Source organism: Aplysia californica, unplaced genomic scaffold (genome assembly GCF_000002075.1).
Source record: "Aplysia californica isolate F4 #8 unplaced genomic scaffold, AplCal3.0 scaffold00009, whole genome shotgun sequence".
In the NCBI taxonomy this organism is placed as follows: Eukaryota; Metazoa; Mollusca; class Gastropoda; order Aplysiida; family Aplysiidae; genus Aplysia; species Aplysia californica.
In genome coordinates, this window is record NW_004797279.1 from 408,559 (window position 1) to 470,235 (window position 61,677).

Consider the following 61,677-nt stretch of genomic DNA (forward strand, 5'->3'; position numbering starts at 1 on the left):
GTGGGAGGCTGTGACGCAAAATTCCTTCGAAGTTTGCCGCCGCGCGGGATTAAACTTTGCGCGCAGAACTTTCAAAATAATTATTGCAGCTAAAAACTGATTTCATTTTCAAAATCGGCGTATCAAAATAAGCAAAGTGGCTCACGTGGAACCTGATTTGGTGCCATATTTTAAAATTGGAGCAAACTTTGTTTTTCCATTGTCTATTTTCAATCTTAAGTTATGTATCAAGGTCACCCAGTGCGTTATAAGTGCATCTGGCGTCAAAGCTGTTAGCCTGTTAGGACTACACACTGCACACTAGATATCTACTATCTACTACTACACAGTCACTGTACAGTGTACAGTATGGCAACTTGGTCGAAAGACACTTACTCTCTTTATTGAGATGTAGAGGCCAACAGATCCCTCAGATGTCTGTACACGATTAAGTCCAGAGACTACAATAACAAATCATTAAGAGAGGGCGTAGGAAGAGTTTGTGTCATTAGAATTTAGCAACTAATAACTCCGTGTTCCTCTTTTTTTACGTTTGTTAAATAACAACACACAGAAAACAGGCAAATTGTTGCGAAGAGTCATCTGGCGCCAGAAGAAGGAATCTCCCTAAATTGAAAAGGAATTAGACACTTTAAATTGGAATGTGTAAACAGAATATGGGGTTTGATCAATCTGACAGATCTACTATACGAAGAATGTAATATGATTTATCGCTCAGAGTAACCTGGGCTTTACATATTAACCCTTTTCACGGTAACCTATTAATTGACCGACAACTGGGTGTAACACACCCGCACGTGTATTATTACTATTATACAGTGGGTTCCAAAAAAAAACTTGACAATGTAATCAGCCATCCATTGGGTTAAAGCCTTACACTACCCACTCATACATCATACCATTTTAAAGCTACAATAATATTTCATCTATATTAAGAGATGCTCGAGATAACAATATGGTCACTCAAAATTGACCTTAAAAATCAGGCTTGGCAAAATTGTTCGAAATCACAGAAACGTTGTCTTCGCGCGTGTATTGGGGACCATCAATATTGATAGAATGGACATACATTGCATATCCAATGAATGGAGATTTTTTTCTCTGCAATAAACAATATTTAATGTCGATCCAATCACAATAAATACCACAAAAACTTGGACTTAACATTAAATGTGCTCGTTGTTATTTTGTGTAGGAGCCACTGGTTTTATGTAGTGCACGAACCCATAGATCATCGACTCTGCTAAATTTTGAACAATTATCAGTCATTTCATCCCAGATGTCACAGATGGTTGCAAACGAAGGGTCTTAATTGGGATCAACGTCAATTTTCTTCTGCAGCTGTTTCATGGGATGTCACATACCTGTAGGATTCATATCGTGCTATTTACTGGTGACCACTCCAACGTTGATATTGTATAGTTTTCCAAGAAGTGTCTCGTGATAATATTGGCCCAATGAGAAAGTGATTAGCCATGAATGGAGATGTCTACTTGAATGACACCATGAGGGAAATAAAGGCAAGACATGACATTCCAACACTTGCGCGATGTAGTCAACTAAAGCAAGCCATCTGATGATTCACATACGGACGATTTTGTTTATTCCGTCCCAGACCACCCCAAAAAATGGCAGTTTCATGGCCTCTGCTCCTCACTGACAGATGATTAGTCCAAAGTTCATCATGGTATTTGTAAGTAATCTGTTTTCTAACTTGTTTGAAAATGTACTTCAGAAGATGCTGTTCTTTGTAGAGAAAATGATACTTTCTTTTCATTTCATATTCAATACATATTATCCATTCCACCAACGTTGATGAACCTCAATACACGCACGAACACATTTTTACTTTTTTTATATTTCGCCAAGCCAAAGATTTTAAGGTCAATTATTTTTAAAGCCCATATCTCGAGCATCTCAGAACATAAATGAAATATTATTGTGTCGGGTAATGCAGGATTTATTTAGCTTTAAATTGGCATACTGCATGAGTGGGTAGTGCAAGGCTTTAACACGATTATTGGGTGATTACATTTTTAAGTTTCTTTTGGACGCCACTGTACAGTAAAACATGTACTCACCTTACATCTGGTGACTGTGTGTAAGAAATCCAACTCTTCTTTTTCAGTTGAGCTCTTATTTACTCAAAACGCTACATAAATCTCAGCCTTTCCCCATGGCACGTACTCCATGCAAAAACATTTTGACCCCCCCCCCCCTCCCTTATAAAAAGATCGTACTCCATTTACTCATCATGTTCTGTCACCAACGAAAGATGCTTTTCATCTATGCTCATTGAGAAAACGATAAATACTGCCATCTGTTGTTGGTTCTACAAAGGATGAAGTATTGTTAACAATTGTTTACTTTCTCGCGTTTAATTCCAGCCGCGTTCTAGATCTAGATCTAGACAGAAATTTAAGCATCCCCGACTGGACATTCAAAACTTTGCGCTGGAGTTAAGAATACGTAAACCACGGCAATATCCTCCTTTGTAGGTAGTAACGTACTATATTGGCCTCAAAGGCCTGCGGTAATGATTTTGACGGCCATTGAGTGAGTATACTGTTCTCATAGAGTTCAGAGTGGTCGCTCGATACGGAAGTCCTCTCCCGGAATTAAACACGAGAAAGTAAACAATTACCGCATTGTTTGGGCTAAATTCTAGGTCACTGTTACCCGTTTAAAAGTACAGTCGAACCTGCCCTGACGGCCACCTCTATAAGACGGCCACCTGTACAAACGGCCACTTTCCATTTCCCCCCTTGCGTTTTTACTATATAGTTTAACTATAAAACGGGCACCTGTCCAACGCGGCCGCGGCCACCATAATTTAACACACAACTCCTATCATACTAAGCAATAACACCTGTCTTAGACGGCCACCTTAGAGACTCCATTTTGTCATAAATTGTGCACTGGCCCCTGGCGTTGTGGGCGAGCCGTCATAATTCAATTACCTGTCGTTGTTGTTAGGTTAAGGTAGTCCCTCCAACCGATCATGTTGCGTAGGCCCCTCCCACTGTTGACCAATAGCAACCAATTTTCAGCTGCTGGTGAGGTTAGCGAGTGATCCCTCATAACCCATAAGCCCCGCCCAGAACTCATACACACATCGTTAGTGAGATGAGTGGTCACTGTTTACCCAGTCTGTAACAAAGTAGCAAGGGACGTCAACGTGAACTTGTGATAGAAGCGTCGCTCGTTCTCCGAGTGGTGGCGACCCGTGTGTTTGTTTTAACATGGCACTCCTTGTCTGATACATTTCGTTTTATTGTCACCCTTGTGCAAAATAAGCAACAAAATGAAAATTACAAACGAAATACAAACCACCACCACCACCAACAACAACAACAAAAGCAACAACAATGTGGCTACTTTCGATTGGGACCTCAGATGGGAATGGTTTGTTTTCTTCATCTTGATCAGTCCTGCCTAAGACGGCCACCTGTCTTACACGACCACTTTTCTCCTTGACAATGGGTGGCCGTCTTACACAAGTTTGACTGCATACACAATGTCAAGCTCAAGCTTGGCACCAGGAACCTCATCATGCTCAGGATTCTTCTTCTTCTTCTTCTTCTTCTTCTTCTTCTTCTTCTTCTTCTTCTTCTTCCTCCTCCTCTAGTCCTAAGGGGAAGTCGACTGCTGGTTCTTCAGCCTGAAGTACAGTTGATTTTTACCCAAGTGACCGCTTTTCATACTTCGTAGGGCCCCTTGCTTTCAGGCAGCCACGTCCAGATTTCAACGGTACTCTTTGTTTTTATACTGACTAGAGTATTGTCAGGTTTTGGTATGAATCAATTTTGAATTTTGCCTTGGTGGCGGCCGAAGCTTACTCTTATATCGATTTTAGAACCACCAAGACAGCTTAAACTTCAAGTGCGCAGCTTGCACATGGGACCTCCGAGATTTTTTGCCCTTTCGAGAAAGCCAAATGTTCGGTCACTCCTACCCTAAGATCAGGGATGTGTGGCTGAAAGACAGTAGTAAGAAGGGGAAAGGAGAAGCAGTACTTGTAGAAATAGTCAGGAGCAAAGGAGAGAGGAGCCCACTGGCCGGGGGTGGGCCGGGTTAGAGCGAGAAAGTGGAGATGAAAGCAGACGACAGAACATGTCTAGAGAAAGGGATACGAGTTAAAAAGAGAACATTTTAGAGAAAAAAAATGTAATGTTTCCGTCGCTGTCTGGTTTCGAACCTGGAACCTATTGAATGTGAAGCGAACGCGTACCTCTAGACCACGAGAGCCCCGTATGTTTGGTCCTGATTGTTCTGTTTTTAATGATGTTCCAGGGATTTTTTAAAAACCGAATCTCAATACACACATGTACATGATATTGTATTTCTATGTTCTATGAAATGATCCCAAGTAGAAATTTGTGTGCCGGTGTTTTGCTATTTGTTTGGTTGCTGCTTGTTTCTGTTTCTGTTTTCTTTCTTTTTTTTTGTCTCTCCATTTCTACACTATTGATACACACACGTACATGTTATGCTTTATAAAACAACTCCCATTATAAATCCGTGTGCGTGTTTGTTTGTTTATCTGTTTGATGATTTATTTTCATTGAATTAGATCTAGTACTTTATTGATACACACACGTACATGTAAGTTTAATAAAATAACACCAATTATAAATCTATGTGATTGCATGTATGTATGTGTGTGTTCATTTGTGTGTATGTGTTTGTGTGTGATTGTATGTATGTTGTATATGTATGTGTGTGTGTGTGTGTGTGTGTGTGTGTGTGTGTGTGTGTGTGTGCTTGTGTCAGGAGGGGCTATAACGTGTGTGTGTGTGTGTGTGTGTGTGTTTGTGTGTGAGTTTGTATGTGTGTTTGTGTGTGTGGGTGTGTGTGTGTGTATGTGATCATGTGAGTAAGAGTATGATCGTATAGGAGTATGATAAACCAATCATCTAGAAACTATATCAAATCGGAAAACAAAGATAAAACGGAAAATTGCAATCGCAGCATCTAAACTGAAAATAATGACATCCACCTGAAGAGGACAATGCAAAAAAAATAAAAACAAAAGTTCAAATTCTAAGAACATTCTGGAGAATGTTTTCAAACTTGCTACTGAGCTGAGAGCATTATAAAAGAAAATTTTCTTTAAAACTCTCCCTGCGAAAGCTCCTTATTGCTTTACGCTGTGATCAACTTCTCTCTTTCTTGTTCCTCCTTATGAACGGATGGGCGGGAGATTTGACTGAGCTCTAGCTAAGCTTACTGAAAATCGAGACAAAATGTAACATGTTTGGTCTAATTGTATTCGATACAGTAGGCGATTACACAAAGTTCAACAGTAACAAAGAAATATAGTAAAATACTAGCTGCTGTTCCCCGGTAAAAATGACGTCAGCAGTCGCTGTTCCGTCAATTTTGAATTTTGAATCTAAAGTATCAAGGTCACCCAGTGCGTTGTATGTGCTTCTGACGTCAAAGCTGCTGGGCTAGAACTATAACTCTGCACAGTCACTGTACTGCAATACTCTGACAAAACGCCTTTTTTTTGTTCACTGCAATTTTGAGGAATCAGCGATTTTCGGTTTTCTTATAATACCCCTGGAGCACAGGGAATGGCATTTCTCTTCTGGGTGCGAGATCAACCGTTGGTGTTCTGTGTAAAATAGTTTAAATATTGTATGAAAAACGAAAAAAAGCTGATTTCTCGAAACTGTTGTTAATAAGAAAGGGGCGTTTTGTCAGCGTACAGCAGTGTACAATGTACAGTATGGTCACTTGGTCGAAAGTAGAGGTGTGCGAGTCCAGCATATTAAGATTCGAGTCCACACTCGAGTATCTGCTCTGGACTCGAGTAATTACTCGAGTAATTACTCGAGTCCCACGGCTCTAAAGACTCGAGTAATTACTCGAGTAATAGTATCCCAAAAGGGAATTTTAGTGGGTTTCAAAAAAAGTTTTGTTGAATATCGGACAGAAAATAGAGTGCCTTCCTTGGAGGGAGCTTGAGTAGGCTTATGGCAATTCTAGACACATGCTGTTTATACCGTATTTATTTTATTTTATCTTAGGAAGTGGCTATTCTCACCCCAGGTGAGAATAAAAATGTGATCGACCTCTCACCCCGGGTGAGACTTGCCAGCGTTGGCTATTCTCACCCGGTGTGAAACAAAACCGGTTTTTCCTAATTTCTGAATACTTCCTATCGGGGAGGATGATTAAATAGACAAACCCCTTCTTTAAAAAAATGATATTATAACACAAAAGTAAAACTAATTTGACGGTCTACAAAGATGCTACTGCTATTTCACTTTTAGAATAGAGCCGAACTACCCTAATCGGCATTTTGTTTTGCCCAGAAATTCTCGCAATATCTAGGCTACTCCTCTCTCTCTCTCTCTCTCTCTCTCTCTCTCTCTCTCTCTCTCTCTCTCTCTCTCTCTCTCTCTCTCTCTCTCTCTCTCTCTTTCAATGCCCGCAGATAAAATTGCATGTTTTTAACACTAGAGAACTGGAACGTTTGTTTACACCACAGAATTCAATTTTTAAAAAGTGTAGATCTAGAATTCTGTGGTTTACACTGGGTATCACGGTAAACGCACACCGGAAGAGAATAGCCAAAAGGCTCGCTCTCTCACCCCAGGTGAGTGAGAAGCTTACAACTGTATAACAACTAAGCTAGAATAGAGGTGGTCTTTATCTTATCTTTTCTTTTCTTTAAAAAAAAATAAAAAAATTCTCTATTACAACAGTAAGAATAAAATGTACACGGATTGTAAACCTCAGACAGTGCACTTCATAAAGAAAAGAAGTTTGATTGGTCATCGTGGGTTTTTAACAGTGGTTTCCTTTTTGCTTTTTTCTGGGGGGGGGGGGGGTTCGTTTTTTTCCTTTGGGGGAAGGGATTTTTTTGTTTTTGTTGTTTCTTTTCCTTCAGTTTAAAAAATTGCTTATTAGAATGTTTCTTTTATCTATTCTTAACTTTAAAAAAAAACAAATTTTTCTCCTTTTTTTCTGTTTTTTCCCCCTACAGACTCGAGTCTGGACTCGAGTCCAGACTCGAGTCCTTACTCGAGTAATTTACTTGTGACTCGAGTCTGGACTCGCTGCATGTATTACTCGAGTACTCGAGTCTGGACTCGTTACTCGCACACCTCTAGTCGAAAGACACTGTTATTCTCTAGGGGCATACAGATCCCACGAATGGCTACACCTCGAAAGTCCCGATTCGGCTCAAAACTACGGATTTTAAGTTGTAGGCACTTTTAGCTTCTTGGGAATCTCTTACAACTATCTCACCGCATAAGAACCCCCTAAAGCCTTATTTCTTCCCATACCGGGCATGTTTGTCACTACCATTTCCTCATAAAGTAAATCTTATATTTTTCTTCATCGCCTGGTTTTCTCGAAACGTGGTTTTTCTATATACTTTTAAAAAATAACTCCACCATTTTTCATCCAATCTTCATGAAATTTTCGTAGAATGAAGAAAAGATGTAATACTAAAACTTGGTATGACAAATTCTTGGTGTAGGGAATAGATTCTTGTTGTTTGTGTTTGGAGTGTGAATTTTCACAGAATTTTTGCAAACGTGAATACTACCTCAGGAAAAAATGCATTCATTTTGTTAGTAGCCTACGTTTTTGGAAAAATTCATCACTCAGATTTGAAGATCTGGATCTATAGTTTGCCAAGATGTATGCAAAAAACAATTTATTTCCATGAAAATATATATGTGCGCTATTAAGATTAATTACGTAAGACATGTCAACCAAATCTAATGGCCTCCCTATCCATGGAAACATACTTTTTTCCCCCCCCTCAAATTTGAATGCGGATTTTAGGACTCCTTACTTTGCTTGTTATATATGTGAAATTTAAAACATTTGATCTATTAATAAGCGAGATAGCCTTCAGCTGCCGCCCCCCCCCCCCCCCCCCCTCTTAAAGAGAATTGGACGCGATATATTGGAACGTGTAAACAGAATATGGAGTTTGATAAATCAGAACTACGGTATACGAAGAATCTGATACGGTTTATCGCTGAGAGTAACTTGGGCTTTTGCATATTAACCCTTTTCGCGGCAACTTATTTATATCCCTTTTATCGACAACTGGGCGTAACACACCCGCACATGCATTATACAGTGGCGTCCAAAAGAAACTTTAAAATGTAATCACCCAATAATCGGGTTAAATCCTTGCACTACTCACTCATGCAGGCTGCAGCATACCAATTTAACCTTATCCGTACCGGTACATCGTGTTTTACTACCGTATCCATACAACGTGGGGAACTCGGTGCCACCACTTTCCAAAGAGGAAATTTACTCGTTAATCCGGTCCGTACGTTTTGCATAGTAGTCTGTCAAAATGAATTTTTCAGAAATACTGAAAGTTTTATAGAGATCTTCGAACTAGATCTAGAAGTACTTGTATTCTAATTAAAGTGAAGAATACAACCTGGGGGTGGGCCGGGTCTGAGCAAGAAAGTGGAGATGAAAGCAGGCGACAGAACATGTCTAGAGGAAAGGAAAGGGGTGAAAAGAGAACATTTTAGAAGAAAAAAAATAAAAACGTGTCCGTCACTGTCAGGTTTTGCGCGGTAAATCTATTTGTGATTCACTCGTTTTCTGTTTTGTTTGAAACTATCGAAATTAAATATTGTTTATTGCAGAGAAAAGAATTCTCCATTCATTGGATATGAATCGTTCCATTCTATTAACATTGCAACTCATTACATGCACGAAGACAATTTAACGATTCTGTGATTTCGCACAATTTTGCCAAGCCGGATTTTTTAAGGTCAATTTTGAGTGACCATATCTCAGGCGTTTCTTAAACATAAATGAAATATCATTTTGTCAGATGATGCAGAATTTATTTAGAGTTAACCCTCGTACGCCCTGGGTTCATTTTGCACGCACCCGGGGTTGTATTCTTCATATTTTAGAATACTTTTCTAGTACGAAGATCTCTTTGAAACTTTCAGTATTTCTCAAAAAATCATTTTGACAGACTGCTATATATGCGAAACGTAAGGACCGGATTTACGAGTAAATTCCCCCTTGGTAAAATATTGTTCCCCTGTAAAATGACGTCAGCGGTCGCTGGTCCCCAGCGCAACCGAAAAAGCAGGTGTCACTTATGACGCATGTCGTCGTCATCAATAATTATCATGGCAAGGTGTTAAAGTTTCATCCATAATTTGATTTTTACGGGGTGCTGAGTAATTCTATCGAGCGATACTGCTTCTTTGATTAATAGGGGAAGCCGGTTCTAAGAGAAACATTTAAGGCTTTAGAAATCTACGGTTGACAGTTTTGTCGTCATTTGTCATAATTTTAGTGACACCAGAACTTCATACAGAGAAACGACCGGGGTCAAAACAGGATTCGGTTAATAGGGCCTAGCTAGGACCTAACGTAAGTAGGCCTTATGCCGACGGTTAGACTGGCACGCAAGCCGTACTTAGGCCCAAATGACGGGCATTGACGGCTAGGGCCTAGACTGACAGGCTAGCAAGCAGGCTTGCCGTTTAAGCGTACGGAAGGCGTGCATCATATGTACAACGTGGTGTCGTTGTTGCTACGAAAGCAAAAAAATCATTAGGCCTATCAAAACTAAAACTTCTAATCTAGGCCTAGGACGAAGTTCAGAAAGTGCACCAACCGCTGTCAATTTTACCGGTTTTGCATGCTATGGGATAAAAACAAACAACTATATGTAATATAACGGGCCTACTTTTTAATAGATCTAGATCTAGATCTATTTCTTTTTTCTTAAAAGTCGACCTTTCCATTTTGCTTTCAACTTGAAATCAAGCTGGCAACATAATCTTCTATTGATCTAACTTTGTTTTGTTTCCTTTCCTTGTCGTGCGTGCATTCCATATTTTAGATCTATTTTTCATTTTATTATTCAGTATTCAGTGATCTCGCTGCCTCTCTCTTGCCTGAGTTGATTCTATTGAGTAAGATCTAGCGGTAGGCCAGGCCTATCAGATTTGGAACTTGTGATAGATCTAGATCTAGATCTAGTTCGTGACCGACAAGCCATCATTGTTCTGTACCTTCCAAACGATCTGCTACATAGAATCTAGATTCTAGCTGCCTCTGTGATTTCTTTGTCATCAGTTGAGAAGACCCCCAAGCCCAAGGCTCGGCCTGCACTCCTCACTCTTGATTCTAAGTCTTAGGCTAGACTCTCTAGGCCTATGATGGCAAGCACAGTTGCTTTTGGTCAGCTTCGTAAACTGATGATCTCGCAACTGGTTTCAAAAGCAGGTAAGTCTTATAAATATAAGTTATAATCTGAATTTGATTTCAGCAAATCAACAGTAGTAACAGTAATGTAACACTTTACGTTACAGTTACAGTTTCTGTACAGTGGCTGCAGCACATTCTTTTAGTTCGGGATTGATGAGGGCTTGGGGTAGGGGAAGGGGTAAGGGTAGATCTAGGGCAGGGGTAGGGTTAGACTAAGTTAGGGTTAGGGTTAGGTCTAGGCCTCTTCTTTATTGTTTGATGGGGTCGTTGCTCGTTACGGAAGTCCTTCCTTTAGTTCTCTTTCCTCGTGAATGTCTGGATTCTAGCTCTAGATCTAGATCTAGATATAGAAATCTAGTCTAGATCTAGAATCTAGATCTATAGAGACTATACTATAGAGATCTAAAATCTAATGTAGATCTAGAATCTAGATCTAGAATCTAGATCTGGTGATCTAGATCTAGAGAGATCTAAATAAATGGTTAGGCCGTCTTTATTCGGACTCGAGTCCGAATAACATTCTTTCATATATCCGAATATGAAAAAAATGTTATTCTGAATCCAGGACTCGGGTCCGAAAAAAAGGAAGGAAGTGTCTTCGTTCTAGATCTATGTCAGTGCTTCCAATTTTCCGCCATTTTTTAGTTTTCCCCACACCTTTTCTGCTGATCCGATGCCCGCCGCCTCATTGATACGCCCCACCCCTTCCCCCCCATTTTTCCCTCTTTCTTTGTTGTAGAAAAAGGTAAAATTGAAGATTAGCAGACCACCTGGCACCTGCATATTATGAGCTGTTTAAAAAAAAAGACCGATTCGTTCAAATACACAAGCCGGTGTCATCTCGATTGTTTACCAAGAAAAAGTTGTGTTGCTGTGTAGAGCTGAACATTACGGCAACTTTTGATTCCATAGACCAGCGCACAATTCATTACGTAGATCTACGTCAAGACTAGCTTATTATTGTAATAATAATTATTGCCGGGAGAAAAAAGACTGACGCGTATGCGACATTCAACGCCCAGACCGATAGTGCCCCCACCACCCCCCACCACCCCCCTCCCCCCCCCTCCCCGACATGCACACAGCCACACGTGTGCAGGCCGCCCATCCGACCCCGACACACGCTAACGAGCCATCTTTAATTGCTTCTGATGACCTATTGACAAATAAACATTTATTGGAAGCGCTATAACTTTTCAGGCCAGCCTCAAATTCATCATAAGATAAAAACTCGGCTCCTGCACAAAAGGCCATTTTGCCCGAAGTGATCTCGTCTACCCAGCCTGAGGTGAGTCACGAGTGAGGCAGGATAGGAAGCCAGAGTCACGAGTCACAGGAAGTCGGAAGTGATGTCATACTGGACAAGAATCAGAGTCCGAATAACATTTTTTCATATTTGGACTCGAGTCCGAATAGTCACTTCGAAATGGTTAACCGTTAGTCCAGACTCTTCTTGCTCAGTCGAGCTCTAACTCCACATAGAAAGTACAAATGACTTGAATCTAGATCTAAATCTAGATCTAGATTATCTAGAATCTAGATCTAGACTCTAGATCTTGATCTAGGTATATAGAAGTCTAGATCTAGTCTAGTCTTCAGAGTCCACAAAATTGACTAACAAACAGGTTTCATTGTGATTCAAATTATGATGCTGCAAAAACTCGATCTGATGCAATGGCATGGACATGGTCAGACCTAGTGGTTGTAATTTAAAATTTTGAAGGTAGAGATCTAGATCTAGATCTAGATTCTAGATCTAGATCTAATCTATCTATTCTATTATATCTATATCTAATTTAGATCTAGATCTAGAATCTAGTAAAATTATAGTGAATATCAGTCATTTCGTCACACGGTCATTTCATCACGCTGGTGTAGTCAAGACATCACAGTCATCTCGTCACACCCCAAACCCACGTGGTTGAATGGGGACGGTCACTTGCAAATATCAAATGCTCGTTGTCATGGCAACCGTAAATCACGAATTTTGGGGGAGGGTTGGGGCTGTGTGTGGAGGGGGGGGGCTGTGCAAGTCGTCTTGCCTACCTGATCAGCTACACCGTTCATAAAATGTACGTTCAGTGTGTGTGTATTGACAATATTGAAATTATTCTAGTTAGATCAACAAAGTCTTTAGGCTTTATTGATGAAAGGTGTGATTGGCAAGACCATGTTATTAGTTCTTTTAAAAATAAATTTATAAAAGTGTACGGTAGGCCAATGTACTGCGATTTTGCTAAAAAGCTAGTTCCTTACTTTTAAACATAAAGCCTTAATTAACTCTTTGCCGGACTTTGTTTTTGCCTTATTTAAACATTATGTTCAACTGGGGAACAGTTTGGACGAAGATTTAATTTACATTATTAATAATTTATATAACTTAAAAAAAAACAACTTTTGGCTGATCCTCCAACACTCTACTAGCATTAATTTTGGAGAGACAGGCCTGTAAAAGTCTTATAAGTGAAGTCATTTCCTTGCACATTATTGGGGTGTGACAAGATGACTGTGTGACGAAATGACTGGCTACAAGTATCCTACATTTTTACAATGACACCCGCCTGTAGTACTTTCAGGAGCAAAACTTGGTCTTTTTGGCTGCTGAAGTAGCAATGCCAATGAAAATTTAAATTTTCACTTTTTGCCCTTTTTTTTTTGGTACCTAAGAAAGAATTTTCAACTCCAAGAATTATGCTTCTTGAATTTTAAGAATCGGTTCATAAATAAAAAAGTTATGGGGTTGTAAAGGTCGGCAAAATATGGATGACCCACATATAGGAAAATACTCCAAAAAAGTGGACCACGCAGTAGCAGATTCTGTAAGAAAATCGACGATATCTCGGTAACTAATCAGAGTTCGAGAGAAACTTGGCTACCCGATGTGTTTTTGAGTGTAGAAATCATTTCTGCAGTCAAATGTACTACCAATTTCGTAGTTATTTTGTTATAATTAAAATTGTGGTGTACATATTACGATTTTGCGAAAAAGGGGTGTCGGGATGAGTCCATTTTATTTATAGCATCGTATCACAACATGGGATCTTTAAGAATATATGTCGGCAGCGTGACTAAATAATTGCAAATCTTTTTATGATGACTTTAGACCATGCCAACCGTAAAAAATAAGTTAATTCAATCTAGCATGCCGTACAATTAAAAATTATTTTTCCCCGTTGAGACGCGAACACCCCAAGACGAGATAACCTCGCCCCGGAATACCCCCATTGCGATGTTACAGGGGAATAGAGAGAAAAACAACCGAATGCGCGCGCCCGCCATTGCCCTATTTCAAGTGACCAATGAACGGGCGCGGAATAGTCATGCGGGGATTTGTAGGTCACATACATTTGCCGCGAGAGTGAGGGGAAAATGGCTGGTCTCCGTGCGAAGCCGCTTTGGATAGGGGGGGTAGTCGTGCATAAATGATCGGGTCTAAACAACTACTTGACACAGAACGTTCAAATTTGAGCACACTATAGAGGATAGATAGATCTATTACCACCTCGGCGTTGAAATTCAAACTCCTTATAGTTTTCGGTGTACACGATACGAAAGTGTTCCCGACACCAAAAGTATAGGTTAATTTATGTGCACGAACTTCAACGTCCACATAGCATTAGTTTGCCCTATTTTCTGATTGGTTGTCGAGTTTCATTCGGATTGGTTCGGAAATATACCAGACCGAGGTTGACAAAGTTAGTCACCTACGCTTCGGCCGGGTCCACAAAATCGCCCGCAAACGGGGACCAAATTTTCGCCTCGCGGGAAAGCCCGATTGGCATTGCTAGCTGAAGATGGCCACCTCTATTTTCACCCGGTGTGCCTTCACCGTGAAAGGCGAACCAGTGTAGCGTTCACAGTGAACAAACATTCCAGCGCTCTTGTGTTGAAAGTAATGAATGAAAGCATGCAATTTTGTCTGTGGGCAGTGAGAGAGAGAGAGGAGTAGCGTGAGAACTTTCGGGCAAAACAAAATGGCGACCCGCATAGTTCGGCTCGATCCGAAAAGCTAAATATAGCGTAGCATCTTTGCAGATGACCAGATTAATTTACTTTTGTGTTTTAACGTCATTTTTTATCGTTTTTGTCTATTTGATTGTCCACACTGATAGACTGTATTCAGAAAGAGAGTGCGAGAAAGAGAGAGAGTGAGAGAAGGAATAGATCTTGCGAAAACTTCCGGGCAAAACAAAATGGCGACCCGTGTAGTTCGGCTCGATTCGAAAAGTGAAATAGCCGTAGCATCTTTGTAGACAACCAAATTAGCTTACTTTTGACAAGGACTTCCGTAACGAGCGACCAATATTAATTCAAGATTGTACTTGTTGGTCACCACATTTCTTATGGGAGACCGAAAGCCCCTGTTACACTACCTGGACATGACAAAATTATGATTGTTTGCGCAGTTTTAGGCTCTGTTCAACGATTTGAAGATCTGATTCGGGGACTAGTAGAATTTACTCATGGCGCAGCCATTGTTAACCCCGCATATTTATCAACTTCCGCTCTTCGTTAGCGCTGGTTTGCCAGGTTTTCTTCGGTTTCTAGCCAAATTCTCATCTCAATTAGTCCTCCAATAAATAACATATATTACAGCTGGAACGAGCGGCCACTATGAAACAGGGTAGAAGAGACATTTAAGGGTTAAGGGTATGGGTAGGAGTAAGGGTAGGGTTAGGAGTAAGGGTAGGGTTAGGAGTATTGGATAGGGGTAGGGGGTAGCATTAGATATAAATCACCTACCTTCTCAGGCGTCCAGTCCTGGGTAAACCTTGGAGATCTCCTTCAGGAAACGTACAAACTTGCATCTGGTGTCGGCGTTCTTCTAGTGCCAATTATTATTACGCCAGGTGGGCAGCAAAGTGCTGCTTCTGGGTGTGGGATGAACGCAAACTCGTCTTCACTGCCCACCACGTAGATTCGATAGTGTTGGTGTGCAGGTCGACAAAATTCTACGTGTGGTTGACGGGTCAGTTGTCGGAAACCCTCTCGCTCCAGGCACTCGTAGCTCTTGAAACTATCGCTGTAGATTATGGTACCTGGAGCGACATGCTTCTTGATTTGATTAGACTGACGAGGGTATCCTGTGTGCAGTCTTGTACAGGGACAAGGAAGCACTCCTTTGTCTCGCGACAAATGCCGCCGAACACCCACTGGCTGTCGACCACCCTCCCGCGATTATATTTTCGCTTTCCAAACTTGGCTTCGTCGACCTCGACGCTGTTGTTGACCCCACCAATCTGCCGCACTTCGTCACCGCAGTAGAGACTTTCAACGATGACCTCTTTACAATAACTATACAGATTGGCCACCGTTTCCGTACTGGTTTCGCTGTCGTCAAAGTCTGGTCCTGACGTTTCGCGGATGGCAGTGTTGTAACTACTGCGGTTTACGAAGCAGTACGCTAGAAAAAGGCTTTTTCTAAAAGAAACCTTGGCGCCTTCAAACCAAGTATTCTTGGTTATCGATATATACTTTCGGCAGGCGCGCTTGTGCACCTAAATCGCGCCTGCGTCGCGTTGCCCCTCTTCGAAAAGTGTACCTTGTCCAAAATGTCACCACAGCTGGGACAAAGGCAAGACTTCCTGAACCATCCCCACTTCTGTCCAAACTGGATACACTTCTCGAAGCTAGCGGTGTAGCGACACAGTTGCGAAAAATTTATAAATTCATAAAAATCCTTGCATACTTTCTTCGCTCCTGACGGACCACTTTCTTCCTGATTCATGCTCATGTATTATCACAAAAACTGCATGTATACACGAAGAACTCACGCGCGCATACACTAAAAAAATAACTTCTTAGAAAGCACTCCAAAGTAACAACACTCCTCTTTAACTCGAAGAACAAGAATACAAAACTACTCAAAGAACTAGAAATAGGGTAATAGCCAGAGCTGTTAAAGTACTTTTAAAAAAGTACTTAAGTACAAATTTAAGTACAATCTAAAAAATGTACTTAAGTACAGTAAAAATACTTTCCTATAAAAATGTACTTGAGTACAAGTACTTTTTTAAAAAGTACTTATGAGTACATTTTGAGTACTTTCTGCTAATATGCTAAAACACTTCAGCGCTTATGCAAAACATCATATTTTATAACTTATCCAGTATATTTGACAAATTAGGCTATTTATTACTAAAAACATAAACAGTATACAAAGCATTTGAATATACAATGTACGCACTGAACGGTGGAAATGGTCGGTGAAATTGAACAAAAAACAACCCAAACGAACAGACGCAACTAGTAGGTAAGTGATATTATGAATAGAAAATGTTTGAGCAAGACAATGTGATCAAATGTAAGTCTGTCCAAGAGGTCGGAAAGTTCTACAGAAAGAGTATCCAAATTGAAAAATGTAGATAGAAAGTTGCTCTTAAGAAAACATAAAATTGATGAAAATGACCCGCATAGAAATGGAAAAGTGCATTGAATTCTTCATTAACAAATCCTCAAGGAATTAATGTAGCCTTAAGCAAAAACCACCCAAAAGAGTTTAAAAGAAATTTAGGCAGCCTAAAAATTGTTAGATACACATTGAGAACACAGTTTCAGTTTCAATTGATTATAGTGGTCTGACAGATTTTGGTCACACTGTGTAGTCCACGGCGCCAACGGCAAACCAAAATACAATAGTTTCCTAGAGTCTAGTAAGTGTAGTGTAACCAAAGATTCTCTACTGCAGTAGTCTCCGCCTAATATCCCAGTGCTCGGAAGCAAGGAAAATATGGGATCTTAGCTAGGCTTTCTCAGACTGAGAAAGCCTAGGATCTTAGCCAACGAAGCCAAGGAAGAATCTACAGTGACCCATGAACTGACGTGACCCCTGGGTGGATTTATGACATATGGCAAGCAAAGAGTGGTCGACCTTGATGACCAATCATAGTGGCATGAGGCATGCCATAAATAATATTATATATACACACTCATTAGCCTATCGTGAGTCTTGAGATCTTTATCTATGTTTATCCAGTTGCCCCTCTCCTTTACCTGTCCAACAATTTTAGCTTTCCATCTCTGATTGAGTCCCCCCCCCCCCCCCCAACCTCCTTTGTCGTTACGCACCATTACGATGTGACCACACTAATTAAAATTCAGGTTGTCTCGCAAATTCGGGAAAAACTGCTTTCCATGGTCAGGGAAGAGTTCACAGTTTGATGTGATCCCGCCTGGAGCGAACTTGTAGGCCATACCCACCCAGGGAGTGATGTACGTTTAGGTGGTGAGGTCAGATGCGAGTGCGATGTTTGGGGAAAAGAAACGCATCGGTCAGTTCACACCTTGGTGTGATCACGTCTGGGGCAAACACTGTACCGTTTCAAGGAGTTTTACAACGCTTGTGATCACATTCACGATAGTGGCTGATCTTTGAGGCGACGGGCCGTTCTTTGATCTCAACTTTTAACTCTTGGCGGTTGATCGGGTTTTTGTTCCGTAAATTATGATCAGAAATGCCTGCACTTACCCTTTCATTAAGCTACCAAAGTACTCAAAATGTACTTAAAAAGTACTCAAAAGTACTTTTATAGAAAGTATCGGAGTACAGTAAAAGTACTGGTTTTAAAAATGTACCGGAGTACAGTAAAAGTACCGAAAATTGTAACGTAAGTACAAGTACCGGAGTACTTGTACTCCGTTACTACCAGCTCTGGTAATAGCGATAGATGGTGACTCTGGAGAATTATAGAACACAAAACACTCCCAAAAAATCTAAACGCTTATAAAGATAATTCTGTCTCTCTTACGAAAAACAAAGAAAGAAAAAAGATGCTTAGAAAACGCATTGTGGCGACCAATCGCAACCTCAGTGCTTTCTTGTCCTATCTCCCTTTTTACGTGCTTTCTTGTCCTTTCTCCATTGTTTTCAACAATCAAAATGTGACATATTCTTATGCTCACTATTTGTTATGTACTGTTTTCACTCTTATTAAACATGGATGGGGTAACAATGCACCGAGGTTGCGATTGGTTGCAACGGAATGCGTCTTCTAGGTTCTTTTTTCTTTTCTTCCGCTTAAAACACGTGCGAAATGATTTCGTTTATTGGTTTAATTTTTTTCTTAATGCCTTACCGCCGCACGGAAAACACGAAATAAAGGTAGACCGGTACGGAGAAATCCGATCTTGTCCACAGGGGCAACTCAGAAAACGAAAGTCCGCCATTTTATGCAAATGAGGTTAACCCGACTCAGAAATTTCCTTTTTTTGTGTGTGTGTGTGTGGTTTTTTTGTTGCAGATTGCATCATCTTTCGTAATTTTGCGAAAGAACATCGACAAAATCCTTCGAGGGAAAAAATAATTGCGTTTTGGTAATTTTGAAAGGTGATACACTCCCACTTAACTCGAGTAGGTTCTTAAGAATTTTTTTATCCCCCTTGTGTGAACAGCCTAGTGGCATAGTGGTACGGTTTTGGATTACTAATCATGTTTTCTTCTCTCACTCACAGGTTCAAATCACGGTCACGTCGAAATACATATTTTTCTAATCTTGTCAAATTATGTATGTTTTCAGATGTTAACATGTAACTAATAATAATATACATTCCTGGTAGAGTTACAGTGGAAGGCAAGAGAACACTACGAGGAAACACGAAAACAGTTTTACTTTCTTTACTTGCTTTATTGCCCAGCCAAATACTAAATCCTATCTTTTACATATCCCACTCAAAAGTCCCTTCTTTATTGCGTAGGTTGGAGTGGTCGCTCGTTACGGAAGTCCTTCCTACTTTTGTGCTATAATAATCTGCTATAACGTCATTTTTTTCTTTGATTTTGTCTATCTGATCATCCACACCGATAGACAGCATTCTGAAATTAGGAAAAACAGGTCTTGTTTCGCACTGTGTGAAAGTAGCCAACGCTGGCAAGTCTTACCCGGGGTGAGAGGTCGATTGTTTTTTTATTCTCACCCGGGTTGAGGATAGCCACTTCTGCTGAAGATAGATCCTAGAATCTAGATCTAGATAAATGACTAAAAAAAAAACCTGTTTCAAATTGATAATTTTCAAGAAAACCTCAGCTCAGTTACAAAATCAATTAGACCTAAGCCTTAGATCTAGATCTAGATATCTAGATCCAGATTTAATTGCAGGAATGTTTGCAATGAAGGGGATATGCCACATGCGACTAAAGGTAGAATGACGCATCTTCCTGATTGGCTGCTAATTTTAGTTGTGATGTCGTCATTTCTTGGGATACCCACAAACTATTTTTATAAGGCTGTGGAGTTACCAAAGATTCTCTACTACACTACACACTACATGATCTTTGGAGACACCGCATGGAACGACATGTTGGGTCAGTGGCTTGACCTGTTATCCGTATCGATGTGGTTATCACGGTAAAATTTCACACTTGCGGCTAACTGCAGCACGCCAGCCATGCTCTGGTGATAGAAGATCACTTAGATCTTTAATGCTCAGTAAAAACACTGATGCTTGAAATTAAAACACGGTAAGTAAACGCAACGACAATAAAGCGCGCTAAAATTGCTGTAAATACACCCGGAGATCCCCCCTCCCAGGCCTGATAAACAATGCGCAGAAGAGATAATCAGCAGCATCATCAGAGCACTGCATCTCATCACATAACTGGTACGTCTCCTGGAAAAACATTGCACCGTGCCAATGTAGGTATGCACGATCTTGTGGTGCCATACGGTTGGTTATGTTTAGATCATGTAGTCCCATGATCGGATGGGTATCCCGGTCTGACGTCACACGAGATGGCTGCCTTATCTAAAAATAGTTTGCGTCGTTCTACGTTTAGTCGCATGTGGATTTGCCTTTCTGAACCCGCTTATATTTTGAGTTTTTTAAGTAGTCTCATTATGCTGAATTCGGGAAAGCTTGATTGATTGCGAAGTTTCACGCTGTCTGCAATGTCGGCTTTCGCTTCACCAGAAGATGGTATTTTTGTTTTAATTTATAGTGTGATTTACCCTGTTTCCCGTTACAAGCTCCAGTGCCGTGTCCGGTTTAATTATTTTTGGCAAGGGAAGCAGTCTCTACAATTTTTTTTCGCTATTTTGAGTACGACTGTTTGTTAGTTTTTGACTGTTCTGAGGTCCATTTGAAGTTAGGTAAGTTTTTATTTTATATAGATCAATATGTTGTTGTGAAACCATGTTTAGCCACCCTGCTTTATTTTCATCAAGATGGCCAAAAGTACAATGTTAACCACTTGCCTCTATTTCCTGTTGCCAAATTTCAGGGATTTTGAGTTCCCCTCTTTCTTGCATGATATGTTTTGAAGGTCCACTTTATACTTAATGAATGATGGGGTTTCAGTATCGAACCACTTTCCAGCCTTCCATTCAGAAGTTGGTCATTCGGCATTGGCAAATAAATCTGGATGAGAACAGATTGGCATTCTGTGATTATCTCTTGTAATTATTTTAAAGGACATCTATATATCATGTGAAATGATACACAAGCAACATGCTGGAATGGTACCCCATGGGCCATTATTCCTAAATCAGTCGCTTTCCTATCGCAAGGTCTGTTTCGCAGTCGAACTTCAGTTTCAAAAATTATTTTTGTCTTTTACATTGTGTTTATTTCTTGTACAAACTATGAATCACTGAATGCTTCAATTTGTTACCTCGTCTAGCTTGGGTTACTGTCACGTGAGCTAGGTGTATGTATAGTATGCAGTGCCAAATATTTTGCAAGTCTCAAATGCGAAGCTCGCCTCACAATGGAAGGAAGCCAAGCTAATTTTTCTGTCAGGCCCAGATCAGATGCAAATGGGATTAGCCATAGTGTAGGCTTACTGCAGAAGTCCTGCTCAAATTTTTTTATTTTTTATTTTTTAAAGCGCGGTTTGAAAGGAGAGGGTCAGCCCTAGAATTCCCCTTTGAAATTTGCATCAATAGCCCTACATGTATCTGATCTTGCTTCCTATTTTTCAGGACTTACAAGTTTTCCAGTCTAATTCTGCACCTGAGCTCTATCTGGCAGATGACATTCAGATGTGCTGAAATTTGTTGTTTGAGGTTACGACCTTGTTTGTTTTTTAGATATACTGGTAGATAATTTTTTTCTAAGTTTTCTCTTTTTTGGAAATATTTGTGATTTTCATTTTCTAAAACTAGAAAACAGTCGTTGTTTCCACTTTGTGCACAACACAAATACTGACTATATTTTCTCTTTCCATTTTGGTTCTTTTTATCCGAGTACATTCAAATAAAACGTGTAAATGTCATTCAAAGGTTCATCATTTTGTTTGTATTTTTGTTGGTTTTTTACACGAGAGTGTTATCTACTGGAGCCTTCGGGGCTCCTTTTATAAAGGCATTGTGTATTACTTTAGAAATGCAATAGCCAATTAGGTGTCCTGTCCCTCAACTTAAAGATATCTGAATAAAGATGATGCTTTTTAAAAATGTTGTTCCTTTTTCTATGTGAATCAATTGAATCTTGTTGCCATCCATTAAGAAGACTGCACTTCTTCTTGGCCATTCATATGACTTGGGTGCACATTAGCGAGATTTAAGAGTGAGAAGTGAAGTGTAAAGCTCTGTAATTTTTTTCCCCCAAATCTTTTATGTTCAGTGTACCATATTATGCAACTTAATTTTTAAGAAAAGTTTGGCTAGTATACAACCTGTGACTGTGAAATATTTTCAATATTGATAAACTTGTATTATGTTATGGGTGGGGCGGTCAGAGCGCTCCACATGGAGGCGCTTCTTTCTTGTACCTTTGTTCTTTATTCATTTTGTGACTGAAGTGCGTCTTTTATTGCTTCCAACCATATGTTTTTTAAAAAATATGTATAAACAATAATGTTGTGTAGCTATTCATGGAATGCATTTGTACATTTTAAATGGCATTTTAGATGCTTCTGGTGCAATTTCTGTATTTTGTATGCAGTGTGTAAGGATTGATTATTCATGATTGCTTGCACAGTTTTTGAAGAAACAAATTTGCTGTCCTTGACTTTTGGCAAATGTTTTTTTAATCTTGTTTAACATTTAGAGATTCTTCCAGATTCTTTAAGGAAGTGGGTTCTTTCCATTTCTTTACTTCTGACGCTGTAGGCTTTTAAATTAAATTCAGTGTGTTTAGCTTGGTGTCGTTGGGGTATATGGCATTGGATACTCCATTTTGCAAGTCTATTTTAGCATAGCTAACTTTGTGAAATGGATGCTCTTCTCATTGCCAGCCTTTCTGTATTGCAGGTCTTTGATATTAGTAATAAATTGTCTTTTGGGGAATAACTTTCGATACAAAAGACCATTTGGTTAAAAGTTTGACAATGGATGTGAATTGATTTTTTTAATAAGTTACAAAGAAATGGTTGGCATTCCACCACAAATAGCAAAGTTTTCTCTCTGTATTTGTCGATTTTTTTAAAATTTTAGCTAAATTACAGCATCCATTTTCATGAGTTAGGCTTGAAATAAGGATAAGTTAAAAAAAACCCCACAAAACCCCAATACATTTTGTTGTGAATGAAAATCAAATGGTCACAGCATCATAAGCAAGAAAATGACACAGCTTTTGGTTCAATGGACTGTTAGTGTTAGAAAGTGGATGATGATGCTGTACGCACCTTAACTTTTCCTTCAGAGGGAATCAAAAGTTCTGAAAAACCAGGTAACTTTTTTAAAATGGATGGCCTATAGTGCATAATAATAACCCTTTGAATATACATTTCTCAGCAATTTGAACGAGCAGCAATCATATGTAATCTTTCCTTTTGTTTTCATTTCCAGATTTTTAGTGGCACCTGCCTGATTTACAGAGCAGAAGTCTGGTCTTATGTGAAGGCACCATAACTTTAGGAATCTCAGGTATTTGTCATCAAAATGTGGGCTCCAGACAGTGGCGCTGTCGAGCTTCCTCTCCTGGAAAGGATCTCGGACCCCGAGGAACTGCTAGCCCAGGTAGTAGAATGTTTACAGGCTAAAGATGCTCATGGGTTGAAGACTTATATTCTCGAGCACAAATTTAAAGATCAGAGTGTTTTCTGGGAGCTGATTCTCAAGATTGGAAATTGTGTTCATGCCGTGAATAGTGAAAACAATCCGGCCTTCTTTGACGTCTGCAACCGCTGTTTGGTCTATTTAGTCAAAGTTGGGAATCCCAAAGAAACTCTTTTGGCAATTTTGGAGCAGATGGACTCTTTTATCGATGATATTGCGTTTAAAAGTTTTCTTCCCCTTATTCAGATGTCGCTATTGAAAATTCCGAGCAAACTTTTCCATTCGCTGGACATTGCTTTGGAGACAGTTTCAGCGCACCTGACACGCCTGCCTCCCCCTGAGAATGTGCAGCTGGAAGGGGATGAGGTCAAGGTTTTCCACATGGACAAAACTGTGGTTCGACTCGTGGATATTCTTCAAGCATATTTAGACTTTTTAGAACCGTTTGTGAAAGGGATTGACCTGACGCGTGACAGAAGCTCAGAGCCTCTCATGCAGCAAGCTGCAGTTTTAAAGAGGCACCTCGCCCATGTCTTTGATCATCCGTTGTACTATCTTGTGTTGACCCATGATCAAGAATCAAGTCGTGTCAAGTCGGACAGCAGACTTTGTGTCGAGCAGGCTATGTCTCTCTTTGCGCATTTAGAGACTGATTTCTATCGCTTTCTTCGGAATGTAGGGCTTGATTCTTTTGAAAATAGCTGCAGAGATGGTTTGAAAGATCTGTTATCGAAAGATACAGATTCTTTTGTTGAGGAAGAACATGATAATGAAGAAAATGAGCGAAGGGCCAAGAGTTTAGAGAACAACACCTCAAAAAGCACAAAGGATATTGTAGAGAACTGGGATTTTAAGCTTTCAGTTACCCATACCGCTCAAGCGTGCATTGCTTATCTTATTCATTCTGAACATCTCGGCATTGACAAGTTTCCAGCTGTTTTCAGCCACCAGCATCTGTTAGAGTTTCACTTGAGCTACCTAACCTTGCTGTTGGAGAATACCACGTATCCTGTCAATATGAAAGGCCTTCTACTGACTGACTCACTTGTCAAGTTGATTTCCAAAAGTTCCATCGTAAGTGATTCTTTAGACAACCCTGGTTACCTCTCTGTCATAAATGACCTTATCATTGTCATGATTAAATGTCCCGTGAAAGACCACAGAGTGCTGGCCACCAAACTCTTCCCTCTGCTCATCAGCAAGTTTGATGCCGCTGGCCGTTACAAGATCTATGTGAGCATTTTGTCCTCCTGCTCTCACTCAGGGATCAAAGGTTTCCTCATCACTCTCATGAAAAATGATATTGCCGAGCATCTTAGATTTCTCAAGCAAAGAGAGTCGTCTTCGATAGATGAACCTATAGATGCTGTGGGTGATTCGGCTAGGGAGATGCAGCAATTCTATGAGGGAAAACGCCTCCGGAAACTGCTGCTCCTGGCTCTTTCTCTACCGGAGAGCGAGACTTCGGATATGCTAGAGAATTCGGATCAGATCATTTCTGGCCTGAACCTTCTGCGTTTCCTGGTGCTTGCCGATCCAGCGTCTGCCAATCTGACTAAATTCTGGGACTACATGTCAGTTATTGAGAAGCAGTTTATAGAGCCCCTGCGTCGTGGTCTTGATCTCAGTCGAGCCCATTACAAGCTGGAGCAGGATAATGTCAGCCAGGGGCGAGCGAAGCCTGAGGGAGCGAAGGAGGGCCCGGAAGTGTCGGTGTCTGTTGGGGGGATGAACGTGCCAGCCATGGAAAAGAAGGAGAAGCTGCAGTTGATTGGCAAAGCTTTGAACACTCACGACATCATGTTAGGTTTGCTAGCGAGGGTTTCTGAACTTATGGACCAAAGTAAATGATGGACAGGCGGAAAAAAAATCAGTATTTCTGCTAGTTGAATCTTTTTTCATTCCTAGTTTAATTAGTGAAAGATAAAGTAAGTAATTTTCTCTTTGAATTTTTTGAAAGAGCATTCCTGCACTTGTTTTATGCTGCAATTGGGTCAAAGGAATTAGTTTTTGCTTCGCTGAAGTATTACTTGTTTATGAGAAAAAGGACATAAAAAGTTTTAAGAAGTTTTCACTTCACATAATGAATAATGTTGTTTGGAAGGAGGTTAACCATCCATTTTTATTTGGGCTACTTAATGGCCATCAAGTCTAGAGGCTTTTGTGGAAGAAGACCTTCAAAGTTTTTAAACAACCAGGTCTATTATTTTGTAGGTCTTGATAATTTAAAAAAAAAATATTGGATGGTTTTTTTTACTGAATATTATGTCAATTATGTCATATTGAAGTGAAATATGTTTGTTAAAAGTTAAAGTGAATGACTTTCAGTGACTTTGACTCCAATTGTTTTGTTGTCTTTTTTACCTCTCTCACTCCCCCCCCCCCCCCCCCCCCCCCCCCCTCAAATAAACCTTCTCAACTTGTTTTCATTTTCCATTTAAATGTTCCGTTAAAATTTTTTATTTCAAATGGTCTTAAGTTACTACCCTGTGCTTTTTGGCAAACAGAGTCTTTGTGATTAAAAAACAAACAAAAAAGGATTCATTGTTTGGGAAAAGGCTTTTTTATGTGTGAATATAAGCTTCCATGTTTATCTGGGAAATTCTTCTGAATATTGGAAATAATGTAGATGATGGAAATAAACAAAAATGTTTCAAGATTATTTTATATATATATTATATATATATATATTTATAAATAAAGATAGCAATGCTCTATATGAGAAGTTGTCCATATCATTCCAAAGTAGCCAGTTCCAGGAAAATACTATCAAAGGGTTTATTTTATTTTGCTTACTATACCTCCTTTAGACTTTTAAAAGGATGGAACGCGAAGTCTGGCATTGTAGTTCTTGTTTCTGGTTGTTTCTGGGTAGATCTACTGGTCCATTTGATGTAAAAGTGTTGTGAATTTCATGACTGAGACTGACTGCTGGACATTGTCTTTTGCATTTTTTGTTGTTGAACATTTTGCCATTTCTCAATGCTACTACGCTGTCATTGTGTTACGCTTTTGATGAACACAAGTTCAAACTCAGGTAGACTGAATTACAGTTTTCATTTTTCGCTCTTGACAGTTGTGCGAAGAGTTTGAATTGTGCTAGGTCAATTTTTTTAATTGTTTTTTTTTTGTCTAATGTATTTTTAAAAAATGGTTACTTCTGTAAATGATATACTCAGGGTGTCCAGCAAGGTCGTAAAGTTGTAAAAAATCTTAAAATTGGCGCCCTGGTTGTTAAGGCAACTTAAGGTCGTAAATGGTAGTAAATGTGCTGTGAAGGTAGTTTGATAAACAGTCGTAAATTAACCTGTGTGCAGAGTGATGAAGCCGGCAAGACTTTTCAGTGAATGGAGTCATGGCCGCGATACTCGGAGATTACCAAGTCCCATCTTTTGTCAAAATAGTATCTGTATCGCGGAACTGGAATATATGAAGACCAAGTCAGATAATGTCAGTAAGTTCATTTCTGCTGGTCGTGATTGTGATACAGTAGAACATGACCATAGCGGGACCTTACCGGAATCCACTTTTTTTCCTTATGTAAACTCAATTACTTATGCTTGGATACTGCGGGGCAAGGAAAGTCCCGAACTCGGATACAGCGGGAGAGATCGAGCGAGCTCTAGCTGGGGGATGGGGCTGTTGGCGGGCTCCCAGCGGGCAGTCAGCAGTGCTGCGTTGTAATTGGCTAGTTCAGTGATGAGTAAGGTGGGGCAGGTGGCAGAGAGAGATGGTTCAGAGAGACGCGTTACGTGAACCGCTCCAAAAGGGATATAGATATATGCAGTAGATCATGGCTATAGCGGCACCCACTGCAGCCAGACCATCCCTACAGCGTGACCTTACTGGAATCCCCCTTTTTTTCTATTCAAACTCAATTACCTGTGCTCAGGTTTAACGGGATAAGGAAAGGCCTGAACTTGGATTTGGATACAGCAGCAGAGATTGAGTGATCTGGCTGCGGGGAAGGGGGTTGGGGGGCTGTTGGCGGGATTCCAACGGGCAGTCAGCGGTGCGGCGTTATGATTGGCCTGTCCAGTGATGAGTTAGGTGGGGCAGGAGGCAGAGAGAGATGGTGTGGAGAGACGCATTATGTGAGCCACTCCAAAATTTAAAATGAGGTGCCATAACCTAGAGTATAAGTGCGTATAGGCCATAGCCGTAGGCTGAGGCTAGGTCAAAAAGTAAAAGAAAAGGAGAGCATGTCGTGTGTGATTCCTGATTCATTGAACTGCGATCATTGATGCTCAGGCATACGCATGCTTCCACTTCACAAGTTCTACTGTAGGCCTACCAGTACAATAGATGGTGCAAGTGACAAACCGAGGAAAAGATGGCTTCCAACAAAGACTAGGGAAATGCTTCTCACTCTAATTAAAGGCCGAGATAATCGATGAATTTGACAAAAACAGGAAGACTAATCCGAAGCGCAAATTATATTTGATATGGAAGGGACGGAAATCATGTGGATACTTTGAAAATTTTCGGTAATTCCCCTTTGCATTCCTATAGCAGGAACTCGCCTACAGCAGGATTTTTCTTCTGGAACCAAAAGTCTCGCGATAGCTGTGTACATGTAGTACTGTATTATATTTGTTCAGCTTTTCCCCATCCGAGAGTATGTTTCACTTTCACACGAACAGACGGCTATGGCAGCTGGCGAACGTGTATGTGACACCGAGGCTTGATTGAGAAAATCAAGATCTACTTTCGCTTTCGTTACCACCCAGAAATTCGCCAGCGATAGACTGGTAACGCAACATTTGTGACATGCAGGTTTTTTTCCTGGTAGTAAATTTTTTCAGGAAATATTGCTGGACACCCTGTATATTGTGTTGATGGATGTTTTTTTCCCTAAGTTGCGTATGATGTGTGATAATTGTGCCATACTTTTATTGCGCCTGACTTGGAAGTTGGGTTTATTTTCTTCTTCTCTCTTCCTCATCTTCTTTTATATGATAATTGCCAGACCTGTTTCGTAGAAGTTTTGCATTTTGCTACACATGCAGATTGAACATAATGTTGTTGAAATAACAGTAACATCTGTCTGAATACCTTTTTTTATAAACATATTTTTGGGATCTGTTTCCACCTCTAAGTAGGCTAAATGATTGGTAATAAATTAGTAAATGATAAGTAATAAGTTATTACAAACCCAATGAGGGAAGCGTGTACTTGGAATACATGTGTGCATTGCATCCAAAACAATTCCATGTTGATTGTTACCTTGGCAGTCTGATATATTTTCAACCGTAAGATTTAAAAAAAAAAATTTTAAGGGCGAATTGCTCTCTAATCGAAGTTTATTAAAATGTTCTCCTGGGTTATTTTTTAGGGGGGATTCTGAGCGAGGTCAAGTTCTGTTTTTGGAATAAAATACTTCTTTTTTTTTTGCTTTTATGTTCTTTTTATAACTCCTGTTTAGTTTATCTTTTGTATGGCACGAGAGCATTTAGCTTATGAAATGTGAGTGAGTAAACAGGCTCTTTGGTAATTGCTTGAACTGTGAGAAAGGGAATAGCTTATTTTGGATGTTATGTTCTAAATTTTATAGTTTCCTGCTTTTTGCTTTAGTTGTAGCCTACATAATTCTTTAATTAAAAATTGTTAGTCTTCTTCATGTTTGTAATGTAATACCCTTCGATGCTGGAATTGAAAACGCCTGGTAGATTTAAATGTTGTGAGCATGGATACCAAACGAATGGTCTGATGTGCTGGCCAATGGCCTATGAGCTTGATTCACTGGCCCGCATGGAATTTAAAATTGGGTGGCGTAGTGGCCAGACTTTCGGTCCCAATTGTGAGATTGCAAGTTCAGGGGTTTGAGCAACAGGTCTGTCCGATGTTATGTCCTTGGGAAAGGCGCTTTACACAAATTTCCTATTTGGCTCCGTCCTTTGGAAAACTGGGAGGTCCTGCCACTTAAATGACCTAACAGTGTTGATAGGGGAGTTGAACGCAGGAACTCAATACTCGCTCGAGGTTCAGCACTTTTCAAGGACCCCCGAGTGAGTATGGAATTCCTGCATGCTGTTGTCGCTGACTGCGTATGACGCCACTGTGTCAGAAGGGAGAGAGAGGGGAGTTCGATCTATACCATTTCACTACGTTTTTGGTAAAATTGGGAAAGTGTCATATATAGGGTACTGGGCTTCTTGTGCGTAATGACTCTTTGCCCATAACACAGAGTTGGATTCTCTTGTGGGGAAAATGTACTACTCCGTTACCCAACTGTTCAGATATTATGTAATACGCTCAAAATTTTGATTTTAAAAAGACTGCTGTTCAAAATCTGAATGATGAATGTAAGCTAGAAAAGATGCATAACGATGGTACAATTTTTAAAATAATTACACTTGTTTTTTTTCTCTCTTCTAAAAAGTTTTTCATTCTGGGTTTAAACTTTAAACAGTAGCACAGCTTGTTGATGATGTGCTTGTCTTTCTGTAGGTTTCATGAACATGTCCTGTACTGCATAATTAGTTTCTTCTGTCTGGCACGAACAATGCAGTTTACTTGAGTTAATTGGACTGAATATTCATGGGCGCTGAATTTGTATTCTCTTTCCTTTACATTCTCTGTCAGTGTGGTTTCCTGACTTGCAGCCAAATGCCTGAAGTTTGAAATGGTACCCCTCTGGGTATTATTTAGTTGTCCCTGACTTGCAGAATCGAAGCAGCCTGCTTCCTAAATCTGTTTAATTATATAAATGGGGAGTGAACATTTGCAACAACTAAAAAACTATGCATCTGCATTGTCCTTTAGTCCCTCTCTGCTTGGGTGCCTTTCACAGGTCCCACTTCTTTACTGTCTATCTCTTTGTCTGTCTTTCTTTTCCCAGCCCTAAATGACAGTTCTTGTGTCAGTGTGCTACTAAGTCAAAGTCTTTGGGTAGTATTTTGTCTGGGAATCAGAAGCTTGATGTTGAAATGGTGAAATGTGTATTTGTGGTTTAAAATCATTCTGTTACTTTGGTGGCTGACGGCTGCCTTGGTGTGGTGTGCTCTTTCTTTCCCATCAAACACTTTTTTCTCTGTCAAGCAGCTATCATCCTTCTAATATTACCTTCTTTTTTTTTTTGTATGTTACTGTCTCTAGTAACACCTCTAGTCTTCAAAACGTATGTGATTTTTGTAGTTGAACGTTTTGGAAAACTCATACTAAGTCGGTGATTGACGGGTGCTCTGATGTGGTCTGCTCCTTCTTCTTTATATCTAAAATCTGTCATCCTTATCTTTTCTCCTTTTTTCTTTCTTACTCCCTTGTAAATGTCTAATCTTCTGCTCTTATATGACCGTATTGTGTTACAAGTGCTGTAAAACTCTTACAAAAACAGAAAAAAAAAAAAAAAAGTCATTGTTCGTCTCTTAGCAACATGAATGTTGATTGTCAAGAGCTTTTGAATAAGTAGTCTTTTAGATATGGCCTTGATGAAGGTATGTCAAACTGGTATCTCTCAAAACAAGAGTTCTTCTCAGATTCTCAGTTTTGAAGGGCAGTAGTGTGTTTTAGTAGTTCACATTTATTGTTTGGTTTGTATCAGTAGTGTGGTGTTGTGTACCGGTCTGTTGTGAATGAAAAACTTATGTTTTCTACTTCTGTGGCAGTGCAAATAATTCAGGTACTTTGATTTCCCCTAAAGTTTTTACTTCTATACTTTTTGGTGGCTCTTATCGTGTGGATAGTGTGTGTACTTCATTTCAAGTAAAATCTGCAGATGTGTTACATTAAAATAAGGGGGGGGGTTTGTGAGCAGGAAACATGACAATTTGATTTCTTTTATTGTTTAGTTTAGATGTTTGTTGTTTTTTCTGTCATTTTTCCTTTAGGGGTTGATGTAGAAATCAAATATTCTTAATTGTATGGATGAATTTAGTGACAAAATATGTGTACTAAGTGATGAAGCTTCTTTTTTGGAGGGGTTTTCTTTAGTATATATATGCATAGCATTTCATTGTTTCTTTGTCTATATTATTAACTCTTCTTTTTAAAAAATGTGTAGACATTTCATCTAATTTTCGTAAACACTTTTTGCTCGTCAAGGATTTAAATTTTTGTTGCACTTTTTTATGTTAACCCCCCCCCCCCCCCCCCCCCCCCCCCCAACTGAGAAACAACCTGAAATTTTTCGCCTGAGAACATTTAGTTTTTGTATCTTTTTGATTTATCATAGTTCATAAATAGTACAACATTTTCATATTAATTAGATCTTTGGTCATGAAATACTTCTCATGAAAAAATTGAAAATTTTAAGCCAAAGTTAGTCACAATAGTGGAAATGGGAGGATTCAGCCATCAAGTTTGAACGTTTGAAGGAAGAAAAATCGCACCAAGCATTTATTTTTGGGTAGAACATGCTGAAACCTGTGTTTTCTAGTTTGGCTCCACATGGACTCGCACTTGTACATGTAATTATTGTAATGGGAAGCATTTGCTACGTTCAAAAGATCTTTGATGTTTGCCCAAACCAACTTGTGCCTGCTTTTCCACAGAAATGAAATCTCAATGTCTCCATCTTCATCCTTCTCGGGTAACCCTTCCTACCAGACCCCCGCCCCATTTTTTGGGCTTCAAATTCACATAGAACATATACACCAAACTTTACACTCGTGACACCATTCAATTCATTTATTATTTATTGCCCAAAAGATTCACTTTCATTCTCCATCAGAGAAAAAGTCTTTGTTATCAGAGTCATTCTTGGAAATATTGGCCCAACTCTAGGCAGAGAGACCCAAAACTTTATGGGGGCCTGGGGTGCCTGCGGTGATCAGCAGCCTTCGCATTAGAGACTGGGGTGTCCATTACGTAAAGATGAGTGAGAAGAAGAAGATCAGAGTCATTGTCTGTCACATGACTGTCACAGTCAATGTCACTGTCAAGGGGTTCTATGTTAGATATAATTTGATGGTGGTTTAGTGCCCACCTCACATAGTGAGAAAGAAAACTCCACTAGGGAAAAGAAAGTAGCTTTTTTGTGTAGTTTCATGTTGCTGGAGTTTTTTCCTCTGAACGCAAATACATATCTTCGCTGTCGTGATAGATTGAATAAGTAAATAAGTGGCATCGAGTAAATTTTTCATGAGAAGAAAAAACTGATTTATTTAAAGGAAGACATAGAGTTATAAAATTTTCATACTCTTAAAAAAGTCCACTTTTGTTTATTTGAATATAAATTTTAAACCAGCATATGAAACATGCTTTGTAGAATACGTTTCGCTGAAAAAAACCCAAACAAATTTGTTGTTTTGCGATATTATTACGATGGCGACGATATATAGGTTCTTTTGTTTCAAAGATGCAGTACAAGGGGCGTGCACTCCAAATTAAATGGAGAAGCAATTTTCATTTTAGAAAATAATGTACAATGTAACTAGATCTATTACATTACCTAAAAAAGCCACTTTTACAAAAACATTGTAGTTTTTGTTTATAAATCAGTGCTCACTTATTTTTGTGCCTTGTATAAGTCCGTTAGTCCATACATTCTAGGGTGTTTGTGAAAGAACTGTCTTTTGTTTAGAAGTAGAAGAATAAAATGATTGACACAAGCTGCATATAAGTCTTATTTTTGTCATTTTTGTGTGGGATGTGTGTTTTAGATACTTTGAGCTTCATTTAAATTTAGAAAAAATTTCTTTTTTTACATTTCAGACATTTAATGCGTTTGTCAATACTTATACATGTGTATTGTGCGAGTATGTGTATTTGTCCTGTTTCTAACTTCCTCTCATCAATCAAACATGGGTGGGTGGTTGGTGGTTGCTCTGGTGTGGTCTGCTCCTTTCCTATCAAACATCTATCGTCCTGACCTCTCCTCCTTTTTTTGTGTTTGTTACTCTCTTGTATGTAAATCCTCTAATCTCGGCCGTTATATGACGTTATTGGTGAGTGGTTGGCGGGTGCTCTGGTGTGGTTTGCTTCTTCTTTCCTATCAAACATCTATCGTCTTTATCTCCCCTCCTTCTTTTTCGTGTTTGTTACTCTCTTGTAACATCTCTAATCTTCGGCACTTATATGACCTTATTGTGTTGCAAGTGCCATAAAACACTTACTAAAACTAAACTGACGTTATTGTGTTGCAAGTGCCACTAACTCTTACTAAAACTAAAAATCAAACTTGAATTCTTTCATGCACATGACATCATACATGATGTTTTAGTAAATTAAAGGTTAAGTTAAGAAGGATAATCGTCAATTGTCCCAAAATATCACCATGGTACACATGTAGGCCTACATGTATAGTTCAATGAAATTCGTCTCTTACTCTTGAGGATCCAACTTTGAAGTCACAGAATCTCTTGTGGCTCTTATGTATTGTATGTCGGAGAGTGTTATAGTTCCCAGTGACTGGATCAGATCTGCCTCAGACTCGCACAGCAGATAGATGTAATTGCCACTTCTTGCATGAACACATAAACAGTCTTTGTTGAAAACAGATTTTGATCGGAAGATCCAGTTCAAAGGTCTACGATGGGCCATTTTATTGTGATAATAATAATATACTGAATGCAGCATCATTTTGAAATTTGAACACCGCTATGTATGTAATTTATTGTAATCTAAAATTTGAGAGTTTTGGATCCCAAGAGGTAGATGTTAATGATTTAAGGGTGGTAGGTAATGACGTTCAGATGCAGCACTTTATTAGTAGCCTTAGTTATACGTATTAGTAGTTAGTGGGGGTAGTTGAGTATTGTGTGGACAGCTGTGTGGGTTTTGTTTACTTATGAAACATTCTTTCGTAAAGTTATCAGTACTGGCATCTGGTGTAGTGGTTAGGTGCTCCACTGTCAATTCCTGAGTAGAGAGAGGTTTTTTTGGAGTGTCTGTGTTTTTCTGGTGGGATGTTGTATCCCTCTCAGGTCGTGTTGGCCTCACAGGCAGTGTTGGAAGCCCACCTCTGGAATGATTTAACACTATCTGTACGTCTTCTTTAACTATCGTATCCATACAACGTGGGGGACTCTGTGTCACCACTTTCCAAAGAGGAATTTACTCGGTAATCCGATCCGTATGCTTTGCTTAGCAGTCTGTCAAAATGATTTTTTGAGAAATACTGAAAGTTTCAAAGAAATCTTCGTACTAGAAGTATTCTAAAATGTGAAGAATACTGCCCCGTTGGGCACAAAATTACCCTAGGGCGTACGGATTGGGTTTAAAGTTGTCGATGGAAGCGTAAGTAAAAACACCACAATTAAAAGATTTTTAAAACTTAATTGGAGGATTAATTGATAGGTGGACAGCTTTTGTAGTGACTACTGTGAACATGTTTTGAGGCTGACTAGTTGCAAAGATGATCGACTAAAAAAATATGGTGGTGTCAAGATAAAAAATGTTGTTGATTGTATTGGTGAATTCAGTGACATTACATGTGAAAAACACAAGGGTAGTGGGTGGTTGGCGGGTACTCTGGTGTGGTTTGCTACTTCTTTCCTATGAAACATCTATCATCCTTATCTCCCTTCTTTTTTATGTTTGTTACCCACTTGTAACACCTCTAATCTTCTAGCGCTCATATGACCTTGTGCAGTTGCGAGCGCCGTAAAACCTCTACTAAAACTTTTTTAAACCCTCAACGGTATCCCGGAAAAGTGAACATTTGTAAGTGGATGTTTGGTGGGGGCTCTGGTGTGGTTTGCTGCTTCTTTCCTATCAAACATCTATGGTCCTGATCTCCCCTCCTCCTTTTTTGTGTTTGCTACTCTCTTTTAACACCTTTAATCTTCGACACTTATATGACCTTATTGTGTTGCAAGTGCCGCAAGACTCTTACAAAAACAAAAGAAACATTTGTACAGGTAACTACCATGAAGACAGAGACCTAGGTGTCTACAAAGGCAGGGTAGACTGTACTTCTTGTTTCATTGTCTTTCCACTACTCAGCTTAGGCACTCTTCCACCCATCTCATCTTAACAGTCCTTTTTCTTCTTGATCTAAACTAGTTTCTAGCTTGAAAGATCTTGTCAGTACGTTAGTGTTTTAGTACCTATAAAATGGCAGCCTGCACTGTATGCTTTCCAGGAAGTTGAGATTGTTTGAGAGTGCTGTCAGGTCTTTTGGGGTAATAATATAGATTGCAAAGCGCATAGAGCTTGCTGTTGAGTGAGAATTTGTGCTATACAAATGCTATTTATTATTATCATTATTATTATTATTACTAATATAATAATTATTAATGATAATAAGAAAAAAATAAAGTATGTTTTGAATATCTTTTTTTATTGGGTTTTTTTCATTGTCAGGCGTGCCCAGCACAAGGGGACTGTTGCTTCGTGGTGTGTGTTGCTCCAGCAGCCTGAGGCAGAAGAACCATCAGAGTGGTGGAGATACTGGAAGGAGCTTTGAAGAGCAGTAAGTTGTTGTTGCACTCTCATGAAATTGAAGATGAGTTTCACTTTTTTTCCTATTGTCCATACTTTGTCCATCTAAGGAAATTGTTAATTCCTCCCAGCCTGACTCGGCCTAGTGACAGAAATGCAATGTTTGACCCATGATAAGAGATATGTGTGCACAACCTGTACTCTTTCATTATGGAAACTATTTAACAAATGGGTGTTTTATATGATGTGATGTAGGCCAATGGCCTTATTAAACACTGAATAAACTTACTTACTTACGTTGTTGTTGGCTTGGTGGGGGTTACTCTACATTAGTGTTTATTGAGTCTGTGGTGTAATAGTTAGACACCTTGCTGTCACACGCGGGAGATCAGGAGTGTGATTCCTGAGTGGGAGAATTTCTATCAAGTTTTTTGGGTCTCTCTTTTGGGATGTTGTTTCCCTCTCAGCCTGGGTTGGCCCTGACTGGCGGGGTCGGAAGACCATCTTCTTAATGATCTCAATTGTGTCGATGGGGGTGTAAAAACACTTACATTAAAAGACTAATCTCCTGACAAATATCATGTATTTGGGCTTTTGCTAGAGTCTTGCAACAAGCCATCAAGTTTTTGTTTGTCTAACTTTTTTATTGGATAAACATCCGAGTAACCATATTTTTTATTGTGCGAGAGGAAAGGATATGCATTATATTGTGTGTACCCAATAGATATGATTACACTTATTGTTAGCTGGTGGTCAGAGGGCGCCACTGGTAGGTTCTAGGCTACTTCTTTACTATCCCTCTGTTGTTTCTGTCTGTCTTACGTTTTCCCAGCACTAATTGGCCAGTATTATGTCGATGTGCTTGTCTATACTGAAGCAAACAAACTAATTTGCTACTCCAGTGTAATAATAATATTTTATATTTTTTCAGAGAGAGGAGTAACTTTTCTTTAGACAGCCAGTCATCTCAGGAGGAATCACAGGAACAGGAATATGAACACTCAGTGAAACAGAGGATCCTGAAAGCTTCCATGCCCTTTGTATGTGAATTGGGATGGACGAAAAAGGCTTTGGAAGCTGGTGAGGCTCAGAACTTCTTTTTAAAGATATAATCCGATATGTACTGATATTTTTATTTGGGCTATTCTTTCATATTCTTTTTCTATAAATTTGTATTTACATAAACATAAGAGCCTTGAAATTTGTAGCAAGTAGTTGAAGTAGTGGTTTGTTTATTTATGAAAAGTGTTTTGGTGAATCTTTGTTCTCGCCATTCATTTTCTTTCTCAGCGCTTAGACAGACACTGCCAAGTTCTCTGATTAAATTAGTCCTCTGATTAAAATTTTTTTTTTCTTGTTTGAGAACAACATTATGGTTTACATAATTTATTTTTTTTCTTAAATTCAGTTTCCACTGGTCACATTCACATGTTAATTAATGTTACTTATAAAAAGTGATGTAAAAAAAGAACCCTCTTTCTTCTTTCCTATCAAACATCTGTCGTCTTTATCTCCCCTCCTTCTTTTTTGTGTTTGTTACTCTCTTGTAGCACGTCAAATCTTCGGCACTTATATGACCTTATTGTGTTGCAAGTGCTGTTAAACATTTACTAAAACTAAACTAAAAAAATACTCAAGTTTGAACAGCTTGATGATGATAATTATGTAAGTGTGACTGTGAATGTCGCTGTAGCTGATAATTGAATGTTTTCCTTCTTCCAGGTGCTCAATCGGAAGGTCTACCGCCCGTGGCTCAGGGCATGTTCCCGCGGGGAGGGGCGGAGCTGATTCACTACTTCTACGGGCAGTGTAACAGTGAGCTCGGGGTCATACTGGCACAGAGAGTGGAGCAAGCCAAGCAGGAGGGTCTGGAGTGAGCTGATTTATCTATACTCTAACCTGTTGTTACCTGTGGGTATTAATAGAATGGAAGAATATCAGAACAGAAACAAGAAAACACTGGTGAAAATTTGAAACTTGATTTTGTCAAAACGAAGTTAAAGTGCACTTTGGACAAAATAGTTCACAGGCGACGACCTGTCACATGAATTGCACCGTGCCTGTGTGTGACATAACGCGACCTCAGTGCTTTCTTGTCCCATCTCCATTTTTAATAACAGTGAAAAAAGTTCATAACAAAGAGTGAGCTGCAGAAGAAGTTGCATTTTCTATGTGAAAAAAAATTTAGATAGGACAAGAAAGCACTGAGGTCGCGATAAGCATAACTCCTTTAAAAAATTTGTAGGTGTTGTTATGTCTCTATCAATTCTCTATCTGATGATATTTTACTTATTGAAAAGTGTAGTTTAACCCCTCACATCCCCTACCATGTGATACAAAATTACTTGGTAAGTTTTTTCTCCCGCATGACCCACATTGCTTCTGCTATTGGCTTGAATGTACAAAAAGAGAGACAACTCAAATTTAAAATTATTTTTTTTCTCAGAAAACCAAAGACAAAGCCTTTCATCAGAGATGCTGTTGAGACAAGGCTAAGGATGATCGCGCCTTACATGGATCAGTGGCCACAGGTATGTATGTGATTTTGGTCTTGATAGGATAGCAGACCTGCCCACTACTGCAATAAAATCGTAGCCCTCCGATATCTTTTGCCCATTGAGGAATCTCAATTGGATTTGTATTTGAAAAAAAAATTTTCTTCGATTTTGTTTCCATCTATCGTACGCAACTTATCATAAATGATGTGAAAATACTCAGGTTTGTTTGCAATATTTGCGTGACTTACTGTGAATGTCGTGAAAATATCAAGGTTTACTTGCAGTATTTGCATGTATTGTAATGATGCAAAAATATAAATTTATATTTGCGTGTATTTGCAATAGGCCTACACATTCATTTGCCACTCAACTTAGATTCTGGAGGCTATTTTTTTCCCCCCCAAACTGCGATTTTTAGGGAGATTTCAGAGGAAAACTCCTATTTTTGGTCATGGAGTGGTTGGCAGGTCTGGCACAGTGAACATTTGGCTCACTTTAATTAATTGTGTTTGTTGATCTTGGTGCTTTTCATTATGGTTTTCTGTAGATCTCTTTTCTTAGAAAATGAATGTTTACTTTACTGGACTTCCCCTAAAATACTGCGAGTGGTTGGAGGGCACCACTGGTAGGTCATACTTCTCTTCTTTCCCTCGGTTGTTTCTGTCTATCTGTCTTGCTTCTTCCCTGGACTAATGACCGTTATTCTCTTTTCTCAAACTTTAACCATAAACTGTTGACTTTCGGGATAGAATTTGAGTGAGATCGCTGTTTTGTCAAAGTATTGCCTGACCTGGTCTAGAACTTGAACATGGGCTTTATTTCTATGCAAAGTATAAGTAATGAGTATCAAACCATGATTGTTGATGTCAGTTCCAGATCTTGTACTTGAAGCAAAAGTACAGGATCTGTGCCAGGCGCAGGAGAAGTGTTTTAAAAATGATTGTGAGACATCGTTGGGAAATCAGGCGCTCATCAAAATAATGAAATCTGAGAAAACCATTTTTCGATCATTTTGGAAATTTTTTTCGAATTTTTGTTTTTTGGCTCAACACCTTGTACGTCTATTCAAAAACACTTGTAAGCATGGATTTTATGGAAAAATGTTCATTAAAGGCACAAAAATGTAAATTTGCAGTTTCCAAGAACTCTTAACTCACTGACTACGGATCCCGTCACAGGTACGGGGCGGGCGGGCGGTTCGCAGGTACGGATCCCGTACCCCCGACGGGATGGACTTTGCGGTTTTGTTCCGCATCTTGTGCTCCCGTCACATGAACGGGAACGGACTTCAGTGCTAGTTTTGCCTCTTGTTTCGTTTCGTGCCGAGTTTGGCAGAAGTTTTGTGGTAACTTTTAAGCAATTGAAGGTGAATGACAGTCACCTCATCTGGGGTTGACCTGACTGGAACTCACACTATGTTTTTTCTATACAAGAAATGATAGTAATCCGACAGTCGCGTCAAAGTAACAGTCACATGAACAAGAATCACATAATTTCGCTGTTTTCGATACTTCTGTACGTTTTGCTAGTTCTAGTGACTCAGGATATGATGTGTCTAATAGTTAAGCCCCTGGATATGTACCCAAACACGGCCTGAGTCGTAGTTTTAGGGCTAGATCTAGCACTAGTACTGTTGTTGTTGTTTGGCGACGAAATCACAACTTCGTTCCCTACTTCTGTCTCATGTAATTCAGTGTATGGGTCTGAATCAACGCCCAGACCAGCTTTTATATTTTCACCAAACGCTCACACATGGATACAAATCAAAACAGAACACTTTGAACTTTTATTTTTGTTGTTGTTGTGAATTTGATTCTATCTGTCATGTCTGGAAATTTTTCGAAAAATCAAATTCATTCCAATTTTGAAACAATCATAAGAATTTAAAGTATTAGACCTAGAGAATTAAAATGTTTTGCAATAGATAAAGTTTGAAAGTAACTTTACTGTGTCAAAAAATAATTACAATAGGGTAATTCTGAGAGTTGTGGTGGTGTTTTGAAATACCCCAAAAAATGCCAGTACTCAGCGCTAGTGATTTGTGAAAGGGGCCAGTAGTCAGTGAGTTAACACTTTCCACCCACACAGAGTGTGCAGCACTTATCCCCACGGACAAGGATACAGGTGCGGTACACACTATATCACACCGGCGCTGATTGGCGTCCAGTGAGGAAAAGGGATGGCTTCTTGCCATCGCGGATCGACGTGCTGTGGGGGCAAAGTGTTAAACTATGAAAGTCACCAAACTTTCTGTCCCCGCAGACTTAGGCAAATTTAGATTGCCCAATTATGCAAGACAAATGTAAAATTATGCCCAAATTATGCAAGTTACAGTAATGCCATTCATGACATCTTTTGCACTTTTTCAACAAGAATTTTCATGTTTTATGTACAGAAAAATTGAAAATAGAACATATCAGTATCAGTAATTTTTTGTCGGAACCCCCCCCCCTCCAAAAAATATAATCTCTGTAACTTTCAGCTGTAGATCTAGAGTGGAAAGAAAAATGTTTTTTTTTTTTAAAAGCGCTATTCCCATAAACCATTAACCAAGATCTTCTAACAAGGGAAATAACCAACTTGTTTCTTAAATTACAATTTACGGGGATTACTTCCCTTTTGTCACCTGGCGAGGCGTTAAATAATTGTTGTATTTGTATGAAAAATGAAAAATAAAATGTGAAAAAACGCAGGAATCCAGTTTTATGCAAATGTGGCAGAATTACGCCAAAAAAACGCGGCCGCGCCACGTCCGTACAATCTTATAGTCCCACAGGGACAGCTTTAGCGGCCATTTTCTCACTAATTTTACCTCCAAAATCAGGCGTCCCCACTTACTTCAGTCGCGAATATCTCGACTTCTATTCAAGATAAATGGATATTTATTTCATCAAAAGCAAGGCAAATGGACAACCATTAAAATGATACGAATAACTCCATATGGACAAAGATTGACGAGCGCCTTATTCCACTGCGTTGTGACACAATTTTTTGGAGCAAGATACAGACGAACATGCCAAAGGTCACCTGTTCAAGGCAATCACCCCTACAAATGATTGCTGTGGGTGGTTGGCTGGTGCTCTGTTGTGGTTTGCTTCTTCTTTCGTATCAAAATTTAACATCTATCATCCTGCTTTGTTGTGTTGCTAGTGCCGTAAACCTCTTACTAAAATGAAACTAAAACTGGTCATTTCCCACTTCTCTCCTTACGTTATTTCTATTATAATGACACTGTCTGAGAAGACCACCTATGTAAGATGACAGGTGGTTGTCTTGGACAGGTTTTGGTTCTACTGTATTTTGAATGTTGTTCTCAACTGCTTCCAGGCCATGGCGATACAGACATTGCCGCAAAATGCTGCAGAGTCATGGACCAACTTGCTCAATCTGGTGGATGAGATCTGGTTTCATGCCGGTGACCGATCGGTGGACGTAAGTCGATGATTTCTCTGATCATGGTGTACCCTGTTGCTTTTTAACATCTTAATGTTTATTTGTATATATACAATGCGCTTGTTGGTGGTTGGCAGATGCTCTGGTGTGGTTTGCTCCTTCTTTCATTTCAAACATCCCCATCTGTCCTTTTTTGTGTTGTTACTCTCTTGTAATGCCTCTAATCTTTGGCACTTATGAAACATTATTGTCTTGCAAGTGTTGTTAAAACTCTTACTAAAACCGAGCAGCGTGTTTATTTTTTCGGAGCAGGAATCTTCTGCACCATAATAATAGTATTTTTAGGTGTTTTTGCTGGGGCTTGTTTGTTCTGGGTACCACAGTGAAATTTGTTAGACATGAAATTTGTTTGACATGAAATTCCTGTTACCACAAAAGGCTTTTGAATATTTTTTGGCTCCTTATCAAAGCGACATTTTATTCTTGGGGGTGAAAAATTCAGGTAACCACCTTCTACACAGGCTCTCAAGACTTCAAATAAAGTAAATCCGAACACTCTATAGGTAGTGTGTCTGTTCCTTGTTTGTTCTCTTTAATGAAAGAGGTAAAGGTAATATTGCATGATTTCAATTGTCCGAGACACTCACCATGTCTGTTGAATAATAATTCTTATGGTACGGTAAAATTAATGCGAACTGTAAAACTACAATTTTTCTGTTTGTTTCTGCACGGGTTTGAGCAATTAAATATTTTCAGGCTTTTTTCTCTGCAGCCAATTTTCCCCTGGGGAAAAAGAGGTTCTGGTTTCTGAATTTGCTAGTCCTTAGCTACTCGTGACCTCAGTGCTTTCTTGTCCTATCTCCATTTTTTTGGTAACAGTGAAAACTTGACTTCTTCTTACGCTCACTCTTTGTTATAAACTGTTTTCACTCTTAATACTCTTATTAAAAATGGAGATAGGACAAGAAAGCACTGAGATAGTGTACTGTAGGGATTTCTTTGAAATAATGTATCATATGGATACATGCTTGGACAGTTTTTTCGAAGGTAAATGTAAGATGAATTTTTTTGTCGGTAGACTAGTGGTTAGGCTACCTACCAGACTCGTATTCGTGAGGTTGCAAGTTCAGGGGTTTGAGCCTCAGGCCTGACGTTTTGGGTCTCTGGGAAAAGCACTTTACACAAATTTCCCTCACTTCAGGTGTGATTGGGTACCCGGTTAAAGACAGCTAAAGATCTTGTCAGTGTTAGTGTTTTAGTGCCTAATAAAATGACAGTTTGCAATGTATGCTTCCCAGGAAGTTGAGACTATTTCAAAATGCTATAACGTCTACTGGGGTAATAATATAGAATATAAAGTGCATAGAGCTTGCTGTTGAGTGGGAATTTGCGTTATATATTATAAATGCTATTATTATTATTATTATTATTCTGTGCTCAGTTCAACTGGTACACTAAACGACTGGCCCTAGCGGGAGTGTACAAGACCAGTGAAGTGTTCATGCTGCAGGACAAGTCAGAGGACCAACAGGAAACCTGGGCCTTCATGGACAGGAGGCTGGAGGATCTGCAGACGTTTGGCGCCTCCAAGAAGTCGGTGAGTAGAAACAGTTTGTAGCCATGGGTCTGTACTCAGAATTTTTAAAAAGGGGGAACTTTCCGGTTGATGGCAACAGAAGACCATTTTCGTGAGACACCCATTATTATTATACTGTTTAACCTCAGAATGCTGAAATAAAAACCGTCAATTTATCAAAGCAAGGTTATTTCATCCCAATTTAGGGGTTTGGATGATAATTTCAAATAAAAGAGTCACTTACCAAATATAATTTACAATCTTGATTATCTAGCATCTGCGTTTGTCGCAATTCGCAGCCACGATTTTTTGCATATTTTGGTCCGCGATTTTTGCATTTTTTCAACAAAAAACCACCGCCGGGAAGAAAAAATAATTTTAAAACAACAACAAAAACGGGAAATAACATTCGTGAAAAAAAAAAGAAACCGTACCTCTTTACTTTTAGAAAGAAAGTTTGTTTTCACTTTCGCTTCACTTCGTCTCTTTCTCACTTGTACTTGTTAACACCACGTTGATTTGTAATTTTCATGTTAAGAACATAAATAGGGTACATGTGTTTTAATTTGTTGGTGTGTTAATATTTTTCTTCTCGTTATTGTTCTGATGAGTTGTTTTTCTATTTTTGTGTGTATCTGTATATATATAGCGTAATGTTCTTCCTACCTTTTAAAAAAAATGTGTTATGTTCGAGCATGTCTCCACCAAAACCGAATACTGGCACTGGCAGGCCCCTTTTTTGTGATTCCATAATTTACATGTAATATTCTGTACTTTTTCTTAAATTACAAGCATTTAGGGTTAAACCGCCCAGTCTATGGATAGGTTGACACTCGCCCTTATTTACTAATTTTTGTGGTTGTTTATTTGCTATTCTAATTTTATTTCATTCTTTTGTGACACCTTATTTTTCATGTTTTTACACTCTGTGTGGCTACAAATGATATTCTGGATGCCTAAAACCGAGCACACAAAATTCTAGTGTTTAAGATTAAGTTACCCCTTTCTACATATTGCTATATTATGTTGTCATGGAGAGTAGAAAGCTTGAAAATTAATGGCAACTCTTTTGGCAACTTTTGCCATTTTTGTGGTTACTTTTGGCAACTTTTGGACAAAAAATGGCAACAAACGCAGATGCTAAGATTATGTACAGAAAGTGGTGGCACATAACTGGGAGGTGCCCCTCCCAGCAGCGGAGTTTAGTGGAGGAAATGGCAGTAGCGGAAATCCGCTAAATCGAGACTCATGGTAGCTTACTTGTTGATGTCGCGTCAGTTTTTGAGCATTTGGGGTTGTTGAACCTTATTGATGTCCTCTAAAAGCTTGTTCATTTGTCTTGCTTTTTATGAAGAAAAAATACCCATCTGTCTTGAATAGAAGTTGAGATATGGGGAGGGATTGCCTGGTGTTGGGGGTAATATTTGTGAGAAGATAGCCACCAAAGTGTGGCGTCCTCCACAATTTGAGTGTCCTTGGAAACTGCAAATTTTCATTTCTTATGCCTTTCTTCAATGATTCAATGTTTTTTAATTAAATCCACTCTCGTATGCCCTGTCTTGATGGATGTACCATCTTAACTGTCTTGATCAATACCATATTTTTGTAATTTTAGAAAGGACATGTGGTTACTTGGGGGAGGCATTGCGCTGCCAAGAGCGAAATTCTCGCAGCTAAAGGGATTTGAAAGCAAGAACAACAATATGTAATGTTAGTAAAACCTGTAGAGAGAGAAGGTGCAGAGGGAGAGAAAGAGTTGGGAGGGAGAAAGAGAGAGAAAAAAGGGGGGTAGAGGTAGGGTAATTGTCCATTTAGTTTATTTTCATTTATAATGGTGTTTGCTTTGTTTAAATATAATTAAATAAAATGTATGTCTCTTCTTACAGCTGGAACAAACATCTGAGGTTCTGAAAGAAAGCCTCTTAGGTTTTTGCATCATGGTAAGTTATACAGCCTAGTTTAATCTTTAAATCTATGTTTTACAGTTTACTTGATATCTTTATCTTATAACGCGGTAGCTTTTGTAGACTATTACTATTTTTTAATAAAGCTCTATCTTTGTACAAGGTTATGCTCGTTTTCGTAGGGGGATGATATTAATTTCAGAGCAGGGCCTGAGGCGGAATTGAGTTATAGACTATAGTCAATTCCATCCTTTCATCTCTTCGCAACTGCATTGTGTGCTGCATGATTGATTGCATTATTTATGTTACCACCAGTTTAATGTAAGTCTTCAAAACATGGCGTAGGAAACGGTGAATTAGCCCTCTTATAAAATTGTGAAACACACAAAAAAAATGAAGTCTAGAAAAGTGATGAAGTCTGATGATATAATTAGTACGAAATAATAGGTCCATAGTAACTAAAAGAACTTGTTTACCTGTTACCGTTACACATGTCAGCGCAAATACCTTCCACTGTTTTAAATACAAAGTAACTCTAGGATTAGGAAGAGCGAAATTTTCGTTTGCTTTGAAGTGAGCATAAACAATTTAAACCAGTAGATTAATCGTACAGTTACTGTTATTCATGTTATGACATAAATGTTTTTCTGTGATGTTCACAGGCACAGTGTTTCTCAACCTCAATTCCTCATTACCCACCTAATTCATTTAGACTTTTATGATCCACTATCTTTTCACTACTTGTTTACCATGCTTTTCACCATAATTGTCAGTGGACTGTGGTTGTCATTTTGACAGACTCTGCTTGAGTTTATCTTTTGCTTTGATATAAAATCATAAAGAGTGAAAAACAAAGAGCTCTCTTCATACTGAGAGTGAGAGGGTTCCAGTTTCAGATTTTCCTTCATAGATGGGGCAAAAGTTACTTTTTTTGCACAATGCAATGAAATTCAGCTAATGAGTCAAATTGGTTTATTATTGTGCCAAAATGGTAGTTTTGCCACTTTGCTCATCATGATGGAGAATATGGCTGGCGCTGAATGAATCAAAAGAATCTGATTGGCAGTGTACACAGGTTGTTTGTGGCTTAGCTTGCAATAGCAGAATAACTGGTTAAGAATCATTTTTTATAAGAACCATAGATGTAAGAACAGTTTTGTTTACTGTTATTCTTCTTTCTAAACGTTTGTCTTTTGCCCAAACCATTTTATATAAAATTTTATAAATTGTTTTTGTTGTTTCTTGCACAGGGTCGAAACATGCTTGGTATGAACTCAAGAGACAGATAGAGGTGACACTTTGTCTCTCATGAAAGTCTTGCATTTCCAATGACAAGACATGTGCAGCAGCCAAGGGACTAGATTTCCTAAATGAACTAGAACCATTCAGTTCCGGAAGTGAATACAATACCAATTTCCGCTCGAGATCACTGCTGAGCTCTTACATCACCATTTTTGCATTTGTTAATTGGAAGTTTGCTTGTGTTTTTTAATGTCTTTTTAACATAACTGTGATTTTTACTTTTGTGACAATTGTTAAGTAGTCATCATTCACAAAAATGACAGAATTGTTGTTTTCCCTGAAGAAATGTAAATAAAACCTTTGTAAGTTTTAAAACTACATCATTTGTTGCTAGTGTGGTACTCTTTCTTTCTTTGTAAGAAACCCAATTCTTTCTGTAAAAGTTCGTATACATGATCATGAAGCAATTATTGAAAATTATTCTTGGTCAGTTGAATCTGCTACAATGAACACCTCCATGACATTCACCAGTACAAATGACCAGTTCACACCTTGCAGATCAACAATTTTTAAAAATAGTGTGGCACCATCCAAGATGTCCACATTTTGTTATAACAACCACTTTTCTCCTCCTCATCATCAGCTGTACTTGTGGTATCCCAAGCACCTTGTCATTTTGTAGAATTGTTTTATAAGTTACAACCCCAGCTAAACAAGTTAGATCATGTAGAAAGCAAGCTATGACCCTGCCTGTCAGAGCCAACCAGGGCTGACCGAGACGGAAACAACGTCCCTGCAGAGACATCGAGATCCCCAATAAACTCTCATCACTTGGGAATTGAACTAGGGGTCTCCTATGCGGAACCACTACACCCCAGACACCAGTCAAAAAACATCAACTGTGTACACATTATTATAATACCCCCTTCAGCGTCATTCCTACTACAGTGGAGCTCGGATTCAACGAGGTCACTGGGTCTGACCTAAAATCTCGTTGGATCTGAGTGTTCGTTATAGCAAACATGAGGGTTTTGTGTAGATAATTACAGGCACTGAGCAAGTAATGTATAAAGAGAAGTAACAAGTGGTGCCTGAAATACCTGCATTATGAACTGTGCAAAACAAAAGATCGATTCGTTCAAATGCACACCTGTGACATCTCGATTGTTTGCCAAAAAGTTGTGTTGCTGTGTAGAGCCTAGCACAGCAACTTTTAATTCCACAGACCAGTGCACAATTCATTACGTAGAGATCTACGCCAAGACTGGCTTATCACTGTAATATTGATCAGTTGCTAGGGTGAAAAAGACTGACAAGTTTGTATCTGCAACGTTCCACGCCCGGACTCAAAGTAGAGTAATAGTAGATCTAGTAATAAAAACTAGAATGGCACAAGTACACCTATTCAGTGTGAGAGGTGTAAGAACTGGGGGGATGGGGGGGCAAGATGCAGTGACACTGAAAATCTGCCAATCTTGAACAGAAAGCTAAACTATAGATATAAATTACAATCACCCATCCTATGAAACGCGAACACTTAAGTTAAATAACAAGGCATGACGGATCCCGATGCCACACAAGACCTGCACCAACGCGCGCTTTGCAGAGAGCTCTAAAGTAGTTATCAAAAGGCTAAAAATTTGCTTTCAAGTTCAGTATTTGTCCTCCAGCGTTGCCTTCAGCCCCCCCAATCCCCTTCCACGAGTGTATCTCCTATATAAGGCAGTCCTATACTTCACAGCGCTCAGACCGCCGGTACTCACAGGTTCATTGACCGGTTACGAGGGCGAACCTGACAAGACGCTTGTCTAAGTTCTTTTTCTTTTTTTTTTCCACAAGCGGGAGCAGAGGGCAATTTTTAATATTGATTTATTTCAAGGCGACACAGCGTTCATAATGCACAACCTGCATGCTACAAATGTTGCGTTATCTATCAGACTATTACCGGAAAATTTCTAGGTGGTATCGAAAGCGAAAGTAGATCTTGATTCTTCCGGATCAAGCCTCGGTGTCACACATACACTTCCGCCACAGCGGTTCAATTACGTTTCCTCTTCAGGATTCATCAACCATACAGTATAGATAGCTACACATTACACAGGCCCTATCCTTTCCCGACTTACCAACCCATCACAAAATTCCCGACTTTTTCCCGATTTCCCGACCTGGTGGGGACCCTGTAGGCACTTCAGTGAACGCGCTTACTATAGCGTCATTTGGCTTCGGAAAGTCCCATAGGGTTTTACCGTTTTGTTTCCGGACATGACGTCTCATTGCGACAGTGGGTTCAAACTGCCCGTATTTTTGTTTAATTTAGGGGACCAACATTCAAGTCCGATACATGTCTTTAAAGACCTTTGGACGGCCTTCAAAACGCTTCTTTCCAGGTTGATTTGCCACTTATGAGTCTCGAAATATTTCAAGTTGAAAATTAGACAATTTTTAACCATTGATTTTTGATAAATTTTCTCGTCATATTTTTTTCAAACTACCCTTGTTGGTAAACCATTCTTTTTTCTTCCAGAAAACGTTTAAATGTTTATCGTAGAAGTCTTACCTTGGCTAGTGAAGTTTTACCCTTTTATCAACCAAATCCGCGAAAACCTAGCTGAACCCTTACAACGTGACAACGCGCCGAGCCGTGACGTCACGCAGTTTGCGTCTTGAGCTTTTGGCTCCCTCTGTTCCTTGTTTGAAATGTACGAGACAGGGAAATACATCGCCAAGAGATATTTAAACTTTAGTTCAAAAATTTAATAAATTTTGGTAATATTTTATAATCACTGACCTCACATTGTGCCTTAGTTTATTCGATAGTATAAGAAAAAGAGACTTTTTAGACCCAAGTATATCCTTTTCACAGAGCTCCCCCCTCCCTCCTTTTTTTCCCCTGCCGAAAGCCTTTCATTGCGTATTGCCTAAATCTAGTACATGTATGAAGAGTCCGGATTCGTGTTGTTAACACAGTAAAAAATTAATTTGGGACGCCTATATAAATATCTAATGCAATTATTTGCTTGATAAAGTTTCTTAGGTCTACTGTTAGTACCGATCCATATTTTTTTTCTTTTCTGTCGCATAAACAAGAACGAAAAATGCTATGTACTGGATTGTTGGATCCACTGCATGCCCCCCCCCCCTCCCTCTCTCCCTCCCCCCTCCCTCTCCCCCTCTCCTCTCTCTCCCTCTCTCCCCCCTCTCTCTCTCTCACTAGTCTCACTCTCTCTCTCTCTCTCTCTCTCACTAATCTCACTCTCTCTAGTCTCTCTCTCTCTCTCTCTCTCTCTCTCTCTCTCTCTCTCTCTCTCTCTCTCTCTCTCTCTCTAGTCTCACTCTCTCTCTCTCTCTCATTAGTCTCTCTCTCTCTCATTAGTCTCTCTCTCTCTCTCTCTCTCTCTCTCACTAGTCTCTCTCTCTCACTAGTCTCACTCTCTCTCTCTCTGTCTCTCTCTCTCTCTCTGTCTCTCTCTCTCTCTCTCTCTCTCTCTGGGTGTGTGTGTGTGTGTGTGTGTGTGTGTGTGTGTGTGTGTGTGTGTGTGTGGTTTCGTGTGTTCCCACTCCTCTCTTATTTTCATAACCGTACCTCTCTTTTCTGTTCTTCTCCATCCCACTTTACCTGTTCTTCAACTTCATATACATTTTCTCTATTATATATCCTTCTTGTCTTATTTGTTTTATAATCGCCACCACCGCCATCCTTCCACGACCCACGGTATTAGCTGTGTAAGCCTATTACTCTTTTCCACTGATGAAAGATGCCAGTTCCATCAAAGTGAGCACTTTTGCTCCTCAGTTCTTACTTTACTTACTTTTTCCTTCCTCCGGTATCCTTAGGATGTCGAGGGGAGGTGCAGGTTTCGGCGTCTGTAATAGATATGCTAATTAGTTATTGTTCCAGGACCTTTTTAACCCCATCCAGTCAGGTCTTTCTTGGTCTTCCTCTTGATTTAAAGCCGGATTCCCGGGTCTTGTAAGCTCTAGCCGCTAGTTGTTTCTGGGGCATTCTGGTTAGATGTCCGAACCATTTGACTCTTTGACGCTCTAATGAATTTACTACTGGTAGACGTATTGACAACTTCTTCTTTCATGATTGGTGGTCCCTCGTTGTTATTTTCCACTCTTCTTTGTTCATCTCTTTTGTCATTGTACAGGTCACCGATATATTCTGTCCAACGTTCTAGTATCTTGTCTCTGTCCATTATGATATTCCCATCATAATGGACAGAGACAATATACTAGAACGTTGGTCACCGATATATTCTGTCCAACGTTCTAGTATCAAGGCACTACGAAAGATGAAGAATGGGAAAGCGGCAGGACCGGACAACATCACCACAGAGATGATTAAAGCTGTAGAAGACTTTGGAATCACCACACTGACAAAACTTCTTAACAACATATATGCCACTGGACATATTCCATCAGACTTGTCAAAATCTATCTTCATAGCTTTACCAAAGAAACCCAATGCAAACGAATGTGAAACACATCGAACCATCAGCCTCATGAGCCACATAACAAAAATATTACTCAGAATAATTATGATGAGAATAAGAAATAAAATTCTCCCAGAAATAGCCCAAGAACAATGTGGATTTATTGAAGGAAAAGGCACTGTAAATGCCATATATGTCATCAGAACAACAATAGAACGTGCCCTAGAAGTTCAGAAAGATCTTCATTTATGTTTTATAGACTACACCAAGGCATTCGACAAAATCAGGCACGACAAGATCATCGACATGCTGGAAGTTCTTAATATCGACGGGAAGGACTTACGGATTATCAAAAACATGTACTGGGATCAAACAGCTGCAATGAGAATAGAAAACGACATCAGCGAATACATACAGATTAAAAGAGGAGTCAGACAAGGATGTGTACTTTCTCCAGACTTGTTCTCCCAGTATAGTGAAAATATCATGAGACACATAGACGAAATGCCTGGTATTTCGATAGGGGGACATAATATAAACAATCTAAGATATGCAGATGACACAGTCCTAATAGCAGAAGATGAAAAACACCTGCAGAATATATTAAATGTCATCGTACAAGAGAGTGACAACATGGGCTTAAACCTAAACATCAAGAAAACCGAAACGATGGTGATAAGCAGAAATACTCCAATCCCAACATGCAATATCAAAATCAATGATACCACCCTCAAGCAAGTACAACATTTTAGATATTTGGGGACCATTATATCATCAGATGGTAGATGTCACACCGAAATTAAAAGCCGCATTTGCCAAGCAAAAGCAACCTTCCACAAGATGAAACAGATACTAACAAACATCAATCTGTCACTGGAAATGAGGAAAAGAGTAATGAAAAGCTACATCGAGCCAATCCTATTATACGGGTGCGACGCATGGACAATCAATAAACAGCTGGAAAAAACAATTGTTGCGGCAGAGTTGTGGTTCATGAGACGCATGCTACGTATCCCATGGACAGCTAGAAAAACAAATGAAGAAGATAAGATACATCTTTATTGTCCAGATCCTGGCACATTGGTTTGGTGTTCCATCACGAGTACACACACACACGCACACACACACACGCACGCACGCGCACACACACACACACACACACACACAAACACACACACACACACACACGTGCACGCACATGCACACACAAGTAGGCTTACAATCACATACATAATATAAATGAGCAGCAACATAAACAATGATAATCGTAAGCTAGATACACACTCAATGTTATTTTGATGCATGCTCCAAGGTCGTAAGTACACCAAACAAGATGGTTAAGATGGAAGCATTTTGATAGATGATGGTAAAAATGACCTTCTGTATCTTTCTTTGTTACAGATCAGAAGCATGGGTCTTTTACTTCTGACTGATGTTTTTATTTGAGGGAACAAGGGATGTTTGTTGTCTAAAAAGATGGAATTAATTTTCTTAGTGCAAGCTGTTATGTACAATTCATCCAAGTAGGGAAATGAAGATGTTGAAATTTTACATGCTTTCCGTATTAGTCGATTTAATTTTTCTTTATCTTGTTGTCTTGTGTTCCCGGCCCATGCTGTTATACAAAAATCGATAATACTTTCTATGGTTGAATGGTAGAACATGGACATCAATGTTTTATCAACTTTAAAATACTTTAGCTTTCTAAGAAAAAATAGTCTTTTGTTCACTTTTTTATGCAGGAGAGAAGTGTGGACACGCCAGTTGAGTTTGTTGTCTATTGTAACACCCAAATACTTATAGTCTGACACTTGCTCGATGTTTTCACATTTCATTTTGAGTGGCTGCAGGGGCAGTTTCTTTATTCTAAAATCAACGACAAGTTCTTTTGTTTTTTTCACATTTAAAAGCAGCTTATGATTTTCACACCATTCAGAAAAATTAAGTACAAAATTCCGGTAAGCGGTTTCGTTTTGGTCAGCCTGAATTAGCCCAATTATAGTTGAATCATCTGCAAATTTTATCAACTTGATGTTATTGTTGTTTATTTGGCAATCGTTCGTGTATAGTGTGAATAAAACTGGTGACAAAACACATCCTTGAGGGGCCCCTGTATTTGTTGTGATGTATGTCGATGAAGAATGTTTTAATTTTACATACTGGGTTCGGTTGGTAAGAAAATTGCCTATCCATGATATTAAATTGACGTTAACACCTGTGTTTTCTAATTTCTTTAAAAGGATAGCTGGCTGGATAGTATTAAAGGCTGACGAAAAATCAACAAACAGGATCCTACAGTATGTTTTAGGCTTGTCTAAGTCCTGGTTGAAGCAAATTATAGAAAACAACTTATCACGAATATAAGAAAACGACAGGCAAATTTTTTCGGACACACAATGCGGAAAGAAGCATTGGAGAACATTGTAACAACAGGAAAGTTTGATGGAAAGAGAGGTAGAGGCAGACAGAGGGAAAAGATACTGGACAAGATGACAACATGGCTGGGAGCAGCAAGAACAACAGACACCATTGCTGCTTCGAAAGACAGATGGAAGTGGAGGTCCATGATCGCCCACGTCAGTCGGCAAGGCACCGGATGATGAGACGTATGGTCTCGTTCCTAATGCGGTCTCTTCTGGTGACGTTGGTGGTTTTGCGGAAACGTCTAACTTCGCGTGCATTGATTTTTTTCTCATGCCTTGTATAGAGACCTTAAGGCACACAGGCTGTTTTAAGTGCCATAATGTTCTTGAGCAATTGTCCTTTAACACCATACTCCTCTAAGACTACCCCCCGGGGCGGTGCCACTGACTGAAGTGTCTTTATGCCATTCTCAAAGAGGGGACGTTCTAATGCACAGTAGAATTGTAAAAGGGCTGATCGAACAATGTCATGCTCATAACTGTGCCTGAACTACAACAGAGAACTGCACATTTTTCTTTCCTAATCCTTACTATCGTCATTTTCCTCTACTTCTTTTGTATGTTTGTCGCACTCTTGTGGCCCGCTGTTTCCGCGGTGCCTTGATAGTCTAAGGAGACTTTGTGCTGTTGAAGCTAGAAAGATGAGCAGAGTAAGTTTGATTCCCTGTGAGGACTTCTCTGTTGACATCCACTCCTTGGCGCTCATATGACCTTATGCAGTTGCGAGTGCCGTAAAACCTCTACTAAAACCTCTAAGACTTCCCAAAGTTGACATCTATGTACCCTGTCGAACGCCTTTTCTTGGTCCACGAAGACGATATTGAGGTCTTGTCATGTTCACTGGCAGTCTCACACAACTGTCCGAAAGCAAAAAACCATCAGTACAGCCCCTGCCTTTTCTGAAGCCAAACTGGGATTCATTGGGTTGAGTCTCTACAATTGGTCTCATTTTCATTTCCAGTATCTTGGCAAACGTTATATCCACACGGCTGTGTTGTTTTTGTCGCCCAGGCCAGGTTAAATATCCTCCATAGCCAGAGTTCTCTGATATGGCCGTATAGTTTGATCTCTTCTGCTGTGATGTTTTCAACGCCTATTGCTTTGTTTGTGGGGCTATTCTTTATAACATGTTGGGTTTCACTTAGCAGTTGTGATGGTTCTGGAGTGGTTTCTTTCGGTGAGAAGCTGTTTGCTGTTGTTTCTGCTGTAGGAGTGAGCAGCTCAAGGAAATAGCATTTCCATCATTCCATAATCTTTGGCTCTCTGAAAATAGGTTTTCCGTGCTCATCATTGACTATTTCAGTTGGGTTGAACTGTTCTTCCCGCATCCTCATGCTTTTTAAACTCTCTAGTAAAACTCTCAAGGGTTTTCTTTACATTTTGTTACCAGATGTTCTCCATAATAATATACTGACCAGGATCTGTCCTTAGCTTCTTTTACACCCTTGATGTATAGCGGCGGTCCTTTCTGTATAGGATGTAATCTTCCTCTGTCTTTGATTTCTACCACTTTTTGAATGGCTTTTTCTTCAGTTGGACGGCTTTCTTCACTTGGTCATTCCACCATATAGCTGTTTTCTTTTTCTGCCCTCTTGTTTTCCTGGTGCCGTACTCTTCTTGTAATGCTCTGTACACACATGCTTTGAAGTGGCTCCATTCCTCTGCAATGTCTCGCAATTTGGGGGGGGGGGGGGGGGATTTGTGAAATACATCTTTCAAACGTTCATGTATCTTATCCTTGTTACTGTCATTTATATTTCTGAGATTTATGACTTCTCGTCGTTTCTTTGCTTCTGACCTTTTCCTGTTTGGTGTGTCAATAGTCATGATGACTGGTCGGTCTGTGGTCAGTGTCTTTGATGTAGATGTGAATCACTCTTGAGTCTCTGATTTTTCTCAGATTCGATCTTTTGGCCCGGATAAAATCAATTTGTGATGCTATCTTTAGATCATTCCATTTGTACCAAGTTTTAACTTGACTCCTTTTGTGTTGGAAGAAGGTATTTGAAATGATGATATCATGTTCTGTGCACAACTGTAATAGCATTTCTCCATTGCTGTTTTGATCTGTTTCTCTGTCACTGTGTGGCCTCGTGTATCTCTCCCACGTCGTCTTCCTTTTTTCCACTCTGCCGTTAAAGTCCCCCATGATTGTCAAGTTATCTTTGTCATTCACGGTGTTTAAAAGGTCACTAAGTTGACCATAGAACTGGTGTCGCTGTTCTTCGGGATATGAGTAATTGCATGGTGCATATATCTGTATTTGATGACCCTCAGTAATTATCATATTCTATGGTGATTTCCCGCTTTATACCATACTCGTTGAATTTTTTTCATATTCTTCAAGTCTGTGTTAACTTATGCTTGGGTTTAATGACACTTGCAACAGAAATAGGTCATATAAGCCCCGAAGATTAGAGGTGTTACAAGAGAGTAACATACACAGAAAAGAACGAGGAGAGATCAGGACGGTTGATTGTTAATGGGGGAAAAAGGAACAAACCACACCCCAGAGCACCCGCCAACCTCCTGCTTGAGTTATGCATGTAGGATTGAAACTGCTTTCCATTTTAATCATTTTTTCTCAATAGCAAGTTAAAGAACTCTTTAAAACAAAATGAGTGATGTTTTTCTTTTGAAAATCGGACCATTATTATGGAAAGTGTGCCCGTTTCTTTTTTGGGATAATAGGCATTGGACTCCTGGCGTCATGATTATGACGTAATTAAACGGTAAATAGAATTTTACTCTGAAAGGACTTGACTTTTATTTTTATATATTGATTCTACATAAAACAGCAAACAAAATGATACTTCAAAGGTCACGATACAACTATTATTAAGGATTTTATGACGTTGTGAAGCAAAATTTCGAGTTTTGGTGGCACAGAATGCAGTGCAAAAATTTGGCCAAATCAGGGCGAAAATTGATTCACAAAAACGGTCGCTGCTTCTGACCTAACAAAGATAGCGCAAAAATTTAAAAAGCTCTGAAAACAGAAAGCCAAGCTCTTTTCAATAATCCAAATTTTAGTGCCCTCGGAGAAGTTTGAAAATGTCACTGAAGTGCCTACTGTAAGTGTTTTACTGCACTTGCAACACATTAAGGTCATATAAGTGCCGAAGATTAGATTTAGTTTTAGTAAGAGTTTTATGGTACTTGCAACACAATAAGGTCATATAACAAGTGCCGAAGAATTGGTGTGTTAGTGTTAGTGTTACATATTTTTACAAAAGAAAAACTTACACTAAAAAGTTTTTTTTGTTTTTTTAGTAGAGGTTTTTCAGCGCTTCCAACTTCTGCATCATAAGGTCATATGAGCGCCAAGGGGTGAATGTTAACAGAGAAGTCCTTACAGGGAATCAGACTGACTCTGCTCACCTCTCTAGCTTTAACAGCAGTAAGTCTGCTTCGACTACCAAGGCACCCCGGAAATAGCGGGTCACAAGAGTGTGACAAACATAAAAAAGAAGTAGAGGAAAAAATGACAATAGTAAGGAGTAGGAAAGAAAAAGCAGCAGTTCCCTGTTGTAGATCAGGCACAGTTATGAGTTATATACATAAGCATGATAGAAGTAGATGTTTGACAGGAAAGAAGGAGCAAACCACACCAGAGCACCAACCAACCACCCATTGAAGATTAGATTAGAGGAGTTACAAGAGAGTAGTAACAAACACAAAAAAGGAGAGATGAGGACGACAGATGTTTGAGATAGAAAAGAAGGAGCAAACCACACCAGAGCACCCGCCAACCACCCACACAAATTCTCTCAGTCTGGTTCACAGTACACATACAAGGGACACAAATGAAGAAACAAGCAAAGCAAAAATCACATTTTATAGCAAATCATATTATTTATAGCATAAATTTCTTACATCATGGTCACATACACTATGAGATTTGGTGAAAACAATAGATTCATGAAGTGTGTAGCAATACAATCATGACAGTAACAAAGAACACACCGTTAAACTAAAACCCCTAGAGAGGTGACACAACACTTAATTCAAAAGGTCATTGCTTTGTTTGCCACACTGCATGGAGGATTAAAAAAAAAAAGCATCGCCAGACAAGATGTGAATGAATTGAAATACAAAGTACACTCAATCTCTGAAAGTATACCAAGGCATTTTCAATACAGCAAGGCATGTTCAAGGCCTTCGAAGTCGTTATATACGGATCCCTGAAGCCGATTGCATGATGAAGAGCACAGGAGGACCACGATGTATAGTATTAAATTATGACACTGCAGTGTCCCACTGTTTTTGATCTTGAGATTATCTCGAGTGAAAGCGGCAGATTTTTTTTCACGTTCACTCACAAAAATCTGTGGTGAGAAGCTCCCACATCCGTTTATTCATAATAATGGAGGGCAAAGGTTCGTGAGACAGAGAAAATAATGTGGAGGAATTACAAATACAAGATTGTGATGAACACAACATCTCCAATATAATTTTGTGCACGTTTACATTACAGTTACAGGACTCATTCACAAACTGGCAGTAGTTGTGAATTAATCAGCCAAGGTTTAAGTTACGAGTCTGTGGGGTTGGTTTGTGCGCCTTTGACTTAAAGACTTAGATCTAAGACCCATGCAAACTCAAAAACGTGCTACTATTGAGACAATGGCATGGTGGCTGCAGTGGTTGACAGTATCAATCAAACCACTTTGGGCATAGAGAGGGCAACAACGCAAAACAAAAGGGCAAGGGAAAGGGAAACAAGAAAAAAAAAGGCAATCCCCCCCCCCCCCCCCCCCAATTTGTCAGATTCACACAAATCAATACCAGCTTGACCATTTGTTCGCAGTAGCCTGTAGGAAAAAATACATGTACTTTGTACAAGTATGAAAAGTGTGTGTGTGCGTGTGTGTGAGTGTGTGTGTGTGTGGGGGGGGGAAGGAAATAACTTCAAGATAACACCACAAATTATTTCATTCAAACTGGCAAGAGGATCCCAAAAGACCCATGAATGATCCTATGGAAATATTTCAAGAGTAGAGTACAAAAGAACAAAAAATAATCAAATGACAGAAGAAAAACATTCTCTCTCAAATTGAAAGTAACAAAAAAAACATCAGAACTCACCCCCCCCCCCCCCCCACACCCACGTAACCCCCCCAAAAAAAAAAAAAAAAAAAAAAAAAACCCCCCCCCCCCCCCCCCCCCCCCCCAAGTGGCTATGTATCCCCATCAAGTACATGTACTGCCTTTTGTTTGTCTTATCAAATGCTGTAAAAATCTTAGCAGAGATCTAGAATCGTAAAATCTAAGCAGGAGGATGGGGAGATAAAACCATGATTGAATCAATGCCTCGATATCGTAAAGAAACGAAACTCGCTTCACGATTCACATGTGTACAGCCAAAGACTCTGAGTACATTGACGAAGAAATCAATCATTGGTTCAGAGGACATCAACCGGGCACCTTAAACCTGCTATGTGTAGAAAGTTGAAGACTAGGATGTGTAAAGAGAGGCACATTACCACCCCAATGTTCATGACACTGTTGTGAGAAAGTACAAACACTTGCAACGGTTTGAGTTTTTAAGTAGACAGAAGCACAACAACACAATAACAGTTATAGCGCACGTAAAAAACAAGAGACAAGAGGGAAAAAATGAGACAGATACACATAAACAAGAGGGAAAAAAAGAAGTAGGACCTACCAGTGGCACCCTCCAACTGCGGCTAGGACATACTTAACTGGAAGACGGCCAAAAAAAAACATTCTAGAAAAAAAAGCCCTCAAAAGAAGTTTAGTTCAAGTTTCGGTAAGAGTTTTACAGCATTTTCAACACAGGTCACGTGCTGGAGACTAGTAGTTGAAGTGTTATGAGAGTAGCATACTATACAAAGAAAATATATAGCGGAGAGATAAGGACAATAGATGATTGTTGGGAAAGAAGGAGCAAACCACACTAGAGCACTCCGCCAACCACCCACCAGCTGTTCAATGTGAAAAGAAAAGAGATGGCAGACACAGAACCTACCACTAACTACTATCTAATGATGCCCTCAACAAACCAGCTGATGATATACTTATTCGCAGCTGGGCAATTTTTCACTGCCCTGCACAAATTTCTCTTTTAACCATGTATTTGCCTTATTAACAACATTTCCTCCACATCAACATAACAGAAAATGTCGTAAGAGATACTAAAGCAAAACCAGAATTGACACAGAAAGTCACTCCTTCGGGGATGTAAGTCTATTCAAGTCTACAAAACTTTCATTAGTCAGCAACATTCAAAGAACAGAAATCAACAAACTACAGGGTATGTCATGTCAATGTCAACACAGCACAGAGCAGCCTGCACCACAACACAACAGGCAAATCAGAAAAAAGCATAGCACTGGTCAGCTGACCCCCTCCCCATCCCAACACATAATACAACTTGATATAATATCTATGCACCATTTGAAAATCAAACAAAAAAAACAAACAAACAAATTATACACTTTCGCAAACCTGAAATTGACAAACCGATAAAACACTGAGAAAAAGGACTCCTTATTTCCAGTGACTTAGACTAATTCAAACATCACAGCCATGATAAATTTCTTTTTAGAAGACAAACACTCGCTATACGGAAAATCAAACAATTGGTTTTACATAAAATACCACACAATATCAGTAAGTTTAACAGCTAGGCTCACCCCCTAAGAGAATACATGTAGTATCTTCTTAATCTCCGACTCTGTAGTAAAACTTCTTTGAATCCAAAGTCTGCATACTTAGAAGTGAAAATGAACACAACAGCAATACTAGTAGCATAGTCCCCCCCCCCCCTCCCCCCCAATTCCCACATGTCCGCCCTTCCACTAGACAACTGAACAGCATGAGATTGTACTGGCTTGCCTACACTTTACAAATACTGTTCCACCTTAAAAGTTAGAGAAAATCTAATGTTATTTAAGCAAAAAAATGCAACTCCGCTCAGCATATACCTAGAATATTAATGTAAAATATATGTAAACAAAAAAACCCAAACCCTAACAACATGAAAATGCTAGACAAAATGCAAATTACTCTGTATCTCATCTATAGTCTAGTAGTCTACAAGGGTGGGGGGAGGGGGCAGAAGTAGAAAAGAACGATAAAAACAAAAAAAGAAAAGACACAAACAAACCTAGCAAAGTTTTAAAACAGTGTGTCTTATGTTGGTGGTATTATGGAGGTTAAAAAATAAAGAACCATGAAACTTTAGTTCACAGAAACAAAACACAACGACTTGGCAAATAAGTCCTTGTTAAGCACCATTTTTATTTACATAAATTACACATCAAATTAGGTCATAATGCACTTGTGTACACTGTTCGTAAGAATTATTGGTCAGCACTGCTGATTTTCTATGAGAAAAACAAAGGCATGGGAGTCCAAAGCTGTTGATTCACAGATGCTGAGGACAAGCTTGTACAAGCAACATGGTGACTTCAGCGCTAGCGAAATGCTACGCTGTACTTTCATCATCCAGTAATTTGATATTTGGAGATATTTATGACACTAATGTCATTTCAAATGCAACTTTTGGGATTTTGAAAAAATGCTCATTCAAGAGGTACCGGCAGCTACAATGTACGATGTACACATCATGTATGTTGCAAAAGGCCCCTACCCCTCCCCCATGTAAGTAACAAAGAAAGGTATATTTTTGTGTAACACACCTGTAACTTTTAAAAAACAAGTTGGTGCAAGGGAGTTTATGAGCATAACAACTTCATAGCCAAAGCGCACACCAGATCTACTCAAGACGCAAACTGAAGACATCTAAAAAGCACATAGTGTGTACCGCTTCAATAAGCTGGTGCATCAAATATGTTCACACATTCTATAAATGACTGCTCTTTTCTTTTACATCCAAATGAGAAGAAAAAGTAAAGAGAGGCTGGGGTTACATTTTGCGGAACTAGTACTAGCACATGGTACCACATCAAAGAAGATTGACGATGAATTTGTTTGAGCAAAGAATTTTATGAACAGCTTATGAATTAGAAGTGTAGAGCAAAAAAATGCCATCAGTCAAGCAGTAGCATGAGGGGACAGCTTTGTTACAAGACAAGAAGAGGAAAAACCCCCAACTAATTCTCATTACTATAACTAATACAACTCAATTTCAACTTCCTAAACTAAGTCACAGTCACAATCCCCCTCCCAAACAAGTGGCATCTGTGGTATAGGGATTAGGTGCTTCGCCTTAGCATGCAGGAGACCCCGGTTCAATGCCCTAGTGAGGAGAATTTTTATTTTGTACCAATTATATCCATCTCACTCTAGGTTGACCCTGACAGAGGGTCGAAGCCAGCCTCCTAATTGTGATCTAAATTGTGTTGATAGGAGCGTTAAAACACATATATATTAATAATTTTAAAAAACAAACCCAAAGACACAAACAATCATGCTGTACACTGTCAATAAAAGTCGCTGCACTAGAGGAAAACGAGACCTGTGACTACTGTACAGAGAAATATAAAGTGATGGCCTCAGCAGAGCAGTCTATACATCATCATTCATCATGTCTCTTCTAAAACAGTGGAAATTCTCATACAGAGAACATTCAATTCAAAGCATAAGTAAATCTTGGTTTTGACAATAATGGAGGAGGAAAAAACCCCCACACGAAAGCGCTTCCAAAACATAGGCTTAGCGCTGAACAAACCCCTTTTAAACACTTTGCTGCAACATCTCGCCAATGATGTTTACCCCCCCCCCC

At 39.3% G+C, this 61,677-nt stretch overlaps 1 protein-coding gene across 2 annotated transcripts; it reads left to right on the forward strand.

Annotated features, from left to right (window-relative positions):
• Positions 1-9,885: 9,885 nt before the first annotated feature.
• On the forward strand, positions 9,886-46,484 carry LOC101863312 (ubiquinone biosynthesis protein COQ9, mitochondrial). Of its 2 annotated transcripts, XM_005089757.3 has the most exons (9): positions 9,886-10,251; positions 35,415-35,523; positions 36,424-36,572; positions 37,215-37,365; positions 37,939-38,023; positions 41,318-41,422; positions 42,825-42,980; positions 44,846-44,899; positions 46,114-46,484. In XM_005089757.3, exons 1-9 carry the CDS (start codon positions 10,182-10,184, stop codon positions 46,150-46,152), a joined length of 918 nt encoding a protein of 305 aa, XP_005089814.1. In that variant the 5' UTR covers positions 9,886-10,181; the 3' UTR covers positions 46,153-46,484. The 2 variants fall into 2 exon arrangements, with proteins under 2 accessions (XP_005089814.1, XP_035825701.1); XM_035969808.1 differs by lacking the exons at positions 35,415-35,523; positions 36,424-36,572; positions 37,215-37,365; ... (3 more) ...; positions 44,846-44,899; positions 46,114-46,484 and adding an exon at positions 22,959-25,405 and having other exon boundaries at positions 10,163-10,251.
• Positions 46,485-61,677: the final 15,193 nt, after the last annotated feature.

Coding starts and splice junctions, on each gene's coding strand:
- LOC101863312 (XM_035969808.1), top strand. CDS start 23,052: ATGTGGGCTCCAGACAGTGGCGCTGTCGAGCTTCCTCTCCTGGAAAGG.